Source organism: Rosa chinensis, chromosome 2, assembly GCF_002994745.2.
Source record: "Rosa chinensis cultivar Old Blush chromosome 2, RchiOBHm-V2, whole genome shotgun sequence".
In the NCBI taxonomy this organism is placed as follows: domain Eukaryota; kingdom Viridiplantae; phylum Streptophyta; class Magnoliopsida; order Rosales; family Rosaceae; genus Rosa; species Rosa chinensis.
In genome coordinates this window covers 8154700-8226788 of record NC_037089.1, presented here as the reverse complement: position 1 = coordinate 8226788, position 72089 = coordinate 8154700, and the positions used below count along the sequence as shown (strand labels likewise).

The 72089-nt window shown below is 38.1% G+C and overlaps 4 protein-coding genes and 2 long non-coding RNA genes across 10 annotated transcripts in view; 5 read left to right on the top strand and 1 right to left on the bottom strand.

The window, feature by feature from the left end:
• The window catches only part of LOC112188978 (trimethyltridecatetraene synthase), a 1905-nt gene extending 371 nt beyond the window's left edge, over positions 1-1534 (top strand). The window contains exons 1-2 of the mRNA XM_024328228.2: positions 1-580; positions 771-1534. The exon at positions 1-580 is cut by the window's left edge and continues 371 nt beyond it. Coding sequence (XP_024183996.1) covers positions 1-580; positions 771-1394 — 1204 coding nt within the window. The 3' untranslated portion in view covers positions 1395-1534. The remainder of the gene's footprint in view (positions 581-770) is intronic.
• An 18084-nt stretch (positions 1535-19618) lies between these two features.
• Positions 19619-21639, top strand: LOC112190995 (trimethyltridecatetraene synthase). Its single transcript, XM_024330515.2, has 2 exons — positions 19619-20652; positions 20900-21639. The coding sequence occupies exons 1-2, from the start codon at positions 19735-19737 to the stop codon at positions 21524-21526; spliced, it is 1545 nt and encodes a 514-aa protein (XP_024186283.1). The 5' UTR covers positions 19619-19734; the 3' UTR covers positions 21527-21639.
• A 6969-nt stretch (positions 21640-28608) lies between these two features.
• On the bottom strand, positions 28609-29196 carry LOC121051618. The gene is made up of 3 exons (XR_005806263.1): positions 29041-29196; positions 28841-28940; positions 28609-28695 (listed from the first exon to the last, which is right to left on the bottom strand). It is a non-coding gene; the product is annotated as an uncharacterized LOC121051618 (long non-coding RNA).
• Positions 29197-36190: 6994 nt separating this feature from the next.
• On the top strand, positions 36191-38339 carry LOC112189001 (trimethyltridecatetraene synthase). 2 transcript variants are annotated; one of them, XM_040515209.1, is made up of 2 exons: positions 36191-37273; positions 37450-38339. In XM_040515209.1, exons 1-2 carry the CDS (start codon positions 36365-36367, stop codon positions 38086-38088), a joined length of 1548 nt encoding a protein of 515 aa, XP_040371143.1. In that variant the 5' UTR covers positions 36191-36364; the 3' UTR covers positions 38089-38339. The 2 variants fall into 2 exon arrangements, with proteins under 2 accessions (XP_040371143.1, XP_024184021.1); XM_024328253.2 differs by having other exon boundaries at positions 36196-37273; positions 37459-38333.
• A 13384-nt stretch (positions 38340-51723) lies between these two features.
• LOC121051555 lies at positions 51724-52798 on the top strand. The gene is made up of 3 exons (XR_005806089.1): positions 51724-51782; positions 52356-52453; positions 52584-52798. It is a non-coding gene; the product is annotated as an uncharacterized LOC121051555 (long non-coding RNA).
• A 6718-nt stretch (positions 52799-59516) lies between these two features.
• Positions 59517-62811, top strand: LOC112190588. Of its 4 annotated transcripts, none has more exons than XM_040514113.1 (8): positions 59517-59819; positions 59923-60537; positions 60678-60983; positions 61125-61395; positions 61527-61675; positions 61790-61897; positions 62010-62079; positions 62453-62811. In XM_040514113.1, the coding sequence occupies exons 1-4, from the start codon at positions 59745-59747 to the stop codon at positions 61392-61394; spliced, it is 1266 nt and encodes a 421-aa protein (XP_040370047.1). In that variant the 5' UTR covers positions 59517-59744; the 3' UTR covers position 61395; positions 61527-61675; positions 61790-61897; positions 62010-62079; positions 62453-62811. The 4 variants fall into 4 exon arrangements, with proteins under 4 accessions (XP_040370047.1, XP_024185802.1, XP_040370046.1 ...); XM_024330034.2 differs by having other exon boundaries at positions 61524-61675; XM_040514112.1 differs by having other exon boundaries at positions 61484-61675.
• The last annotated feature ends 9278 nt before the right edge of the window (positions 62812-72089 follow it).

Sequence of the window (72089 nt, the reverse complement as noted above, 5' to 3'; positions counted from 1 at the left end):
CACTTACAACTACCTCAACATCACTTGGGCACCTCACGGCCCATATTGGCGCCAAGGCCGCAAATTCTACCTCTCCGAGCTATTCAACTCGAAGAGACTAGACTCTTTCGAGTACATTCGTGTGGAGGAAAATCGCGCTTTCCTCTGGCGGCTATGTGCCTTGTCAGGCAAGCCAGTCACCCTCAAGGAGCACCTCTCGCGCCTCACTCTCAGCATTATAAGTAGGACTGTGTTGGGGAAGAAGTACTTCAGCGTGTCTGAATCTGAGACTTCGATTGTGACACTCGACGAGTTCCAGCACATGCTGGACGAGTTGTTCTTGCTTAATGGGGTGTTGAACATAGGAGATTGGATACCCTGGCTCGAGCTTTTGGACATGCAAGGTTATGTTAAGCGTATGAAGGCTTTAAAGAAAAAGTTCGACAGATTTCATGACCATGTTTTCGGTGAACACAGGTCAAACAAGGAAGGTGTAAAGGAGTTTGTGCCAAAGGACATGGTAGATGTACTATTGAAGCTCGCTGATGATCCTAACATTGAAGTTAAGCTAAACTATGACAGTGTCAAAGGATTCACCCAGGTACGTATGTGTTTGTGTATATACAAATACATTCAATTAGTTACATCTTCAATGATCAATTAATTTTGTATAATTGTATGATGTGACATTTATTTATTCAAATATAATTAAGTTTATTATGAACCTTATTTATTTCTAAAACAAATTAGAAACCGACATATATCTTGACACATTGTTTATTTGAAATCAGGATTTAATAGCGGGAGGCACAGATACCTCAGCAACCACTGTGGAGTGGGCAATGTCCGAACTGATGAAACAACCACACCTCATTGAAAAAGCGACTGAAGAGCTTGATAGAGTGATTGGGAGAGAGAGATGGGTGGAAGAGAAAGACATAGCACAACTTCCTTACATAGATGCAATCATGAAAGAGACAATGAGGAAACACCCTGTTGCTGTAATGCTCGCACCACATCTGGCTCTTGAAGATTGCAATGTGGAAGGTTATGATATTCGTAAGGGGACGAGAGTGTTCATAAACACATGGAGCATTGGGAGAAACTCATCAGTGTGGGAAGCACCAGAGGAGTTTAAACCAGAGAGGTTTCTGGGGAATTCAATTGATGTGAAGGGACATAATTTTGAGCTGCTGCCATTTGGTTCAGGAAGGAGGATGTGCCCTGGTTATAGCCTTGGACTGAAATTGATTCGGTCTAGCATAGCTAACATGCTACATGGATTCAACTGGAAATTGCCTGAGAATATGAAACCAGAAGATTTGAGCATGGATGAAGTTTATGGATTGGCAACACCAAGGAAGTTTCCACTTGTTGCAGTCGTGGAGCCTAGACTCCCAATCTATCTTTATTAATTATAACAATGTAGCTTGCTTACAATTTTTTTTTTCTTGCTTTCCTGTATGGAGTGGGTAAATGTAATATTGTAATAAACCCCTAATGTAATAAATCATTCCACAGTGTCTGATATTCTACACCCCAATCTAATCTAAGATCAGAAACATTAATAATATAACTCTGTTTGTTCTAGCTAATCAAGCATTCAAGCCCTTATTCTTAATATTATCTTTTGTCAAACTAAAGTACCCCATTTATTTCAAAAACAAAAAAAACTAAAGTACCCAATTTGAGGGTTGATTTGCCAGGAAATCCACCGCCAAATCCATCATGATAAAGTTCTTTCCATTTTGCGTAATAATCGGAAAAAGTTCTCGACCTACTTATAAAATTCTCTCTTTCTTCCAGCGCAATTATTCAAAACTTTCTTCTACAGTTAGAAATCTCACTGTATAGCTCAATCTATATTTCTATTGATTGAGTGGGAACCAGATTCCCCAACAAAGTGCTCGATCAACCTAACTTAATTACTGGTATAAAATATACTAAAACTAGTGAAATTATCCCATTACTAACTGTATTTGTTGAGAGTCAAGTTATCAAAAAAAGTCAGCAATCACCAAGTTTATACCAAAAACAGGATGGCGACACGTGTTCTAATTCTAATGGTCTGTTGATCAGTAATTACATATTAAAACTATACTGAACCATAGAGAATTAATGTCATTCATGGGACTATTCAAAAAAATGTCATTCATTGGGGTCTCTATTATGGACTCGGCTTCTCTGCTATAACAAGCAGTGCTAGGATCTGCTTGGACTTCACTACCAAGCTGACACGTTATCTAAAATCAATCCAAGGGCCAGAAGTGAAAGTCTCCAAAACACAAACCATATACTACACACAGCATATCACTCTCTCTCCCTCCTTCCCTCCACGCCTTATGCAACTTCGTCTCCGATCAATTCCGTCTCCGACCAGAATATAATAGCATTGAAAAGTTAAGAACAACAGAAAATTGAAGTCTCAGCTTAAAGATCCAATACATGAAACATCTAGAATCTAGACTTTCACCAGGTTTCAGTATGTTTGTTGCACCATTACAAGCAGCACTCCACAAGCTCCACATAAACATCAAGCAAATCAAATCGAAACCGCGAGCCATAAATGACAAATCACCACAAGCACAAAGTACTCCTCCAAAATCCAAATGATAAAATCTATGCAGGAATTCTTTTTTATGGGTGAACAACAATTATGATTGAAGGGAATCTAACACTCGAAATCAATCTCTCCCTAAGAAGTAAATGGTCAACTGCAGCCAGCGGTACAGAGCATCTCAAAAATTAAAGCTATTTTGAGCATTAAAGATACGACCTTTCATTCTCAGTGAGGACTTTCAATGGTGGTTGGAGAGCAGGCAAGCAAGATCGGAGTCATCCTATGCTCGGACGGATCGCAGACGGCCCCGAGATTAGTTCAAGTTGGGCTCGCAGGATAGGGTGGCGGCTTCGCTGGGATCTACTGGTTTTCGTTCGGATCAAGTCGGTATCGGAGACGAAGTTGCAGAAGGCGTGGAGGGAGAGAGAGTGATATGCTGTGTGTGGTATGTGGTTTGTGTTTTGGAGACTTTCACTTCTGGCCCTTGGATTGATTTTAGATGACGTGTCAGCTTGGTAGTGAAGTCCAAGCAGATCCTAGCACTGCTTGTTATAGTAGAGAAGCCGAGTCCCTCTATTATTTCCTTGTATTACAATATGTGAATAGATGGAAAATTTCTCAAGCTTTCTTATGATTTGCGAATATTAGTTAAACATGTTTATTATATCGATGAAAGTCGATATTTATGTGTGTCTGTATTGATTTCTTACATGTGCTTAAATGATTCATCTCATAGCCGTGGTTATTCAGAGACTAAAATTCAATTACCAATGTAATTTTCATTGTTTACTTCATATTTGATGTTATGTATCATATATTGTATTCCATATTAGCGGTGCAATAGGGTTGAATAAACTTAGAGGATTTGGAGGTCAAGTGAGCAAATTTGGAATACAATACAGACAAATGAAAATACCTAGACGGCTTGCTCTGCTAGGGTTGGGAGAGCGCTGTCCTCGGCCTCTCTGTATCTTTCTCCACTCTCAATGGAGAACTATTTCGGTATCGTCTTCGGTGTCTTCTATTTCAAGTACGACGTTTGTCGTGCCCTTTATTAGGTCAGGGTTTGCATCTTGGTCTGTGGTAACTTCAACTTCTCCAATCCACTCTGACCCTACCTCTGTTCAGTGGGGACACGCAAAGGCTACGCTGCTTTACCGGATCGGGTTGACCTAGAGTCCGGCATCTTCAGCCAATCCGAGCGAGTCTGAAATCGGCGTCGTGCAGTTTTGGTTTGGTGGCGGGGTGGATGAGTGAGCTATATTTCAACCCAATTCCCCGGTGCGCTGGAGCGGCTGTTGTCGCCTGTCTTCACTGCATCCTAGATCGGGGTGGTGATCAAGCAACAGAAGATGAGCGAAGCAGGGTTAGGGGTCTGAGCGGGCTCTGCGTTTCGGTCGGTGACATTGGGGGCGGCAGGTGGCGTCGTCTTGGTGGGACCAAGATGATCTTTCTCCGGCCAAGGGAGGCGGAGCAATAGACGGGATCGACGTTAGGGATGGTCAGGGTGCCTAGAGAGATCTTGGGTGCCCAAAGGAGAATTATGTGGGCATGGGCCTCTTCTTTGTTGGATTGCTCAAGTAGGGTTTTTGGTTGGGTCTTCCTTCTTGGGGATTTGCAATTGGTGTATGAGCCCAATGTTGTTAGGGTTCGCATCTAGGATCCAGGATATTATTTATGGGTTCAATATTTTTTGGCATTTTGGAATGGGTTTTTCGGCTACTTAGGTAAAAGATTGCTCTCTATTCGACGTATTATTATGAGTGGAGTAGGCAAGGTCGGTCACACTACCGCCGGTTACCTTGATAGAAGGTTACCTTATATTCGACGTATATTTTTGCGTGGAAGTATGGTCGACCATACTATTGGTACTGTTTTACATAGCCCGGATTTTGTCCAGTGCTTCATCAAATGCTTAAGTGCATCACTTAATCTTCTTATTAGGTTTTATTTCCGATGCTTTGTTGCATCTAATTTTGTTGTTGTTATTTCATATTTCGATGTAGTTTCTATATCTATAAGTTGTAATATTTCTTATTATTATCAATAAAGTGGTTGACTATTACTCTAAGAAAAAAAAACTTAGAGGACTTGAAATCTTATTCTTTTTAATTCCTTCTTTGTTATAATCAAACGACCCATTAATAGTAAGGGAAAATTTCACAAATGGTCACTCAACTATGACTCATTCGACACTTTGGTCACTGAAGTTTCAAATATATCACTTTGGTCACTCAACTATTACATTGTCAATCACTTAAGTCACTTTGTTAATTTTTTCATTAAAAAAAATTATAAAAAATACTCTTTGGGTGACTTAAGTGATTGACAATGTAATAGTTAAGTGACCAAAGTGATATATTTGAAACTTCAGTGACCAAAGTGTCGAATGAGTCATAGTTCAGTGACCATTTGTGAAATTCATTGAGGGAAATTTAGTGTCAATCCTAGTGCACTAGGCTGCATGTCAATTCATTAATAATAATTGAGGGAAACATTAAAAAATGACACATTCGGAGTTTCGGATTTCTACAAAAATGAGCCATGAAATAAAACGTTAAAAGAAAAATTCTAAATCAATCTAACATAATGCAACCTACTAGGGGAGACTCTGAGCACAGTTAAGACCCTCTCCCAATTATTCATGTTGCTAAAGAAACACCTTACATAGAAGAGGCTTCCCCGGACTCAACTGAGAGAAAATTTTAAAAAATGAGAGGCGTAGCAAGTCAAAGAATAGATATAGCCTGCATTAACATAGCGGCCCAAAAACAGAGCCTTGGGCCCAATAACAGCAGCTCCATAGTCCATACCCATTCACTTTTGCGCCGGTAGCCCAGCAACGCTGCGCTCCAGACCTAAACCCAGGTTGAGAGCATCCGCTACGCCTTTTTTTTTTCATTTGTTAAAGTCTTAAAGCAAAGTACAATTAGAGGGGCCAACCTCAAAAATTTGCATCGTATATGAATCAAAATGTTGAGGCAAATTGTACTCAAAACCACTGGGCCAGGGGTTGAGAAAATTAGAGGGCCTGGAATCTTGTACTGCTATCATATGAATAATTAGTTGTGCTAACCCAACCTAGATGAGTAGATTCCCTCAATAAAGTTGATCAAAAATGATTTATCTGAGATAATAGTGTGTTACTGTTAAAATTCATTCATATACAGTATAGTTAGGTACATACACCAGGATTTACTCCATCAGAATTAGGAAGTAAAGAGAATGCTAAAGCCGTCATAATAAATTATCCGACACACACACACACACACATACACATATATATATTCCCAGATCCAAAGCAAGAACATGCACAAAGGAACAAAAGCAAAGCAATAAAGCATGCAATCGACATTTCACTCTCGTGAAATTTCAGGGTGTCGATCACTTGCATATAGAAGTATCGGATCGAAATGTATGGCTACCAAGATTTTGGAATCAAGGATACATCTCAATAAATTCTCCAAAAAAAAAAAAAAAGGATACATCTCAATATGTCATACCCAATTAGGGTAAAATCTTTATATGGTACCTGAACTATCACAAAATGCACTTTTTGGTACCTACAAACTTTTAGAGAGTCTAGTGGTACCTGTATTATCCCTCCGTTAGCCATTTTAGTACTTCCGTCAATTATTCCGTTAAAGTGTTGGTAAAATCGTAAAACACCTATTTTTCATATTTCATTTACAAATTTTTTATTAAACTAAATTAAAATAAATTAGACTAGGTTAAAAGAAAGACCTAGTGATATAGTCTCCCCTTCGTAAGTGGGAGGTTGTGAGTTCGACTTACAAAAGACTAGTTGTAGCATTTGAATTGTTTATCTGATAAAAAAAAAAAGACCTAGAATTGAATTTATTGAATATCTAGATTTACCTACCATCTCTATTGATTAATCCTATTAATTGTTCAGACAAAAGTTATCTCCAAATTAGTATATATTAAATTTTCATAAAATAAAAAAAATTAAATAAAAATAAAAGTACTTAAATTAATTGACCCAAGTGTCTCGATAGTAGTGAAGAATAAATTGGGTATTATTTATCTTTTTTTATATGTCAAAATATTTTTTATTACAGATATTCAATATATTAAATTTTATAATTTTAATTATGAATGAATAGACTATTTTACCCTTATTATTTTACTCACATGACAGCCACATATGCATTTTTAACGGAATACTGGACGGAGGTACTATAAGGGCTAATGGAGGGATAGTACATGTACCACTGGACTCCCTGAAAATTTGTAGGTACCAAAAAGTGTATTTCGTGATAGTTCGGGTACTATATGAGGACTTTACCCGACCCAATTGCTCTGCTAAAAATAGCACGCAATAAAGTAAGGGATCGTTCGGAAGTGACTTAGACAAATCTTTTTTGTCGATAACCTCAGACCAATCAATCGAATATTGATTAATACGTAATCGATCGACTACTTGAAAATGAAAATGGCTCTTCTGCTCAGAAATGAAATGTTCCAAATGTTCCTGTAACTTCTTGCTCCCATTGGACCATTTGTATCTATATGCATTAGGATCCCGATTCATGGATCTCTCGGTTCGAGAAATAAAAATAAGAGGATCGAACCATTTCTTCTGACTCTTTTTCAAATTTGATAAATGTTGGTTGATCGTATATTTCATTATAGTTCTATGATTCAGAGTATCATTTTCTATTTGATCCCTTTGAATTCCATATTTGAAGTTGCAATCGGATCTATTCATTAAAAAGAATCGATTCAATACATTTCTTATGTACCCTTAGGTGCTACATTGGATTTGAATCAGATTTCGGATCAATCTATATTGATTGACTGCCTCCATTATGTTGTTGCTAGCAAATACCACTATTTTTGGACAGCTATCTCTCGAGCACAGGTTTAGGTTCGGCCTCAATGGGAAAATAAAATGGAGCACCTAACAATGTATCTTCACAGACCAAGAACTACGAGATCGCCCCTTTCATTCTGGGGTGACGGAGGGATCGTACCATTCGAGCCTTTTTTTTTTCATGCTTTTCCCGGAGGTCTGGAGAAAGCTGCAATCAATAGGATTTTCCTAATCCTTCCTTCCCGAAAGGAAGAACGTGAATTCTTTTTCCTACAAAACAAAGAAAACTAGAATATTAAACTACAGTATGAAACAAATAGAAAAACACAATTGGGGGAATTGTTGATTTATTCTATCGAAAATAAAGTAAGAACAAAAGATGAATCTAAAGTAAAGTTTGTGAATAAGATGATGAGCAGTTAGGAGTTCATTATCCACCTCTAAACACAATCCAAGTTCCAATTTTTCTTCCTATGTTTATTACTAAGTCATGAGAATGAGATTGACCAAGTTACAAAGCTAGAAGCAAGCTAGGTACCTTATATTACTTCCCTATAATGTTCTAACAAGAACAAGCGCCATTATTAGAACCTTTTGAAAACATGCAACATAGAGATCACAAGCGGCTCCTACATTTAGCAAGTTCTAAAGCATTAAGCACATATGGAAGGATGTCAATCTAAGTGTACAAACTAGTACAACAAGCGTGTCTAGTTGCATTCCTCATCTTTGGTACACACCTTGGCGAGAGGCTTTACTACTTCGGTTATAATCACAAAACTATTAGGTGAATTGCTATTTAACCTAGCACCAATTACATGCATATCCTATATGTTTGCAACCACATAAAACATACATATAAAAGATTCATCTAGTCTAGAACCAAAAAAACAATCTCATCGACAAAGTAACTAAAACATAGAAATTTATTATGAAACTTGAACCATAGTTTAGGGCTTCAAACTAGCCCCTAATACAAAAGTATTTAGCTACTCATTGTTCTAAGGTAAACACACAGTAACATATTGAAAATAAGAAGACAAAGTCACAGAAAAGGGAGTGAAGAGGCACGGTGGATGTTGCTTGAAGATGGATGTTCACGGTGGTGGCAGATGGCAACTTTGGCAGCTTCTTTTCCTTATGCTTGTATGGAGCTTCAAAAAATAGAGAGCTAGGGGTGTTTTTAGGCGTGAAATCTGTATGATATAGTCTGCCCATGAAGCAAAGAAGCCTCCTATTTTTATGGTTTACAAACCCCTAGCTTTTCTCCTCAAAACCGGGTTGAGTTCTCCTAATTCTTCTCTAATTCCACTTGCTTAGCTACCACACAATCTTCTGAACCTTCCTTAAGTCTTTCTAACCATCTCTTGATAAGTATAACGCAGAAAAAATCCAATAAAATTCGTCTTAAAATCTGCCAAGAATATCTTCAGAAAATATAGCCTTTAATTCACTTTCCTTTCTCAACTAGGATTGATTTTCCTCTCCATGTTTGACAAGGGTTCCTAGCAGATTCGAAGGTGATATTCTGCCACATAATACTCCTGATGTCACTCTTCAAAACCATGCAAAAACCTTCTAGAAAGCTTCTTGAAACATGGCCCAACAACTGTCTTGAAAATGCTTCGCAGAAAGACTTGTCATAAATTCCAGATTTTCCTTATCCTCTATTCATTTTTGCAGCATTGTAACTTATGCATTCCACCACCTTTCTGGATGATTCTTAATTTTGAACTTCTCTAAAACATATATTATTCAAATATGGGCAGAGAACTTCATGATTTTCATCCCTTAAGTCCAGTAGAAAAGTCCTTGAAAAAGCTGATGGAAACAGTCTTCTAGGCGTACCAACTTGGAGCACAGCCTCCGGCTTCCTCTTTATCATTATGAACCAAATATTGGCCCATAGTCAAGGGGGGAACACCATACCTACATAGAAGAACCACTGTTCGCTGACTTTCTAAGGTCTAAACCTTTCGCTCCCCGGCGCAAAGCCGCTTCGCACCACTGAGAGACTACTTAAGATTAAATTCAAAAAGTGGGCAGGAGTGAAACCCTTTGATCCTCTTTAAAACAATGTAAAGTAAAAAAAATTCAAAAAGTAGAACATGTGGTCTTCAAATGTTGTTAGGCCTTTCTTCATAATTCCACTCCAAAGTTATTCAAAACAGCTTCCCAAGACAGAAGAAAATAATGCAGACTCTAGTACTCTATTTTCTGCTTCTCTGCAACTGTTTTTCACGGCAACTCTCTCCATCTTCTCTTGAGTTTTAGGACCAATGAATGATCAAAATACATCCTTTGCATCACTACTTCATGTGAGGTGTCTTGATTTCCCCATTGAAGCTCTCTTTTCTCCTTAATTGTTTCTCAAAGTACCTAAGAAAATAACAAAGTTAAATTGATCTTTTTAAGGAATAAACTAAGCAAAAGTATAAAGGTTTGAACTATAAATTCATCGCATTTTATGCTCCTATCACCAATTATTGATATTTATGTCGAATTGTCGATCAGTGCAGGTACGTAGTAGTGCTTAATATCATCATATCTATTTCTTTCGTATACATTACATAATAAACCTAATTAATTTTCATAAAGAGATCAATAAATTAGGAGATTGGTGTAGTCATTCTCATTTTACTCATTTTTTATTTATTTATTTATTTTTTGGGAGGGAACGTCAAAACTTCATATCTATTAGGGATGGCATATATTACTGGACCGAATGGACTAAATGGTTGCTCTAGATTGTGGCGCGAAAGGCAAATTAAGGTATTAGACAATTCAGATAATTAAACAAAAATTACTTGGATTTCAATTTAGCTTAGAGGTAGGTGAGTTTTTTTTTTTTTTTTGGGTTTTTGTCCATTTACCCTAATTATATGGTCATTTATCCCACTTACCCTATTAAGTTTGTTTTATTTTCCCTTCCCTAATACCCAATTAAGTTTTTTTGTTTTTTATTTATTTTTTAGACTATTTTACCCTCACCCCTTTGTTAGAGAGAGAGAGAGAGAGAGAGAGAGAGAGAGAGAGAGAGAGAGAGAGAGAGAGAGAGAGAGTGGAAGAGAGAGAAGCCATAGGAGACTTCGCTAGAGTCCGATCAACAGACTCGGGTCAATGATCACCGGATTCCAGTCACCGGCAGCCACCCACCAGACTTCTCTGAAAACCTCACCGGCGGTTCCCAAAGAAGTCGTCGAAGATCTCATAGGTCGCTGGAAAAGCTCATTGCTCCCAAATAGACCTTTATTACCCTCCAATAGATCTCTATTGCCGCCCAAATGTCTATTGGGAGGCACTAAAAGTTTATAAAACCTCGTCGGAAGTCCCTAAAGAGGTTGTCGAAGATCTCATATGAGGTCGGAGAGGTTTATTGCTCCCTCTAATAAACATTTATTGCCTCCCCCCCAATAGACATTTCGATCACCGGAATGAGAACTAATCTCCCTAAAATTAGACAAATAAAATTTTGATTAAAAAAAAAGGAGACTACATCAATGCAAAACATTTATTGCCCCCCAATAGATGTTTAATAATACTAATAATTTATTTAAAATAACTTACACTTGCTTGGTCAGTGTCACACTCTCTCTAGCTCTTTGAAATGAATAAATGAATATATGGGATTGTGAAAACTAAATATTTTTGCAAAAGGAAATTTGACATGCATATTTGTGAAAGTGCATATTTAATTATGCAAAACAGACCTGCCAAAGTGCATATTTGTGAAAGAAAGATGAAGCTGGGTATAGGATAAAGTTAGCCTAGCTAGTCTGAGTCGACGCACATCACAAACCCCCACCCCATTTTCCCGCTGCTCACTCTTTTCACTAGGCTTGGGCACGGACCCAACCCATTATGGATTTTATAGGGACCGGGACCAAGCCCGAAATGTTCAGGCCCAACTCAAATTGCAGTTTTCACATTCAAGGACCACGAAAGCCCAGACCAATAAAAAATGGGCTGGTCCTTCGGGCTTTTTGGGCCAATTCGTTTAGCTGGAAATAAGATTTGCTTTCTTTAGTTCTTGACTTCTTTAAAGATTGAATACCAACAATTCGTTGTTTTCTCCAATCAACAAATCGAATAAGTTTTTCTCTTTGAATTGGAGAGAGAGACGAGGTATGAATCAGTTTCTCTCCAATCATAAATTGAATAAGTTTCTCCCATTGAATACCAACATCTTCTTCTACAAATCAAGACCTCATGTTTTCTGGATTTAGATGTGTTAGAGAGAGAGAGAGAGAGAGAGAGAGAGAGAGAGAGAGAGAGAGAGAGAGAGAGAGAGAGAGAGAGAGAGAGAGAGAGAGAGAGAGAGAGAGAGAGAGAGAGAGAGAGAGTCAGAGAGCTATGAAGATTTAAAAGCTTTGATTTAAAAAGATTGTAACTATGGAAAGCCATAGTACTTGTAGTGCGGTTCCCCTGGTCAGCTACTGACCAGGGATGATATGGTCAACTACCGTCCGATTGAAATCGGACGGTTAACAGATCTCATCTTTTAAAAAGCTAGAGAGTTGTCAACCGTCCGATTGAAATCGGACGGTAGTTGACCATATCATCCCTGGTCAGTAGCTGACCAGGGGAACATCCCTGATAGTACTTGTATCCTCGTTGAGAATTTAGGATTGGGATTTGGAGGCTGAGATTAGGATTGGGGTTTAGACTAACTAATGCAGGCTGGGTTGTTCTTTCTCTTCAAATTGGGGAATCTAGAAATTTGGGTTCTTGTTCTTCTTTCTCTTCGAAGAACATAGAGACATGGTTAGAAATCGGGGAAAAGATGATTCTAAACGAGGGCACTGCAAATTCTCTTATTATTGAGGGTCTCCCAGCTTCTCTTGAATCGTTGTGGGGAAGAGCTTCAAATGGAAGATTGGAAACTGAAAATTGGAAAGGGTCGGTCGTTTAGGTGAGAAAGGGTCAGACTAAGAGAACTGAGAAACTGAGGTTGTGAGAAACAGGTGAGAAAGGCTCGGGCTAGGGTTGAATCACTTGAATGTTGACTAATGACTAGGGTATTAATCACGAAAAAAAAGAAAGAGGGATATATTGAATCGGGCCTTACAGGCTTTTGATTCTATAGATACCACGGCTCGGGACTGGCCCATTAAAACTCAAACGGTCCGGGCCTTATTTTTTGTGTATTTTTTTTCTCTCAAAGCCAGGCTCAGAACTGATGGTCTGGATCGGTTTGGTCTGAATTTTCGGGTTTTGGGGCTAAAATACCTATGCCTACTTTTCACTCACCTAAATGGGATAAAGCTAATTAAAGGTTTTTTTTTCTTCTTCTTCTTCTTCTTCTTCACTGGAAAAACCATACCCATGGCCTCGATTGTTGTTCAGACCCTTCGCTTCTCTGCAGCTTCATGGTGGCTCGGACTAATCAGCTATTGTGCTTGCTGCTTCTATCTCGTCCGGTCGGAGGCTGTTCTCGGTGTCCGTCACCACTAAGGTCCTTCGCCGTCTCCGGCGCTGCTAGCGACACCTTCATGGCTAATTCAGTAATATCATCATTATCTTCATGTTCGATGACAGCTTCCAATTTGTTGCTTCATCATCAAAACTGGTATGTACACCGGCACCGACTAATACTTGAACTTCGAGGAAAATGATTGGTGGTGGTAATCTTGTGGCGGGGTGACTTCGGAATCGTCAGAATCATCTCCGACTTCGAAATTATGGTGGCGGTTGATTCTAGAGAGAGAGAGAGAGAGAGAGAGAGAGAGAGAGAGAGAGAGAGAGAGAGAGAGAGAGAGAGAGAGAGAGAGAGAGAGAGAGAGAGAGAGGGATGCAGACATTTGTAATTCATTAATTAGATCGAGGGTAAAATTGTCATTTTATCTTCAATAATGTTAGTGGGAATAAAGTTTTGTTGTTGAGGTAAGTGGGATAGTTTTAGCATATTTTGGAGCTTTGAGTCAATGATCTTTTTTCTTTTTGGTCAAAGATACGTGAGAGTTGGCTTCTTCCCAAAAAAAAACGACAACACCTACAATAGTAATATGAACGTGCCAACAAATTATTGATGTTGAGACTTCAATGATCGATCCTTGAGATATTTTAGTCGATGCAGCAGTATGATTTGAATATTGAAAAGGACATGAGAAAACGTTTCTTTCTCTCTAAGACCACCTGAAAGTAGTACTTGAAGTTTGGAAGTAAGTAGTACTATAATAGTAAAAGTCAGCAATCACCAAGTTTATACCAAAAACAGGATGGCGACACGTGTTCTAATTCTAATGGTCTGTTGATCAGTAATTACATATTAAAACTATACTGAACCATAGAGAATTAATGTCATTCATGGGACTATTCAAAAAAATGTCATTCATTGGGGTCTCTATTATGGACTCGGCTTCTCTGCTATAACAAGCAGTGCTAGGATCTGCTTGGACTTCACTACCAAGCTGACACGTTATCTAAAATCAATCCAAGGGCTAGAAGTGAAAGTCTCCAAAACACAAACCATATACTACACACAGCATATCACTCTCTCTCCCTCCTTCCCTCCACGCCTTCTGCAACTTCGTCTCCGATCAATTCCGTCTCCGACCAGAATATAATAGCATTGAAAAGTTAAGAACAATAGAAAATTGAAGTCTCAGCTTAAAGATCCAATACATGAAACATCTAGAATCTAGACTTTCACCAGGTTTCAGTATGTTTGTTGCACCATTACACACTACAAGAGAAAATAGCAAAAGCGAGGAATTTCATTGTGACAACCTAAAAATCGTCGTAAAAACTTGGCAAATACGAGGAAATTTCAGTTGTCGCACATGAACCCATCAGCGACAACCGATTTGTCGCATAAAGTAGGTATTTGCGAGAAATTGAAAATTGTCGCCCATATGACATTTTGCAACACCCAATTCCTCACAAAATGTCAATTAGGCGACAATTTTTACCAATTGTCAGTTAATATATTTGTGACAACTTTAACTTTCTCACAAAAGATTAATTAGGCGACGACTTCTGTGGATTGTCACTTAATGTTTATGTGACAACTAAATTTTTGTCGCTGAAGACTGATTTAGCGACAACTTCTATAAGTTGTCGGTTCATGTTTATGTGACAACCATAATTTCCTCGCTAAAAATCATTTGGACGACAACTTTAACGGGTTGTCGCTTAATGTTTATGTGACAACTTGAACTTCCTCACTGAAAATCAATTAGGCGACAACTTCTACTAGTTGTTGGTTAATGTTTATGTGACAATTTTAATTTTATTACAAAAGCCCAATTAGGCGACGACTTTTACAGGTTGTCGCTTGATGATTATGTGATAACTTGAACTTCCTCACTGAAAATCAATTAGGCGACAACTTCTACTAGTTGTTGGTTAATGTTTATGTGACAACTTTAATTTTCTCGCAAAAGCCTAATTAGGCGATGACTTCTACAGGTTGTCGCTTGATAATTATGTGACAACTTGAACTTCCTCACTGAAAACCAATTAGGCGATGACTTCTACGCATTGTCGGTTAATGATTATGTGACAACTTGAACTTTCTCACAACTTATTGATATATCATAAAGGAAAAATATCTTATCTTCCCCATATTTGTCGCATAAAGTAGGTATTTGTGAGAAATTGACAGTTGTCGCCCATATGACATTATGCGACACTCAATTCCTCGCAAAATGTTAATTATGAGATAATTTCTACTAATTGTCGGTTAATATTTTTGTGACAACTTTAAGTGACAAGTTTAATTTTCTCACAAAAGACCAATTAGGCGACAATTTCTACGGGTTGTCACTTAATGACTATATGACAACTTGAACTTTCTCACAACCTATCGATATATCATAAAGGAAAAATATCTTATCTTCCACCGTTTCTGTGAAATTTCTCCGATATCTTTAAATATCTCCGATAAAATGAAGAAATACTTGTAAAATGTGAGAAGAGATAAAAAAATCAAAAAGTTACTCGATTATTTATAGAGAAACATACATTACTGAATATTGAGGTTATGTGGGGGTGTAAAATTTAAAAACAGTTTCTAGTCATGAAATGACATAATAGAGAAGCAGCAATCTGTTTGGGAAAAATGCTTCGAGGTGAAATCTCTCAAGGAGGATTTGGGTGAGGCAAAATCCCCTCAAGACGAATCTAGGTGAGGCGAAAGCGTGAAACCTCTCAAGGCAGATGGGTGAGGTGAAATCGCCTCAAGGTGAATCTAGTGATGAGAAACCTCTCTAGACGGATTTAGGTAAAGAGAAATCCCCTCGAAGGTAATCCAAATAATGAGAAATCTTCTCAAGGCGATTATAACCACAAGGATACTTACTCGCAAGTGGAGACCAAATACTTTAATAAAATTAAAAGTTAAGCATGTATCACAGCTCATGGAAAGGATGATAATTTCTAAATTTAACACAATTTGAAGTTATTAAAAAAGCTATCATTTCTCTCAAACCATAAGCTTTTAAGTATATATATTGCTTCAGGATCAGTCTATCATTTCTCTCATACTTTTTCTTTGAGCACAGTTTGATTTTTATTCTTCACTATTGATTTAGATATATTGGAGATTAACTATAAATCTATAATTGAGCAGGGAATCAAATGAGTAGTGTAAGTAACAAGGACATTTCGTAATATTAACTCACCAGAGACCAAAAAAGTAGGTCGATCACATCACATCTTCTGAGGGTTACATTTCCCCATAAGCACACTTTTATTTTAATCTCTCAGATTTCTATATGCTATTATATTTCTGAATGAACTTAGAGATAACAACCTTATAGAGCGGTACCAATCGATGCATTAATAGTTGTTGATTTTTTTTTCTTTATGAGATAAGAGTTATACTATGAAGACAAGATCTTAGCTTAGTTGTCAGACTACAATTCATATATCTCTTCAATGAAATTTGCTAAATAATGGCCTGCAGCGGCGGTGTGCTTTTAGAGTCTAAAATTTTAAATTATTCATTTTGTATATTAGAGGGAAATTGAACCTCTTCATCTAAGCTAATCTTAATTTAAATCCTAATTTTTAAAGCTTTAATATATGAACACCGGATTTTGGAGGAAAAATATACCAAAGAAAAAAAAAAAGCGCAATGCATAAAAATGAGCGGGCTTCTTCTATATCAAAATAGAAGTGAAAATTTTTTACCAAAAAAAAAAAAATAGTAGTGAAAAATGAAAATATAAACCTAATCCCTTCTGCCTCTTCCCCTTGCATCCTCATCAAAGCCGCCCAGGACCACTTCTCTCTCGTCACCACCAAGCTCACCTCCGTTCTCAACCTCACACCGTCCATGACCGCCGTCATGCTCCTTGCTGTCGGAAATGGGATCCCGGGCGTCTTCGCCGCCGTCCGCCGTGACAACTACCGGACCTGATTTCGGCGGGATCCTCTCTGCTGGGACGTTCTTCGCTGTCTACGAGGCCGGTTTCACTCAACCTGGCGACGTTCGTGAGTAACTTCATGTTCTACTTGATTTCAGTTCTTGATCTATAGGACCGGGTAATTTTTGTAGCCACCGCCTTCTGCGCATCACATCGCGAAGAAAAACAAAGGTGAGTTTCCTGCTTCCGGTTTAATCATAGCTTTCTATTGTTTAATTGTACTCTTCATTGATTGTTTGTATCTTGTAGGGTGTTTTATCGAACCAATCTGAGGCCGCCTCAGATAGATTTTTGAAATTGCATGATAAGCTTACTTATGCTATTTCAAAACGCTATGTGAGAAAGTAGTTGGTAGTAGCTATGAGTATTTTTGGTCAACCCAATGGTATTACTAGTCAGTATATCTAATTGTGTAACATAGACCAGATGTCCTCATGAATGCTTAGTTTGAAGGAGAAGCTCAAGCATAGTGCGAGGAAGAGTCTGAGTATGTTTATGTGCAGTCATTATCCTCTTTTTTGTTAACAAGGAACAAAATATGGTGCAAGCTGCTCATGATTAATGAGGGTCTTATTTGAGAGAGGTGGAGTTTTTTAATCCATCAGTCTTTGCCATGGTACATTTACTTGATTTCCACAGCCTTGTTTGCAGGGCACGTGGTTGTGATCATGGATGGCAATGTGAGGTTGGGTCATGAGGCATGTGGTGGGCATAAAGAAATCTTGTTGAGCAATGATCTGTGTTGGAAATGTAGGTTAGGGTTCTGAACGTTTTTGTGCTTTCTTATGATAATTGGTCTTGTTCCAAGGTTGGTTGTTAATGATTATGACAATGCATGAGTTTCTATGTTTCAAGATGCATCTGAGGGGAGCTCTATTATACCCTCCTCCCTTATAATTTATTAGAACTGTGATTATGAAGGTCTCTTTGGGATAGGTAACAATATTTCTACTTTTCAGTTAGAGTGAATGTGAAATTGTTTATTCAGGAACTTGTGACTTTAGTGATACAATTGGTCAGAGACTATGGAATAAAATGAAGCTTTTTGATGCAGAATAGTCCACTTTCAGTGCTTTGGCTGGCACCGCAACTGAGGTGATTGTTTCTTGGCCAATTCACCATGTAATTTGGTCTGTTTTCTATTTACTGAATCAATAATTTTTTCAATTTTAGGTAGAAAACTGAGTTAATTGGGATTTGGGATTAGATTGAGCAACTCGCATACTTGCTGTTCTGATACTATGCAGGCATGATGCAGAAGCTATTTGGGCTGCAATAAGTCTGGTGAATCCTAGGTTGGTAGATGCAATGAAGCTATCATTCAAATTACTTCTTCATTAAGAGAACTTGGTATCATAGTGGAGGTAAGTTTGCACTATTGTTCTTTTTAAGCCAAGTTATCCATTCATTGTCAAGCCCTTCTCATTTCTTAGAACTGAGTCATTGTTTTGCCCTGTAGATGCCACAGCCTCTACAAAATCTCTAAAAATAAACTTTCAACTTAGCAGATGTGTCTCCAGTAATGAGTTCAAAGTGCAAGAGCGAGTAGACAATATTCCAAAATATGGGGAAGTGATCAGGAGCATGCCAAAAAGATGAAGAGTTCATTGCAACACTTTCCAGCAAACCACCGACCAATAATTTGGTTACCAGTATGTTGGATTTAGTACACACGGATCTCTAGACTGTTTTGAATTATTATTGATCTAACTATTTTGAATTGATATTGATTGTAAAGAATACTTTGGGTTAATATATTCTTATTTTGTTGGCTCATCTTTACTATCTATTAAATGCTATGAAAATGAATTTTCTTGCTATAGATTAGAGAATCAAGAATGACAAAAGTAAAAAGTTTTTATAAAGTTGTCGTAAAAAGACTAAATTTCTCGTTTAATTAAATATGCGGCAATTTTGGATTGTCGCAACTAGTTGTCGCTTTATGTGTTTTACTGATTGTCAAAAGCGACGAAATTACACAGTTGTCTTTTTTTCAATATGCGACGCAATTAGTTCCTCGACGAAATTATAGGAGACAAACAAAAAGCCTCGCATATAGTTTTCTACAACAAATACATTTGTGTCACATATTAATATATGTAACAAAAATGAAACCTCGCAATTATTTTTTGCAACAAAAAAAAGTCTCACATATAAATTTTTTATCAAACATATAAACCTCGCAGACGGAATATGCAACGTAAACGAGGTCTCGTATATTAGAAATTGTAACAAATATAAAGTCTTGCTTATAGCATTCTGTAACACACTCACTTGTCTCGCAATATGTTATATGCGAGGAATGAATTGCGTCGCTTATTGAAAATGCAACAAACATCCAATCCCCGCATATGGAATATGCGACGTAAACAAAGCCTTGTATATTAAAAATAGTAATAAATATAAAGTCTTGCATATAGTTTTTGGTAACATACTTGTGAGTCTCACAATTTGTGATATGCGAGGAACTAATTGCGTCGCATATTGAAAAAACAACAACCGTGTAATTTCGTTGTTTTTGACAATCAGTAAAACACATAAGGCGACAACTAGTTACGACAACCCAAAGTCGTCGCATTTTCAATTCAGCGAGAAATTTTGACTTTTTACGACAACTTTGGGTTGTCGCCAATGACATTTTCTCTTGTAGTGTCATATGTGTTAAGATTTTCATGAAGATGGTGAAAGGTTGAAGTCGACGAAGAAAAAACAGAGGAAAGCAAAGATAAAACTGAGAGTACGCTACTTTGATATCTTTCTGATTGTTTACAAAAGGACCTAATTGCTTAACACACTTCTAATTGCACTTGACCACTAATAGTAATCAGCTACTAACAAATTTTCTTTCTCTCCATCAGATCCTCAACACGTGTAGGCGATCTGCAACCCTTATCATCTTGATTCTGTACTCTAGTCTTTTCAATGTGAACGTCAAGCTGCAAGACCACCACAAAGTCCCAAACTCTCACCATAACTGATTCACATACATGGAGGCTTCAGTTTCTTGGGCTGTTTTGACCCTGTCATGGCTATTCCTTCTGGCCCTTGTATCAAAAATCTTCTTTTCCCAACTACGCAAACTGAATCTGAAATTTCCACCCGGTCCAAAACCCTGGCCTATTGTTGGTAACCTCAACCTCATCAATGGTCCTCTCCCTCATCAATCCCTTCACAAACTATCCCAAACTTATGGCCCTATAATGCAGCTCAAGTTTGGCTCCTACCCAGTCGTAGTTGCTTCCACTGCAGAAATGGCAAAACAGTTTCTGAAAACACATGATCATGTCTTTGCCTCTAGACCACGAACTGCAGCAGGCAAGTATATCACTTATAACTACCTCAACATCACTTGGTCGCCTCACGGTCCATATTGGCGCCAAGGCCGCAAGATCTTCCTCTCTGAGCTATTCAGCTCGAAAAGGCTAGAGTCCTTTGCGTACATCCGTGTTGAGGAAATTCGCTCTTTTATCTCACGACTGTGTGCCTTGCCGGAAAAGCCAGTTATGCTGAAAGAGCATCTGTCACGCCTGACTCTAAGCGTTATGACTAGATGTGTGATGGGGAAGGAGTACTTTAGGGAGCCTGAGTTTCAGCGTTCGGTGATGAGGATCGAAGAATTTCAGGAGATGTTAGATGAAGTGTTCTTGCTCAATGGGGTTTTCAATATCGGGGACTGGATACCGTGGCTCGATTTTTTGGACTTGCAAGGGTACGTAAAGCGAATGAAGGCCTTGACGAAAAAATCGGAGCCATTTTATGATTATGTGCTTGATGAACACAAGGCAAAGAGTGAAGGAGTGAAGGATTATGTAGCCAAAGACATGGTGGATTTACTGTTGCAGCTTGTTGATGATCCTGATCTCGAAGTTAAGCTCACCAATGACAGTGTCAAGGCATTCATCCAGGTACATGAAATGTGTGGCTGCATGCCGTTCTCCAATCAAATGAGTATTAATCGTGCATATTAGACTTTGAATTTGGACCGAACATTTAGCTAGAACAAGAATAAGTTTATCTAATAGATAATGTTTACTTAATCACAACATGCTGAACATAGTCAGATCGTCTAGAAAGAGAACAATATTATTGCTTGTTTTTCAATTATTATAAACTCCAGTGTTGCTTTATTAATTTTGTTCATTCAAAAATCAGGACTTAATTGCAGGAGGGACTGATACCTCTGCAACAACTTTGGAGTGGGCAATGTCTGAACTCATAAAACAACCACACCTCATTAGAAAGGCAACCGAAGAGCTTGACAGAGTAATTGGGAGAGAGAGATGGGTGGAAGAGAAAGACATTCCACAACTTCCTTATGTTGACGCAATCATGAAAGAGACAATGAGGAAACACCCTGTGGTTGTTTTGCTTCCGCCACATTTGGCTCTTCAAGATTGCAATGTGGCTGGTTTCGATATTCTTAAGGGGACAAGAGTGTTCATAAACACATGGAGCATAGGAAGAGACCCCTCAGTGTGGGATGCACCAGAAGAGTTCAATCCGGAGAGGTTTCTGGGAAACAAGGCAATCGATGTGAAGGGACAAAGTTTTGAATTGTTACCATTTGGTTCGGGAAGGAGAATGTGCCCTGGTTATAGCCTTGGCCTGAAAATGATTGGGTCTTGCTTGGCCAACATGTTACATGGATTCAACTGGAAATTACCTGAGAATATGAAGCCAGAGGATTTGAGCATGGATGAAGTTTATGGATTGGCAACACTAAGGAAGTTTCCACTTGTTGCAGTTGTGGAGCCTAGGCTCCCAATCCATCTTTATTAACTGCCTTTGAAGTTTGAATGTGATCATCTTCTTGCTGAAACGAAATTAAGAACTATATGGGTGTCTATCAAAGTTTATAATGAATAAATAATGAGAGTTTCTATTCATACCTCCGAAATTGGTATTTGGACCTCCTCACTTAATACACCTCCAACTTACTTTTACAAATAACCAATATGCTATTTGCACCTCCCTAATTTTCCCACAATGCCCATTGTCTAATAAAATCTATAAAAGCCTTTTTTTTTTTTTTTTTTGAAAGAGAATAACCTCGGAGTCCATACCCATGAATCAAAGTCGCCCACAACAAGCATGTGATCCATGAATTCAAGGACATGCGGTATATATAATTTTTTGTAGACAGAGCGTCTTGATACATTTACATACTTTTCTATAGAGAGGGCTTCTCTTCTTCTCTGTCAAATCATTTCTTTCCTCTGCTAGATCTCTTATCTCTTTCTCTAGAACCTTTCCTTTCTTTCCAAAAGTATGATCCTACTCTGCTAGCTTTTCTTCAAGTTTCTTGTCAATAGCATTTGGCTTTTCCAACAATTTGTCATCTTTCTCCTTCATGTCATTGAATTCTTCTTGATCATCATCATCAACAGCCGGGATGATTTTTTCTTTCTTTTTCAAATCCAGCATCTTCTAGAAGATCAAATGAGGGCTTCAGTTATTCCTGAATGACTCCATAGTTAGCAGGATCATTTGGATCATAGGCTTCCGAGAAACAAAAACAATCCCATGAGATTTGATATAGCTCAAAGCTATTTGCAACAAAAAAAGGTTTATGGGGTTTTGCCGTTTAAATTAGTTGGTAGGAGGGTTATGGAACTCTTTGAAACCCAAACAACATCACCATAATTCATCAAAATTATATTCTCAGTCAGCTTTCCTATGTGGGATCATTTGTAGATTTTCATTCTTTTATTGACGTTACAAAAAAAAAAATCAAAGCAAGAAGAAGACGAGGGGAAAGTTTATCTTCTCCCCGAAAAATCATGGCATCCAATCAAGAAATGTTAATAAACGAAACAAAAACCACATAATTTCTTTAAGTTGAAGACTACTGTTGTTCGTAGAGGTAAGAAGAATTTTTTTTTTCTTTCTCCTCTTTTGTGTCTTTATTGGTAATTTGACATGAGTTGACAAAGTCAACTATCACTTGAAAAAATGAAGAGGTCCAAATGCTAATTTTGGAGGTATGAATAGAACCTCCCATAAATAATAAGGTTTCCAGATTGAGGGAAAAAAAAAATTCCACTGAACCAATTGACTTGTAATGGCTTATCTAGTCACTCTTCGCCATTTCCCTTGATATCTCTCTAAACTAACGATTTTAAGGTTTTCATCCTATATTCGTAAATCTAGCACGGTTGATTACGTACATATATCAAGCTCATGTTCCATAAACGTACGTGTTACAAACTATACAGTCTTCTTGATTTGTCATTTTCAATTCTTTTGATTTGTCTAAATGGCATGTATGTAAATAAGATGAGGCTATATATTATGGTATGTTTCTTTAAATTTTTTTTTATGAAACTTGACGAAACGAGGAGTATTTATTTAAACGAAAAAAATAAATTATATAGAGGGAGAACTATACCAAACATCTCGATGATATCAACAAAAACGGAAATTAGGAAGATCCATTCATCAGTCTCGCTTACAAAATCTATGAACGATAGGTGAAGCCAAATTAATCTCACCAAACCAAATATGAGGAAGTAGTTCAAAAATATGCCAATGCATCCGCAAAGTGATTCCCTTCACGAAAGACATGAGTAGAACGAGATTACATTTGAGAAATATGCGCGATATAAGAAATTGCCTCATTCCACACGAACCTGCCAAGGTACAAGATGAGAAAATTGAAGAAAACTGAGAACGACTGTAGAGTCCACAACCATACAAACTTTTAGTCTCGAACTCACGTTAATTATATTGCTTTAATAACCACCATGATCTTGCTGCCAGAACTAAACATCTCTTAATTGAAGCAAAAAACACCCAAACCAACAGCATATAGGTAATTCTACTATGGTTTGTTTCTTATTGAGATCAATTCTACAAAAAACCGAACTCAAGCTTCAACAACGCCCGAGACTACAACTTGATTATAGAACTCATCAACCACTTGGAAACGTGAAGTCTTTATTTCTCAGGCAGACATCTTTCTTAGGGGAGTATATTCAATTTAGATTTTAAAAGATTCTTTTTGAGTTTTTATAATCTATGGATTTACTTAATCCACGGATTGTTTAAATTCCATATGGACTTTGATTGATTGTAATGGATTGATTTACTAGTATTTATCCAGATTTTACAAGTCCTTATGATGTTTTTGTAGCTTCAGTTTAGTCAAGGTTTAGGTCGTATAGCTAGTCGTCATTTTCTTATATGTGTAGGTAGCTCTAGGCTGGATTTTCTTTGTTAGGGATTTGTCTCCCGGTTAGGCCGAAAAGGCAAAAAAAACGTTTATGTGCTTTGGGAGCTTAAGCTCTGTTGCATGGATGATCCTGAGGGTGAGTATATAAAGTTGTGTGAATATTCATGCCCCTCAAAAAAAAAAATCACTACTTCAAACAAGAAAGTTTTATACTTAAATAAGGTATAAAATCCTCTACAATGTCATAGGCAACTAACTATGACAACCAAAACGATTTAGTGACTTCTAATTATTAAAGAAACACATCAACAAATATGTGATTTTCTAGTTTCATACTTGCATATCCCTTGCACATTAAAGTAAATTTAAATTAAATTCAACTATCGAGTCTATCTAATTAGAAACCAGAAAAGGAGAATTAACATTAGAGGTAGTAAAAAATAGGTTTTCGATCTAATTAGAAACCAGAAAAGGGGAAATAACATTAGATGTAGTAGAAAATAGGTTTTCCTTAGTTTGGTCTTTGCAATCTTAACTATTGACTCATATCTCCTTCAAAGTCTTTCACATTTGTAAAGCATGCTTGATTTTCAAGTATTCATTACCTCGACCTTAGGCATCGATTTTTTCATCTTTTTACAATATTACATTAGCCAAAATTAAGTAGTAAACTAATGACATAATTTACTTCATATCTAATTTAGAAAAGAAAAGAAACATATGTGTGGATGTATCATCTTAACAATATCACTAAAAGTTACCATCATTACCTATTACCTAGAAGGAAAGGCTTCTAGAGTTGTAGTGATAAAACTAAAAAAATTACTATATGGGAGCAGAGGTAGAGGAGGATAGTGGGAAAATGAGTCTAGGACAAAATTGATGAGTGTCATCTATTGAGGGCTGCTTCTTCCTTTTTTTTTCTTCTTTTTTTTTTGAGAAAGAGTTTCTTTATTTTTTGAGTGAGAAAGAATCCATCAAAATCTCTTAGAAAGTGGCTGGATTGTTTTTCAGTTTATATATATATATATATATATATATATATATATATAAAGTACTATAAAATCCTTCAAAATCCAGCATTTAATGAAATTCTAAAAAATCTGTATATTTTTGAATATCTCCAGATTTGAATGGATAATTTTAAATCTTAATTGAATACACCAAAACTTTAAAGGACTATTTAAAATCTCAATTGAATACATGAACTTTCAAAATACAAAAAAATCTTGTAGACTCTGAAATGAATACACCCCCTAAGTGGATTCCGATTCATGCATTCGTTGTTTACCACATCGGCTCAAAAATGCTCATGTTGCACATGCTGGTAATGCTTGTCGATCATCATAGTGTGCTCTAATATGTTTGCCGGCCAAGTTATAAGAAATAGCACCTTTTCAATAATTGTGGCCGAGTCATATAGCACCTAAAACTAACAACCCAAGCCCTACAAATAGAATACTTTTTTTTTTGAATAAGAGAATGATCTTTATTGCAACTGAAATTAGCCAACATGGTCTTTGGCCAGTACATCAAGAATACAAGTTGGAGGATCGATAGTCCAAACAGCATTACAATGATCATCAAAAGCTAAACTGGCTAGCCTATGTGCAACCTTGTTGCACGATCTAGGAGCAAAACAGATTTTGATATCTGGCCTAGTATTCAAAAGAGCCCGAATGTCTTCAATTATAGCTGCATAAGGCAACATATCATATCTGGGGTTCTGAATGTCCGTTATGTCCGTTATGTCCGTTCTGCATAAGCCCTACAAATAGAATACTTATTACAAACAAAAACATGAGTGATTTTGTTAGCTATATATATTTGGCTAAAAGAGATCTATAGGTAGTTATTAGTTTTTGAAATCTGCTCCAGCAAGATAAGTTAAATCTCTAGCAAAATTAATTTTTTTGGACTAAATACTTGTTACTCCCTGTACTTTGCTCCTAAAAACAGTTCAGTCTCTCACCTTTTAAATTAAACAATTTAGTCATTGTTCTATCTAATTCTCACACAATAGGTCCCAGAGTCACCATTATACCCCTCACTTCCTTATATATATATATATATATATATATATTTTTTTTTTTTTTTCCTCTCTTTTTTATTTCAATTTTTCCTGCTTTTCTCTCTCTCTCTCTCTCTCTCTCTCTCTCTCTCTCTAAAAACAAAACCCCTAATTCATATTTTGGGTAGTCAATTCATCATCTCAATTCAATTAGTACAATTCAAAGAAAGAAAAACAAATCTATGGGCTGGACCGTGGAAGAAGACGAAGGTGTGGCACATTCAACATGCCGGAGGAGGCAGCTCTCACCTATGACAGTGCCACCACGTCTCTTCATGGCAACAAGGCTAAGACCAACTTCTTGACGCTGTTGACCAGAGGATATCTCTTCCTCGACCTTAACATCTCCTTTGCCCAGTGGGCCTCCCACTTCGGCCGTCTAGTTGAGTTTCTCCACACCGACGTCTTAAACGACATCGTGAAGAGCAAGGAGGAGGCGGGGACATCGTTTGTTGTGTCCGGTGTTGTCTGAACCCGCTTGGATCTTGAATTGTTCAAATCTAACACTTTGTGGTGGTTAAAATTAAATGGGTCGACGACGGCGGACCGGTGATCAGACCGGAGGTTGGAGGGGGTTGATGGTAGGGATTGGTTAGGCGTCAGGTCGGGTTGTGGGCTGGAATTGGTGTGATGTTACGGGTGGGTGGATAAAGATTCGGGGGATGGAGGAGAGACCTGAGTCAACGAGGCCCTTGACTCCAAGTTGGAGTCGTCGAATTGCTTTTATGTCACTATTTTTGAGCTTTGATATCAGAGATTTCAGGTCAGAGAGGTGGGGGTTCGATCAACCCTAAACCTTGACCAGAAAATGGGTCGCCATTAATGTGGATGAACTCAAGGTCAGAGACGAATTTGGAGAGAGAGAGAGAGAGAGAGATAGGAAAAATTGAAATAAAAAAAGAGAAAAATAAGAAAAAGGAAGTGAGGGCTATAATGGTCACTCTGGGACCTGTTGTGTGAGAATTAGAGAGAATAAAGACTAAATTGTTTAATTTAAAAGGTGAGGGACTGAATTGTTTTTCGGAGCAAAGTATAGGGACAACAAGTATTTAATCTTTTATCAAACTAGCTAAATTAAATTAAACGTAAAAAAATTTAAATTTTGGTTAAATTCTCTCTCCTCTCTATTTAAATATAGCTAGAGAATTTAAGAAAAGTTAAATTTAACTTTTATTTAGCCTTTTTGTTGGAGTGAAATATTATCTTAAAATTAGCTAAATTTTAAAATTATTTTGAAGTAAATAGTATATTGGAGATACCCAAACATGTTAATTGCCGATCTTCATCCACAAATTATGGATGTTTTCTCCAACTTAATAAATCATATATTTAACAAAGAGTCAATTCATAAAGAAAAAGTCATTTGTCCTCATCCTCAAACTAAATCCTACTTAGATTTGCATTTTATGGGGGCACCAGCCTCGATCTACTCATTTGCTTTGGCATTTTGTGTTCTGTTCAGTTGTAATGCACTAATGTGTGGCCTCGGTTAGCTAGATGCCAAAGGAAAAATGAAGGATTGGTGAAACCAACAATAGTGCATGAATAAGGTCTCATGAATAAGATGGGTTGATATACCAAACATTCAAACAGGAGAAGCTCGATCAATATAGATCACATAAAGGGCCTTGTATGTGTGTAAATAGTTTGTTCAGGAAGCCAACAAGTCAACAACAGGCAAAGTCTGATCATAGAATAATATTTATTACCCATCTGCATGCAAATAATATTATTGGCTGGAATTGGAGTCCATAAATCTCTCTTTAATCCACATAACTCCATCTCAATGTGAGATTCACATTTTCAATACGTACTCACATGTATGGCGATTTCTCAAGTTAAACACACGGACATATTACATTAATAAGTAACATGTAATGTGTGTGTTAATATCTCAAACCATATATGTAGACTACGTGTTTTGATATCATATTAAAATATTGAATAGAGGAATAAGAAAAGAGAAAAAAAAGACAAATATGTAAGTTACCACAGTTTTCTAAATGAAATATGAAGGATAAAAAACCGTTGATTTCTTTAGGGCTGGATTCGGCCCAAAACCGACCACAAATGGGCCAAACCAATACTGAACCGAAGTGGGTCGGTTAGCCCAAACTGTAACCGAAACCGAGCCGAGCAAGGCCCAAACCGAATTTTCGGTATGCCAATTATTCGGTTGGTTTGATTCGGTAATGGGCCTCCACCTAAACTATTGGGCCATCTAATTTTTAAGCTTTCACAAGGCCCATTTCCATTTTCTAGCTTTTTACTTTTTTCAGCCCTATTTTTCATACTCATTGACTGATCAGTTTTCCAGTTTTTAGGCTTTTGCAGCAGAGTTTTAGCCTCTTTATGGTTCCATATTTACTGCTGCTGCAGCCCACTACATCATATCATCCACACATTACTACAAGTAATACAAAGAAATAAGAATAAAAAATCAAAGCTGCAACTACAAGTTATAGAACCTAAAAGAGTAAAAGTACATCATATGACACATTGCACAAGTCCACAACAAAGTACAAAAAACTCATCCAAAAGTCCGAAAAAAATAATAACACAGCAATCATAAAGAAATTACATTACCAACAATTAACTAAAAAATACGCATTGTTCCATTACAAATAAAACTGAACAAAATACAAGTTAGGTTGCTTTAATGTTCTGATCATCCATCACTTCATCTTCTCCATTATGGGGATGTCGCTGCACAGTTTCAGTTTGTCAATATTAGAGACTAAAACAGAATGCAGCAACTTCAATACTTGATAGAGCAGCCCAGAATTGATGAACTTAAAGAAAACTTGATGAAAATAAATTGAAGAGGTAAGTCATAAGACTGATTGCATACCAAAACCTTTGCACCGACAGAAAACTGAACTATGCATCTTCGTATGTTGCAGCAGTGGTCGTAGAAGAGCTTGGTTCATCCAATCTAAGTCCAGCAGTTTCTACAAATTAAAACAGAAAATTGATAATGAGTACAAGTTTAAGAAAATGGCAGAAATCGCAGAAACGAGTAAATTCAATCAAATATTTGCAGAATTATACCTCTCTCCATTGCTTCTAGCTCGCGATACTGCTCCAGCTCAGCCACAGTTGGTTCCTTGTAGAAGTTAGGTGTTGTAGCCCTCAGCCAATCACTTGAGCAGACCAAACACTCCACCATTTTAGGTGATAGGGAACTCGTATAAGAATCTACCACCCTTTTTCCCAAATTGAAGGCATTTTCACTTGCGACGGTGCTGCAAGGGATGGCAAATAAATCCTTTGCAAGCTTTGAAAGTACCAAATATGTATTGGCATTAACTTTCCACCAAACTATCACATCGAAACCCGGTGTCAATGGATGAACATATCGATCAGCCAAGTATTTGTCAACCTCATTCGAGATCATCTTATTTTGTTCATCCATTCTTTCTTGCATTAAATCAGTCAATATTTCAGCTTGTCCACCATCAACACCATGAAACTCAACTCCCTCTATTGGCTGACTTCCATCAACAGGTGTGGTTTGGGAAAAGGCTGCATCACTGCGCCTATATTCGTCGTACATCATCATTAAAATCCCCTTTAACTCACTGGTTATTGCTGCAACTCTTATCGGTGAGGAACCAACTTTGGCAAATGCCTTTTTTTGGTATAGCAGTTTCCACCTAGGATCTAACACATTGGCTATGATGATGATTTTGGTCATTTGTTCAAATGAACCCCAATACTTATCGAACTTGTCTTTCATCCCACAAGCCACCCTTTGCAAAATAGGGTCTCTATCATCATTCATCTTGTTATCAATCTCTGTATGCAGCCCTATCAACTTAGAGAACAGCAGATGTGCTGTCACTTTCTTCCAAGCGCTCAATTTCATGGTTGCTTCGTAAACCTTCCTAAGAAAATGCACAAAAGCTTGTGCATTCCTCCAATCTTGTGATGAAGGAGGACCTGCCCTTTTCTTCTTGGTTTTGGCATCCGTCTCGTTGAAGTACTTCTTAATCACCCATCCTTTCAAACACTTTTTCATACTTTAATGCTGCAGCCAACATTAAGTATGTGCTGTTCCACCTAGTTATAACATCAAGAGGAACATTTGTAGTGTTGCTCAACTGTTCAAGCACTGAAAAATCCCTAAATTTATCAAGTCTACTTGCTATCCCATCCACAATCTCATCGATTCCATCTCTCACAACCAGATTTATGATGTGACAAGCACACCGAAGATGTAAAAAGTCACCGTCAAAGTTTAAAGTCCCTTTACTCATAAGTCTTCTCTTCATGTACGAAACAGCGGTATCATTTGCAGATGCATTGTCCACTGTTATTGTAAAGACATTGTTAATACCCCATTCTCGAAGACACTGCTCTAAAACCCTCCCTATATCCTCCCCCTTATGGCTAATGATTGAACAAAAGTTTATTATTCTTTTGTGAAGGTTCCAGTCACTGTCCAGAAAGTGGGCAATGACGACCATGTAGTTTATGTTCTGAATACTCGTCCAAGTATCAGTAGTTATGCTCACTCTTGTTGAGTGAGCAGCAAACTCACTCATCAGCTTGGCTTTCTCTATTTGAAACAACTCCCACACTCCTCTCGCAACCTCTTTTCTCTTCATTCTTTTCCACTGAGGCTGTAACTCATGAACGAACTCCTTAAACCCATCCCCTTCAACATGCATGAAAGGAAGTTCATCCATGATGATCATCCTAACACATCTTAAATCACATCTAGATTGGCTGAATTTATGGTAAGTAACCCCCCCACTCACATTATCTTATTTAAGAATGGTTTGACCCTTCGTTTCTGGTAGTGGCTCGTAAAGCGGGCAGGTTTTGCACTTTTTTGCGTGAAACCACATTGAAGAAGTCCCATTTGTAGTGCTGCTAGTAGGTACAATTTCTTGGCAGAAATTGCACTGTGAAACATCTCGATTGTCACTCCCATCACTCAGTTTCGGCCTAGTGAAACACTCCCAGGTTTTGCTTCTTCCTATCGCTGGCTTTGCATTTTTACCCTTTGTCCCCACCCTAGTTGCTTTCTTTCGTTTTCCACCTGCCCTAACAGCCAATGTATTATCCTGCCCTTCGTTAGTAGGAATGGTTGGGACTGACTGTGACTCTACTTCAGGGATGATATTTAGGTTAGGGTCAGGGTTTGGGTTGGGGTTGGGGTTTGGAGGCTGAACTGGAGATGAAGTAGAGGTGTGATTAAGGTTGCTACATATTGAGGGGGTACTCAAGTTGCAAGAAGAAGATGCCATCTACACAAACATGAAAAAGCAAACAAAAAAAAAAAAAACAACAACCAAGCTTCAACGTAAGCTCCAACTAGCTTTGTCCTTGCCTAGCAAAGAAATTAAGTAATGTTAGAAACTACAATTTCCACATCAAAAGTCTGTTAATGAACAAAAGTACCTTCTCAGATAAAGAAAACCAAATTAAAAATCAAGAAGAAGGCCAAAATCTTCTTATGGGATTAAGGAATGAGGACCCAACATAACATACCTAAACATTCATGGTTTAATCCAGAAAAATGCTCTCCCTCTGCCTTCTCTTTCACTCCTTCCTCAGCTTCTGCACCTTGCTGGAGTCGTCGACCTTGTAGAACTGGAGGACAGTGAGCTTGATCTTTGAGTTTCTTTTGATCAAAATCGAGTAATCGACAATAAAAATTGAACAACAACATAGAATAGGGGTAGAGATTACCTTTCGGTGAAGGAAACAACACTTTTCTAGAATTAAGGTTTCGATGGTTTGGGGATTTTCAAACTACAAAGGTGAATCTGTCGACATTGTGGAGAAATAAGGCTGGGGATTTGGGATATGACCTATTGCAAGAGATTTATCCATGGTTTTGATGATTTTAGGGGCCGGAATCTGGGATCGATGATTTTGGGGAGGGAGGCGGGTTTAGGTCGAGCAAAACAAAGAACTGAAGAAGTGAGAAATGAGGCTGGGGTCGAGTAAGTGATAGGTATTAGGGTTTGTTGGTCTTTGTTTTAATTTTGAGAATAAGAACTAAGTGAGAAATAAATATAAAATGTAGTATATATATCAAGAGCAGCTTGTGCTCTGGTGGTTGGGAGTCGAGTCTCTGTGGAAGAGGATGTGGGTTCGAACCCTGCCTCTTACACAATTTTATACATATTTTTCGGTATGTATACATTATATTCGGTCGGTACGGTATACCGACGGTATGGTGTATGGCATACCGTAGCCGAGCCGAATGGAACAAAACAGTATGGCTCAACCGAACCGAAAGTCGGTAGGCCGAGTTTTCGGCCCAAATCGGTTCAGGATGGTTAGAAAATCAGCCGATTCGGTTGCTTCGGCCCAAATTGCCAGCCCTAGATTTCTTTAGGATTATCAATCGACATGTACTTCTGTTCGATACTGGTCACAATATAGCATGAATGATTCCCAACAACTCTCTGTAACCATAATCCTATTTAGAAAACGAGAGAGAGAGAGAGAGAGAGAGAGAGAGAGAGAGAGAGAGAGAGAGAGAGAGAGATGAAAAGGAATAGTACTCCTCTACAAAGTCCCCATGTATGGACTTTGGGGAACAAAGAGGAAGGTGTGGAGCTAGAAGGGGCCAAGATATAAATGAGTGATAGAAAACGAGAGAGAGAGAGAGAGAGAGATGAAAAGGAATAGTACTCCTCTACAAAGTCCCATGTATGGACTTTGGGGAACAAATAGGAAGGTGTGGAGCTGGAAGGGGCCAAGATACAAACGAGTGAATGAAATCGTATGGAATTTTAAACTCAAAAACTTAAGATTAACAAAAAATGATATCCGAGAATCAAAAGACACACTCAATTATTTATATATATATATATATAATTTTTTTTTTTTTCCAATTTTAACCTAGCTGTCCCCTGTCTATAATGTCTTTTGAGAAAAACAATGAACATAAGTGTCTATAATATTTGAAAGTTTTTAAAACTAAATCAAAGTGAAACTCATTACTCATTCGTCTTGTATATCTAAAATTTCATGGTCCAACATATACTAAACTTTTCAGCGATTTATTTCTAATAGTTAATATACATAATTAAAAAATCAGTGTGAAAATCATCCTTACTTTTTTATAAAAGCATAAAACTAGCGTTATACCCGTGCAATGCCCGGAGTAATATAGCAAGAACTTCTTGTTTGTTTCATCTCAAATTTCAACAACTAAAGAGAATTAAAGTTAGGAAACTGCTCCGAGCAATTTTAAAATTGAAATTGTGTTTTTGACCCACTTTGTTTTTTTTTTTTTTTTTGTAAGGAAATTCTACAATGTATTAATGTATAACATACATACAATTATCTTAAAGTGATAAAATGAGTCATCAAAGTAGTAACATTAGTTCTCAAAGTGGTAACATGAGTCCTTAAAGTGATAAATAAGAAATTTTTTTATTTGATTTTAGTATTTTACCATAATAACATTTTGGATGATTTTTATATAAAATATATTTATTTTATTTAAAGGGCATACATGACAATCTAAAATTTGGTGAAACCTTTAACACTAAAATTTGGCTTCCATTTATAATAACTAGCAACATTTTGTTAAGGGAAAATGGTAGACTAAAAGGAATGATTTTTTTTTAATATAGAATAGTGGTGGTTTGGCTATTTCTAATTTTAATTTACACTTTTATCTATTTATATTTTATTAACTTAATTTAATAATTATGTTATGAAAGGGTATTGTAGACACTTTAAAATTTGATGAAGCCTTTTGACACCAAAAGAGAGCCTCCATTTATAGTAGTAGAGATAGACTTAATAGTTGTAGATATATAATTATGATATGGGGCGGCAAGCCATAAAGCTTCAAAACACGCCAACAGTAGGGTGGGATAAGATGAAGATTCCGTCAAATTCGTTATTTCTTTTAGGGAGGTTCTATTCATACCTCCAATATTAGCATTTAGACCTCTTCATTTTTTTAAGTGATAGTTAACTTTGTCAACTCATGTCAAATTACCAATAAAGACACAAAAGAGGAGAAAGAAAAAAAAAAAAATCTTCTTACCTCTACGAACAACAGTAGTCTTCAACTTAAAGAAATTATGTGGTTTTTGTTTCGTTTATTAACATTTCTTGATTGGATGCCAAGATTTTTTGGGGAGAAAATAAACTTTACCCTCGTCTTCTTCTTGCTTTGATTTTTTTTTTTGTAACGTCAATAAAAGAATGAAAATCTACAAATGATCCCACATAGGAAAGCTGACTGAGAATATAATTTTGATGAATTATGGTGATGTTGTTTGGGTTTCAAAGAGTTCCATAACCCTCCTACCAACTAATTTAAACGGCAAAACCCCATAAACCTTTTTTTGTTGCAAATAGCTTTGAGCTATCAAATCTCATGGGATTGTTTTTGTTTCTCGGAAGCCTATGATCCAAATGATCCTGCTAACTATGGAGTCATTCAGGAACAACTGAAGCCCTCATTTGATCTTCTAGAAGATGCTGGATTTGAAAAAGAAAAAAAAAATCATCCCGGCTGTTGATGATGATAATCAAGAAGAATTCAATGACATGAAGGAGAAAGATGACAAATTGTTAGAAAAGCCAAATGTTATTGACAAGAAACTTGAAGAAAAGCTAGCAGAGTAGGATCATACTTATGGAAAGAAGGAAAAGGTTCTAGAGAAAGAGATAAGAGATCTAGCAGAGGAAAGAAATGATTTGATGGAGAAGAAGAGAAGCCCTCTCTATAGAAAAGTATGTAAACGTATCAAGACGCTCTGTCTACAGAAAATTATATATACCGCATGTCCTTGAATTCATGGATCACATGCTTGTTGTGGGCGACTTTGATTCATGGGTATGGACTCCGAGGTTATTCTCTTTCAAAAAAAAAAAAAAAGAAGGCTTTTATAGATTTTATTAGACAATTGGCATTGTGGGAAAATTAGGGAGGTGCAAATAGCATATTGGTTATTTGTAAAAGTAAGTTGGAGGTGTATTAAGTGAGGATGTCCAAATGCCAATTTCGGAGGTATGAATAGAAGCTCCTTTTCTTTTATTGTGTTTCTATCAATTTCTTTACTTCAACAGAAACTTGGGCCAATTATAGTGAACTTGTTCAGTCACTCTAGCGGGACAAAATCACAGGAGTGCCATGGCCACTAGGGCTGTCAATGGGTCGTGTTGGGTTGGGTTCGTGTCGGGTCAAGGTATTTGTCGTGTCGCAAGATATAAACCCAAACCTAACCCATTTAATAATCGTGTCAAAAATTTAAACTCAAACCCAACCTATTTATTAAACGGGTTACCCGTTTCAAACCCACTTAACCTATTTAATAAATAGGTCGTGTCTTGTTAGACAAAATGACTCATTTAAGCGTTAACAATGAGACCTATTTAACTAAAAAAATGCATAAATTGATTAAATTCACTAAAAACTCTACAATACGAAAAATATAAATAATTATATATAATTCATAAATAATTAAATCTAATAATTAAAAAGCGAAATATTTCAAATTGTCTAATCCTATGATCAAATACTCCGAACGTCCAAAATTTTAAGAAGAAACATAGCACAATCGGGTTATACGGATTCACTTCGTGTTGGTGGGTTGACCCGTGGCCGACCCATTTATTAAATGGGTCATGGCGGGTTGACCCACTACCGACCCGCTTTTTAATCGTGTGGGTTCAACCCGCTTTATTTCGTGCAGGTTTCGAGTCGTGTTATCAGGTCGTGTCGGAATTGACAGCCCTAATGGCCACTTTAGGCACCAGTGTACCTCCTCCCCTAAGAGGTCAGTGTATGAGTCCCTGTGGCATGCAGAGCGTCACTAAACCCTATCTAGCTAGGTAGACTCAGTTTTTTTACACTTTTACGTTTTTAATTACGTAATCGGTAAATAATTATCACGAGTACCATGAGCATAAAAACAACAAATGGAGGTCACTTCACTCACCCTGACCCTGGTGTATAATTTATATACATTATTGAAATATATCACACATGCAAGACTTTTAGAGGGTTACAAATTATAATCAATGATCGATGAATGCATGGGTCAATAAACAAATGAAGAACTAGAAGAGTGAGAATAGATTAATTAAGAGAATTGAAAAGTTGAAATCTGTATAAGATATCATAAAATTGCCATACAATTTTTAAAGTATATTTACAGTTTTCCATTAGCTATAAGAAATGTTCAATATTCTCAACATATGGTACTAGCAAGTAGAAGTACTCTAAAGTCGTTCTAATGTAAAACACGTATCGTCATAAATTAATTATGCTAAAATAAGTAATTCTACTTTACGTAGTAGCAGTAGGCTCACATATATATTGAGCTATAAATATACCTTCAAAAACTTCCAAGTCCCCTCACCATCTACATTCCACATTACCAAAATGGAGCTGGTTTTCACTTGGCCTGTTCTAACCTTAGTCTGTCTAGCAACTTTAGCCCTTCTCTCTAAACTTTTCTTTCCCCAAAGCAGAAAACTGAAATCTCCACCGGGTCCTAAACCATGGCCTATTATCGGCAACCTAAACCTCATAGGTCCAATCCCTCACCAAAGCCTTCACAAACTATCCCAAACTTATGGACCAATAATGCAGCTCAAGTTCGGATCCCGGCCAGTTGTCATTGCTTCCTCTGCAGAAATGGCAAAGCAATTTCTGAAAACACATGATCATGTCTTTGCTTCCAGACCCCAAACTGCAGCTGGCAAGTACCTCACTTACAACTACCTTGATGTCACTTGGGCGCCTTACGGTGACTATTGGCGCCAAGGCCGCAAGATTTTCATCACTGAGCTCTTCAGCTCGAAAAGACTAGAGTCTTTCGAGTACATTCGAGTTGAGGAGATTCGTGCTTTCCTCTCGCGCCTCTGTGCCTTGTCAGGGAAGCCGGTTATGCTTAAAGAGCATATATCGCGCCTAACGCTGAGCACGGTGAGTAGGATTGTGTTGGGAAAGGAGTACTTCAGCCAAACTGATATTCAGACCTCGGTTGTGACACTCAAAGGGTTTCAGGACATGTTAGACGAGTTGGTGTCGCTGAGTGGGGTTTTGAATATAGGGGACTGGATACCCTGGCTGAAGTTTTTGGACTTGCAGAGGTACGAGAAGCAAATGAAGGACTTGAAGAAAAAACTTGACAGGTTTCATGATTATATTCTGGATGAACACAAGGCAAAGATGGGAGGAGTAGAGGATTTTGTGCCGAAGGACATGGTGGACTTATTGTTGAACCTGGTTGATAATCCGGATCTTGAAGTTAAGCTCACACTAGACGGTGTCAAGGGATTCACCCAGGTATGTACCTTGCATGTGTATGTGTGCGTGTGCGTGTGCCCTATAGTATGGAAGTAGACTTTTAGTAGAAGCACGTACATCATATAACACATTTATATATACTTGATTTTGTTTGATTTACTTGTTTTCATCCAAGATTCTTGTGGTAAAAGACGCATCACATTGATTTTGTTAATGGAAAACAGGATTTAATAGCCGGAGGAACGGATACGTCTGCAACGAATTTGGAGTGGGCAATGTCTGAACTCATAAAACAACCACACCACATTAGAAAGGCAACCGAAGAGCTTGACAGAGTAATTGGGAGAGAGAGATGGGTGGAAGAAAAAGACCTGGAACACCTCCCCTACATAGATGCAATCATGAAAGAGACAATGAGGAAGCACCCTGTTGTTTCAATGCTTGCCCCACATCTAGCCCTTGAAGACTGCAACGTGGAAGGTTACTATATTCGTAAAGGGACTAGAGTGTTCGTAAATACATGGAGCATAGGGAGAGACCCTTTATTATGGGATGCACCAGAGGAGTTTAATCCAGACAGGTTTTTGTTGGGAAATAAGGGGATTGATGTGAAGGGACAAAGTTTTGAGCTGCTTCCATTTGGTTCAGGAAGAAGGATGTGCCCTGGTTATGGCCTAGGACTCAAAATGATTCGGTGTAGCTTGGCTAACATGTTACATGGGTTCAACTGGAAATTGCCTGACAATCTGAAACTAGAAGATTTAAGCATGGAGGAAGTTTCTGGGTTGTCTACACCTCGGAAGGTCCCACTTGTTGCAGTTGTGGAGCCTAGGCTCCCTATCCATCTTTATTAGTTGCTTTTATGTTTATGTGAATGTGATGAAGATGTTCTTTTGAAAATTTTATGATTAGAGTAAATGAATAATTGCCATGACCATTATAATGATTACTAGAGTAACAGAATTTGAATAGTCATAGTGTTTATGTCCATAATAATTGTTATATTTGTGGTATTGTCTAGAGTCCACCTATATTAATGCTATGTTAATCGAGTGAGAATGTAAGAGAAAAATTATCAGAGTTGTGTAATGTGGGACTCCCTTCTCGGATCACTATAAATTAGTAAGAACTTATTTTAAGAACTCCATATCTCTCTCTAGAAGCTCAATACATGTTTTTAGACTGTATATCTCTCAATCTCTCATATTATGCATAAAGCATACATCTCTCTATCCAAAATTACTTTTCTTATTTTAGGCTCCACTTCCAACCGTATAAATGTTAACAAATTAAGCAAAATTTAAGAGAAAGATCAATGTCGTTATGTCAAATTGTCGACAAGTAAAGAAACAAATTTAAAGTAATGAAACCTATCAAAGAAGCTAATTAAGAACTTACTAACTTAGCCTTGAATTAAGGCTTCCAATGTCGATTAATCACAGCTCTTCAACTCCAACAGCCGTTGGACTTGCCAAGAATGGTGGTCTGATGGTGATCCCCACGTCAGAAGCCTCATAATAGAAACAAGTGGGTTTTGTTTGCCAGTGGTAGGTTCCACAAGTTTTGAGTCCAAATGGATCTGAGTCCTTCCTTGGACCAAATCTGGTCCAAAATTTGGGTCTCCGGGAGAAATAGATCCAATTCTTTCCGACCTACTGCAACACAAATCCACTACTTTTAGACCCAAACTTGGATTTTGGACTCAAAAATAGGCCCCAGTGCAGATGCGCTCTAACAGAAGTTGTTCAAACTTGGTCTTTCTTTCTTTCTTTCTTTCTTCCGCTGTCATCATGTACGGATAGCTTCCTTCAGGCATGAACAGACGGACCATGATTTTTTCAGTGGTAGGTTCATATAACTCTTTACCCGCACCGTTGTTTGTATAAGGATTGAACTGGTAGTTCTTTTTCAGTTTTCACAAACAGTTAAGGATTCTTTGGGGCAACGAAGAGTCTCGAAGGATCTCGCAACATCTAGTTCTATGTTAACCCCTTCACATTCAGTTTCTTTAAAATCATCGCCCTGATCGAGTGTATTTTGAAATTGTGAATATGCAGAGGTTGAATCATGTACTTTATTCCAAAACTTGTCGAGGCTTCCTGTCTCGAAGATCAATGCCAATGCTGCATTCGCGGCCCTGTGAACTAGTTTATCATCATGGTGCTCTAACAAGTCCATGAAGTAGGAAATAGCCCCTTTCCAGTAATTTGGTTCACTCTCCATCCTTCCATTTTCATAAGAAGAAATGACCAAGAATATATTGCAGTAACTAAATCCCATGCCTAATGCTTTTTTCCGTTCACCACATGCTCATAGCCTGATTCAGATTTTGTAATTCTAAAGTCACAAATAACCTTCATGGCAGCTTGCATGAGTCTCGACCCTCTGCGTAATTGCACCAGAGAAACTAACAACATCTTTCTTGTGTTTACTCCAGCCTTATTCAGACAATATTTGGTGGAAACTACACGTAAGAATTCTCTGTAAACTGCGAACATCTTACCCTGACAATCAACGACAATTGAGAGCAAGCCGATAGATGACTTTCAATGCATTGCATCTCTGTGGCAGAACCCTTCTTCACACTATGTAGGCATCTGTAAAGAAGATCCGCGCGCCTTTTCTAAATATTTTTTATTTTATTAGAGTGACTGCGGTGGCTAGTGCTGAAAGAAAGCTAAAGAATAGAGAGAAAGCTCTAGAACTAAAATAGTATTTGTGAAAAATGAGAACCGACTAGGTCATTACAGGTGAGGATGAGGTATTTATCAAGGTATTAAAAAGCGCGCCTGAGGCTCATAAAGCGTGAAGCGTACAAGAGAAAGCCTCCGTTTTGCTGATAAGGCGTAGAGGCGCTGAAGGCGCTGCTGAAGGCGTGAAAGGCGTCGAAAGCGAGCCTCAAGGCTTCTTGAGCGAACGCCTGGGGATTCTTTCATTTAGGTCCAGTTCTGAAGTCGAGCCAAGCCCCAAATCAGCCAAAGCAGCCTCCTCTCCGACTCCTTCACTCCCAAGTCCCAATTCCCAAGCAGTAAATTTGATAAAATGATCAAGACCCATTGGTTTTCTCAAGAATTTCTCTCCAAAGGAGCCTGTTTGCAGAATTGGAGCAAGAAATTTTATTACTTTCGGAGTTGTAGTTCGATTTGAAGAGTTTAAGTGCGTCTTTCTCTCTCTCAGTCCCTCTGTATTTACTGTAATTCATGATAAGGTCGTAAGCTTCTACTTGTTCCCCTTCCAATAATATATATCATCCACTGTATTCTAGAGAAAACACTCATGTTCATGTTAGTTTGTACTCTTCTACTTGAATATATTGGAAATTCGACTGCACATGGAGACAATAAGTAGGATTGTAAGCATATTAAGGGGATTCTATTAACCAGGGATTGTAATCAAAATTTTCTTTTAATGGTTACCCGGCCAACTTTAATTTAAGATCTCACATGGGCTTTCATCTGGTTTATTCGGTTGTTTTTTTTTTTTTTGTTCCTCTGGTTCTTTCTTGGCAGAATTGGTTCGATGTGGTGGGGATGATGTTTGTATTGCTCACTGGAAATCTGATTGTCAGAACATCAATATCGCATAGGGTCCTTTTCCTGTAAGTAGCAAAGTATAGTGCAATGTACCTATGCAATTGTTCTGATGTGTGTAGGGAAATATTAATTGTTCTAACTGCTGTAGATAAAAATATATTGTATTTTTGGTTGTTAGGTGCCAAATATGCAATTTTGTTAAGCAATTGTTCTGTTAATTGCTAAGCACGTTTTATTGATATAAGTTCTGCGGATGATATAAGTTGATATATATACGTACTTAGTTAGTTTGTTGTTCTGTTTATGATATAAGCACTTAGATGTTCTGCTTAAAACTTTAAGTTGATGTAAGTTTTGAAGTTGTGTAGTTCAGGCACCATAAGTTCTAGTATTAGTGAGACAACAAAGAAATATCATATATATAACTCGTTTATACGTAAGGCTTACGCCTTACGCCTCAAGGCGAACGCCTTACTGAGGCTCTCCCGAAAACGCCTCGGCTACGCCTCAGCCTTTTAAAACATTGGTATTTATAGTACTGGTTACAATCAACAGAAACTCGACATGTGGATTACAGCTGTAGGGCACTGAGTAACTAACCATGCTAATTAACCAGCCAATGAACAAATTAACCCTAATTAGCTAACTAATTATAACAGAACGAGACTAATTATAACAGTCTGTGACTTGAGAGAATGTAACATGGAGCTGCATGACGTGTCAACTTAACACCCCTCCATAGCTTCATGCTTGGATACAAGCATTAAGCTAGCACAGAAGCCTTGATGTTGTGGAGAGCAAAGTCCTTTAGTAAAGAGATCTGCAAGCTGCTCTTTTGAAGTAACAAACTATAACTTGATAGTTCCAGCAACTTTGACCTGAACTCTGGTGAAATGAACATCAACCTCAATGTGCTTAAGTTTTGAATGATATACAGTGTTTGTAGCCAAGGTAAGTGCAGAAATGTTGTCACAATGTAAGGTGGGAACTTCTTCAAGTTCAATGTGTAGGTCCTTGATCAAATGTAGCAGCCACTAAATTTCTGAAGTAGTATCAGCCATGCTTCGATATTCAGCTTCAGTAGAAGTTCTAGACATAGCAGCTTGTTTCTTGCTACACCAGGAGATAGGAGTAGAATTAAGTAGGATTACAAATCCGGTTGTAGACTTTCGATCGTTTGGATCACCAGCCCAGTCTGCATCACAGTAAGCTTGCATTTTAACCAACTTATATGCATTGTTACCTTGCCTGAAATAGAGTCCATGATCAATGCTGCCTTTTACATATCTGAGTATTCGTTTTGCAACAATCAAATGATGTTTAGTTGGATAATGCATGAATTGGCAAACAGAATTAACATTATAAGCAATATCAGGCCTTGTGAAGGCTAAGTATTGTAAACAGCCAACGATACTTCTAAAATAAGTGGCATCATGATGATCAAGTGGTTTTCCACTGTCCTTGAGGAGCTTTATACCAGAATGGCAAGGTGTGAGATGAGTGTGACAATTATCAAGGCCAGCCTTGTGCATAAGATCAGTTGCATACTTGTGCTGTGACATAAAGAGACCACCATTCTTCAAATACTTAACTTCCAGACCAAGGAAGAAATGTAGTTTGCCAAGGTCTGTCTTGTCAAACTCAAGTTGGAGAGCCTCCTTGACTTCTGCAATGAGAAGTTCACTGTTACCAGTGATTATAATATCGTCAACATAGAGGATAAGATATACCTTTGAAGTACCAGTGATTTTCACAAAGAGGCTAGGATCAGCACATGAAGATGAGAAACCAATGGATGGAAGATAGTTGGTGAATCTCTTATTCCAAGCCCTTGGTGCCTGTTTTAACCCATAGAGTGATTTATTCAATTTGCAGATAAGTGAGGATTCAACAGAGGTCTCAAAGCCACCAGGTTGAGACATGTACACTTCTTCACTCAGTGTGCCATGTAGGAAAGCATTCTTCACATCCATCTGATGAAGTTGCCAACCAAAATGAGCAGCATAGGCAAGGTTAAGCCTAACCGTAGTGTGCCTAACTACTGGAGAGAAAGTCTCTTCATAATCTACGCCATACTCTTGACGGAATCCCCGAGCCACAAGTCTTGCCTTATGTCTAGTAATAGATCTGTTTGCATTTCTTTTGATTTTAAACAGCCATTTGCATGAAACAAGATTTTTACCTGGAGGAAGAGGAACAAGAGTCCAAGTCTGTTGCTTCATCAATGCATCATATTCCTCTTGCATGGCTTGTTTCCATACCGGAATGTTCAAGGCTTCTTTATAGGAACATGGTTCAAATTCTATTGGATCAGTGCTGTGTGATGACATAATGGATATGAAACATTTCTTCTTGAAAACACCTCTCTTACTCCTTGTTAACATTGGATGTACATTGTCAGTAGCAGTAAGACCAGTCACAGGATGAAGAATGTTTGCATCAGAAACTTGACAATGAGTTCTAGAAGGAGAGCATTCTAGCACAATAGATATGGATCCATTTCCAGCTTGTGAATTAACACTTAGTTGACCATCAGTTTCTTCAAAGTGTATTTCTATGTTAGCATGAGGACTAAAAGCAGGATGAATCTCAGTGGCAGACTCAGTAGTGTGAATAGCTGGTTCATTATCAATAAAATGACCCTCCTGATTGTCTTCAGAAGAAGAAGGCAAGCTAGAGTAGCTATTATTTGTAGCATCAGCAATTTAGAGTTAATTATCAGAAGTATCATCAGTAACATGAGAAGAAGGGAGAAATACCTGACCTGAGTTGTGTGTGTGAAGTGGGAGCAAGAAGCACTGAACATTGGACTGAGTAAGACATGAACTGGTAGCTGGTTGCTGTTGAGATAATGAAGTAGAGGATACCTGATGAGTAATCTTGCTATGCACAGGGCTATATGGAAAGCATGTCTCATCAAAGAACACATGTCTTGAGATAATATATCTCTTAGTAACAGGACTGTAACAAACATACCCCTTGTATCTAGCAGCAAAACCAAGAAAAATACATCTCATTGTCTTTGGCTGGAGTTCGTTGTCTTATAGGAGGTCAGTAAAGGGTAACAGGCACAACCAAATACTCTTAGTAGCTCAAGTGTAGGCTGTGATTTATATAACTTTTCAAACGAGGACTCAAAATTGAGAACAGCAGTAGGCATCCTATTTATCAAATATGTAGAGATAGCACATGCATGATACCAAAAATGTGCTGGGAGAGAGGCAGCTTGAAGTAAAGTCACAACAGTTTCCCTTACATGTCTATTTTTCCTTTCTGAAACACCATTTTGTTATAGAGTGTAAGGACAAGAAACTTGATGAATGATCCCATTGTGTGACAAGTAATCCCTGAATTGAGTGCTCATATACTCTCCTCCTCCATCACTTCTAAGGCATTTAATTTTGGAAAAATTTCAGTTTACTACCCTATGGTTTGCACTCAACATCATGTCAGTCCCTCCCCTTTCAATTTGATTAGCAACACCCCTGTGCTTTCAATTTCGATCAGCCGTGTCCAAATTTTACTGTGCCGTCTAATTTGAACGTTTACTTTGACGGAGGGGCCCACTTAAAGGGGTAAATTTGTCATTTCACACAATTTTCCTTTAAAAAAAAAAAAAAACTCCATTCCTCCATCTCCACCCACCTCCTCTCTCTTGACCCTCAGATCAGTACCTTGGCCTTGCCAGAGCTCTGCAAGGTCATTCTCCTCTTACCTTGCCTCAAGTCTTGCTTCCCCGTATCAACAAACTCAGGAACAGCCAAGACACTCACAACACTAGTCAAAATAAACTCATTCTCTCCCTCGCTCTCCTCACCTCTACGCATCAACCCGAGAAGCTCCAATGCATCTCCAGCCAGGCGTTGCATTGCATACCCAAAAATCATAGTAGCCCACGAAACTGAATTCCTCTCAGGAATTCTATCAAACACCTTACGTGCATCCCCCACAAGACCCATTTTGCAGTACATATCAAGAAAGAACTCCCAACAAACACATCAAAAAAGCTCGTTGCTTTGATCGCAAGAGCATGAATCTTCTATCCCCCAAAAAGTCAGATGCTTCATGGGAAGCAGCAGTGAAGACTCAAACAAAAGCAATGCCAATTCAATTGGCAATTACCCAATTTTCCAGAAACCCAATTTGCCAAATCATAGAGCTTCTACTTGCCGCCGTCGAGTAGAACACAGGTCTCAGTGACCAAATTCCTGTTCTTGGTTTTAGATCTCCGAACGAGTATAGAGTACTGCAGCCAGACCTGACCTCAATTTGGATCGGTCATGGCTCCTCCGGCCATATCGCAACGATCTTCGTCGCCGTCGCAGCCCTCCGGAAAAGGCGAAGTGGCGAGATTGAACGACGAGGACAGGTCTGGGTCGGAGGTCCGACCTGCAGTTCAGGCTTGTGACAGTGCTCGATGTGCAGGTAGAGGAGCAAGCAGGTCGGGCTCGACAGCAGTGCGACCTGATAAAGAGACTCTAAGCTCGAGATGTTAGTCTTGAAGCAATCAGGTATGGTGGCCATTGTAGATGAAGAGATTGTGATGAAGGAAAAGAGGAAGAAGAGGACAAGAGTGGAGAATGAGGGCAGCTGATGCAATGGGGCAGAGAGGGTGAAATGGGCTGGGCTGGCGGCGGCGATAAGGCGGACCAGATTGGAGAGGGAGAGGGACTTGGCTGCGAGCTCGTCGAAGAAGCGGTCCATGGGGTCGGTAAGGCCAAGGTGTTGATCTGAGGGTCGAGAGAGAAGAGGTGGGTGGAGTGGAGTGGAGGAATGGGCGATTAGTTTTTTTTTTTTTTTAAGGAAAATTGTGTGAAATGACAAATTTACCTCTTTAAGTGGGCCCCTCCGTCAAAGTAAACATTCAAATTAGACGGTACAGTAAAATTTAGACACGGCTGATCGAAATTGAAAGCACAGGGGTGTTGATGATCAAATTGAAAGGGGAGGGACTGACATGATGTTGAGTGCAAACCACAGGGTAGTAAACTGAAAATTTTCCTTTAATTTTTGTAGTAAATTGAGTAGAAACAAGTGCACAAAGAGCTTTGAAGTAATTGAACACTTCATTTTTATTTCTCATGGGAAACAACCATGTAAATCTGGTACAATCATCTATGAACAAAACAAAGTATCTGAATCCATCAATTGACACATAGGGAGAGGGACTTTATACATCAGAATGTATAAGCTCAAAAGGAACTGAGCATCTAGACTGTGAACTAGAAAATGGTAATTTCTGAAACTTGCCTAGAAGACATGGCTCACAAACTGTGGATTCAGAACCTATTGTACTAGACAAATTACACTTATTGGGCATATGCCTAACAATCTCATTTGAAGGGTGACCAAACCTCTGATGCCACAAGGAGTGCTTCACAAGCTTCCCAACATATGCAGTTTGCTTAACAGGTAAATTCTCTGAAGTAGATGCAGATGACTTCACCTTACTTGTCACTGGTGTTGAAGAAGCAGAAATTTAAAGTGGCAGATCAAAAGGTATGGGGTACAACCCTTGCTTACTCAGTCCTTTGTAAAGTACTTTGCCCAACACCTTGTCCTGAATCACACACATAAACTCATCAAATCACATTAGGCAATTATTTTGTTTGCATAGTTGATAGATGGATAGTAAATGTGCAGCAAGTTCAGGAATTAATAGCACATTGTTTAGCTTAAGAGATCCCAACATTGTGTCACCAAAGTGAGATATTTTGAGCTGAGAACCATTACCAATCTGAACAGAATCAGACCCAGGATAGGGCACAAGATTGTTGAGCATGTGAGCATTGCTTGTCATATGATTTGTAGCTCCAGTGTCAGCAAGCCAATATTGAGGTGCATTGGTTGTTGCAGCAATATAGCAGTGGCTTCTTTATCTTCATTTTGTTGTTGCTGTTGATTTGGGAAACCAATTATGTAATAGCATTTTTCTGCAGTATGATTCATCCTGCCACATAATTGACAACCTCCATTGTTGTTGAAATTCTAACCATTGTTGATGCCAGGATAGTTGGATAGTGTTCTGCAAGTTCTTGCACCATGGCCATTTCTTCCACAAAGTTGACAAGAGATTGGATTATTCCTGCCACCACCATTGTTGAAGCCTGAATTGGTAGTATTATTGTTGAAGCCAAATCCACCATTGTTACCACTGTTAAAACCTGAGTTGACATTGTTATTAAAGCCAAAACCTCCATTTCTAGCTCCAAAATTGTTCACGCTTCCTCCTGGACCATTATTAAACCTTACATTACCTCTGCCAGCATAAAATCCAATGATTGGAAGCATTGGTTCAGTCATAGTGTAGGCATTTAATGGTGAGAAGCCATATAGGATTGCAGGTATGGATCAGTAGGTAGTGTGAGCAGACATTGGCAAAGTATTAAAACCAGGTGCACTACACCAAAAATGGTCTTTTACGGCCCACCATGTGTGCCGTAAAAGCCTATTTATGGTGCACAAAAACATGCTATAAAAGTTCTCGCCGTAAAAGACCGCATGTCTTTTAAGGCGTACAAAAAAAAAGACATAAAAGAACAATTTAGCATGCCGTAAATGTGGTTCCACAAATGCCATTTAAGTCATTTACGGCCCAGATTGCATGCCGTAAAAGACCTCCTATTAAAAGCCCACATGCACACCGTAAAAGAGTGACTAACTTCCCAATTAAGGTGCACCTTGCGCGCTGTAAATGAGGTATTTTAAAAAAAAAAAAAAAAAAAAAATCTTTTTGCTCAAATGTCATATTCTTATTACCCTCATTTCATCTATGTAACAAGCTAAGTGTAAAAGAAACACTTCATACAAATTTCATCTAGATGCCACTACATATATCTCTTACACTTGATAAGTACAAAATCAAATTTGTAACACTTCATATCACAACAACTGCAGCCATTCATCTATCCATGCTTTCAGCAAATGATTGAATTAAAGATGGTCAAATGAATTGTTGAACTAAAGCCATCTTCTCATGTGGTATGTTGTTAAATTTTACATCATCTGCAAGTGAAGCAAATACATGCACGAGTAAATGATTTTGTGATGAGATTCTTCTCCAGTCCCTGTATTTAACCGAAAGTGGAAAGAAGAAAGTGTATTTAACAAAAAGTCCAGGCAAAGAAGAAAACAGAAAACAACCAACAACATCAATTAGAGATATCAAGTACTAGCAAAATCATTCAGATGATCAAACAATAAGGTGTAGGCATTCTTATCCAAAAAAACAATGATATGGTGAATGTGAAAAGAAGCTCCTCAAATACTTGTCAAAAAAAAAGTAAAGAAAGTTTCAAAGAGAAAGATCATGTGTGTTTACAACCAGAGAAGGAAAAGGAGAAAAATTTAAGTGGTAAATCCCTGGAAATGCCAAACAAACACTTTCAGAGAGAAACAGACCATCTTCATAATAGGAGGGGAAATTGTTCACACAACAGGATGTATTATTTAGCAAACTTTTTCATCTACAATTATAGACATATAGAGAAAGAAACAGATAAACAATATATGAGAACCTAGGAAAAAAAAACAAAAAGGTTTTCTTTACGAACCCTGGGATATAGATTTAAGGATACCAAGTCAATCAGAAATGCAGTGAGCAAGATCACATACTTATCTCTAAAATGTATAGAAACATTTTTGAATGTGACCTTACCTGGAATACAAGGGCCTTAATCAAATCAACTTTGAATGTTTATTCCTATATCAGAGACAAGGAGCTATAAGATAATCTTATGCAGATTAGCCAGCACTACAACAACTAACCATTTAATAATATATTTTTTCATAGCTCATACATATCAATGTGTCAAAGTATAGATTACACACTCTCCATTGAAACTTCTTTTGTTCCTTTCTTTACTTGCATAACATCACTCCAAACAGAATCCAAGATCATTCTGAACTTGCTTAATGAAGTTTCCATCATTCCAATATGATGTTCAAATTCCTCACTGATCTGACCTGCACAGGCAGATAAAAAGAATTGGTTGCCACTAAAAATCAGGCTTACACATACAAGAGCAAGAATTTTATGGGTAAGTTATTATTACCCCCTCGAAAATTCAACTAAACAACTTTATTCTTTGTCAAATACATTACTAGAAGATTATTTTTCCTTTCTTTTTTCCTTAGCGGAGAATCCACTGGCAGCCATCCTGTAACTGTAAACCAGAGCCTCCTTGGCAGCCTTTTCACTGTATGTATATTTCAAAATCAATATTAAGCAAATTGATTTCACAGAGAGAGAGAGAGAGAGATTTACAGCAGACCTGCCAAGGACGAAGGTTAGAGTTCGGATGTGATAGCTCAGGCTCCTCATCATTTTGCTGCGGTTCTCAGTGTAGACGATGTGGATAGCCGATCCAGAAGAAGAAGCACAAGAGCCGGAAAAAGGGTCAATATTGGAAAACTAGAGAAACTCTAGAAATCGAGGAACTGAATGTCGAAGAATAAAGGGTTACCGTGTATGATGATCGCTGCAAGCCTATGTCCACTTCGGCCAAGTAGGTGAGATGAGAAACCCCAATTTAGTTTGGAGCCAAACGCAAAACCAGAATTTCTTATCGATTCACCTCATATCTGAAAGAAACCCAATTCAGTTTGGGAGATATGAGAGAGGTATTCACCCAGATAGCTGGATGATTGGATTAGTTTGAACAAGGATTAAGAGAAGAAAGGGGAGAGAGATGAGAGAGGAAGGGATTGGTGATAGTGTCAGGGTTTGGGTCTGGCGTTTGTTTTGTGAAGCGTGAATTTATTAGTAAGAGGTCGATTGGGTGGGAGATTAGAATTTAGCCAAAATAAAGTTGGTGGGATCTCAAAATTTGTGTGGCACTTATTTATGGCACACTCCAAAAGAATGCCGTAAATGTAAAGCAACATTTACTGCACGCATTAAAAGCATGCCGTGAAAGACCAATTACGGAAGTCTTTTACTGTGTGTTTTGGCACATATTAAAAGCATGCCATGAAAGACCAACAAGGGAAGTCTTTTACGGCGTGCATATATTAAACGCATGCCGTGAAAGACCAACTTAGAGAAGTCTTTTAAGGTGCCCATTCAAAGCACGCCGTAAATGACTAATGATTATCAATTACGGAGCGCATAATATGCACGCCGTAAATTTTAGGCAGTAAAATCCCAGATTTCTTATAGTGGTGGTGTGACAGGAGCTAGCAGAACAGCGTGCATTTGGGACAGAGGCTGAGAGATCATAGATGTGGATGGTGTAGGTGATATGGTCTGATGAAGTGGAGTTGACATTGCAAGAGGCTGAGTCAAGTTAGCTTGCATAGTGGAAAACGTTGCAATAGTATTAGTGGAGATGGATGAATTGTTCTTAGCAATCCTGGCAGTAAATGGCAAAATACTCTGAGACTCCAATTCAATGTCAACCTCAGCAGCCTTAAGCAAAGTTTTAAGTGTGGCTAGAGAAGCACTGCAATATTGAGCTCTGATTACAGTTTTGATGGCAGCAAATTCTACTGGTAACCCTCTAAGAACAGTGACTACAACATCCTCATCATCAACAGTCACACCTACAGTTTCAAGAGCATCTCTGGCAACTTTAATCTTGTCAAGAAAAACTTCAATATCATCATGTCCTTTTTTCAAATTTTGAAGGTTAGACTTGAGCTGCAGGATGTTTTGCTTGTTTGATGCAGCAAACTTCTCTCTCAGGTTTTCCCAAAGCTGTTTAGCAGATTTGCTTCCCACAGCACATGTCATTTCCACAGGGCTCAAAGTTTGCCTGATCATGTTAATGATACTTTGATCTTGAGTCTTCCAGTTGATGTAGACAAGTGATACAGAACTAGTTACTCTATCAGTGGCAAGAACAAACTGCGGAGGACACACAAATGTTCCATCCACATGTCCAAATAGATTCTTCCCTCTAAGAAAGGGTTCCATTCGAAATATCCAGGTAGGATAGTTTGTCTCATCAAGTAGTATATTAGGCAAGTACACAGTAGTATGTGAGTGAGTATGAGTAGAGCAAGAGGAGCTAGAAGCAGCTGAGTGGGAAGCAGCCATGGTTCAGGTACTGATGTGATTCATAAGAATGAAGAAAGAGGTTGAGCTAGATGTTTACACAGAGCAAGTACTTAATATCTTCATAGTGACTAAGGATCAGCAAAATAATCTTCACAGATTCAGCTAGTACCAAATTTTCTCAGAGTTAGGGTATCAACCTATCAAAAAATTCGGCACTCCACAAAAAGAATTCTTCAATCTCTTCACAGTATCTAAAGAATTAACATAATCATCTTCACAGAGTCAACAATCACTATGTCAAAAAATGCTTCATACCATACCCCTCAGACGACAGAAGACGTTTTTTCTGTTGTCTGATTTTTTTGAACATCTTCAGACAATAGATTTAACTATTTATGTCGTCTAAATGGTATCAAAATCAACACCAATTCAACTTTTTCAAGTTTGTTATAATTTAGAAAATTCAGACAACAGATTCTGTTGTCTGAGTAAATGGAGAAATTATTTCTCCTTATCTGGACAAAAAATATTTTTTGGCTGAACTAAAACTTAAATGACCTAGACCCCGAGTTTTCTAAACACTTGGTTAAAAAAACAGAAGCCTCTTTCCTTCTTCTCGAGCTAGACCCCAATTAAGCAACAGATCGGAGCGACCAACCCAGATCAGAGCGACCACAAATAGTGAACAGATCGGAGCGACCAACCCAGATCAGAGCTAGACCCCAAATAGTCAACAGATCAGAGCGACCAACCCAGATCAGAGTGATCTCCGCTCCCAGATGACCAACAGATCGGTACCATGCGAGAATGAAGGAGAGAACTGCCGCGAACAATAGAGCCCGGACGAGCGTGTCGCTGAGCTGATCCATCAGGAGCTTCAGGATTCACTGATCCTCGTGCTTCTCCAGTTCATTCCATTCGTACACTGCCCGGCGCTTCTTGACTTCCTCCTCCGACAGCCCCGAGTCGCGGCTGACCTTGAACTCGTCCTCGCATTCCTGAAGAAACTGAACCTGTAAGTCTCTCATCAATATTCCATGCTAATTGAGATAGTTAACTGAGAAGTACATGATGGGGCGGCATTGTTGTGTTGCCAATTAATATATGTTTTGTCTTGAGTTTAGTGTTATTGGAAGTAAAGGATGGGGTGGGGATCTTTTGTAAATCTTATTTTTGATGCCAGCTATCCATGATTTTAATGGCTATATCTACCTACTCGTTTGGTACCTATGCGAAAGTGATATCTATAAGAAGTTCTTCATGTATTTCAGACACATGACATGATAATACTGCACTTTATAATTTGGAAAAGAAAAGAAATTTTGTGGACAAGTTTGTCTTTAACGTGCTGGCCTCAGTGGGGGTTTACATAAAATGAAATTTCTATCTTAATATGATATTCATATTGTTAAAGGTGGTTAAACAAAAGTACACATCTTATTTTACTTCAACAGTCTCCATAAGAACTTATTGGACCTCTTCATGAGGTTTCCAGTTATTTCATTACAGTGCCATGTGTTATTGAAGACTTGTTGTAAGATTTAATTTTTTTATCACAAATTGTGACTTGTGTCCTTGTATAGCGCAGATATTGGATGAGGCTGCGGTGCAAAATATATTTTTGAAGTCCCTAGACAACTATATAAAGTGGTGTAACTACTTGTGCATTCAGCCAGTTTGGAGCAAGTATGGACTTCTAGATCTGATTTCATATCCTTTCTTACTTCACTCTTCCGATGATAAATTGATATTTTCTTGTTTATTAAATGATGGTGATTGATGATAGTGACTAATGGAATCAATCAATTTTGTGCAGTTTGCAGTCAGTTAGCAAGGAGAAAAAGCTACTGTTTGATTCCATGTACTATTTGATCTGGGGTGAAGCAGCCAATGTTAGATTTCTTCCAGAATGGTTGTGCTACATATTTCATCATGTAAGTGAACCTTTTATTGAATAACTGGAATTGATCGTTAGTTTTTGTTTACTTCTCTCTCGTAACATCCTTCTGCATGGTTCACCCAATTTAGTTTTAATTGGTGAAGTGCATGAATCAGTATGATGCTATAAATACAAAGCACATGAATTTCAATAAAGTGTCACTATGTTTTCTGGTGAATTTGCAGCAACTGCGATGAAATGAAACAATGAAAAAATAATCATTCCATTTGTTGTGTCATTGTGGAATTTACTTACCTTTGATTTTGAAGTGATATGGAATCTCTATAGATTTTCATAAGACTGGCGTTGAATCTAAAACACTTGTCTATCCTTTTGATATTAAATGCTTCTCCAAATACCTCCTTTTCTGTTTGGTTGTTTGTTTTTAGTCCAAATTAAGGTGTCTATTCTTATTCTTATTCTTATCAACTATTCTGATAAAAAAGCACTTTCAGCACTTTCTAGTTGGCTCTCCCTTTCATACGCATATCCAAATAGAAATATATCTTTCCCTTAAGCTATTCTGTTACATCCATCATTTTTTTTCCTGTTCTATTTGTGCAATCTGAACTTGTTCTATACTACATACTGCTGATCATGTTTTTTTTTTTTTTGGCTGTTGGTGCTATGTAGTGAAAGCTTGGAGTTAGGCTCATTAGGCAAGCATTGGAAGCAGATAATTGGCTTAGCTCTGACTTAAACAAATTGAGGTAAGCATTTATAATCATCACATAGTTCGTTCTTCATTTTATTTTTGTGAACTTTCTGTTCTAGAAGAACATGAATTATTGGAATTTTATAGTTCTGGTTACAATATTTCATTTTGTGTTATAGAATTGAATGATTTTCATGGAGTGAACTATTTTCTACTAGAGTTAGGCTTTATTGGAATTTTCTGTTATATTGATGCTCATGTTTGTCATGGAGTAGCTACATTCGAATGTTAAATTAAGCTCTGCTGTATGTTTATGAATTAATGTTGCTTCATGTTTTTGTGTGTGTATATATATGTGTGCTGAAGTTGTTTAATAGTGATATGTACGTTTTTAAGCTTTCTGATCCTAGGTGATAATATAGTTCCTTATTGTATAGTGTGTTTATATATAAGATGGATAAATCATGGATGCATGCTGATAGAAGATCATTGAAGTTTAAGATAGGACTTGAAGACTTTCTTAAGTTCGCTTTGGCAAATGCAAGCGACATATCAAAAATATGCTGTCCTTGTTTGAAGTGTTGTAACAATGATGAATTTTCTATTGGAGTGATCAAGGACCATATATACTTTAATGGTATTGATGTTAGATATCAGCAATGGAAATGGCATGGAGAACCTTCTGCCATGAATGCGGATATATTAGGTGAATCAGAAACAGTAGATATGGGTGCTGATTTTGGGATAGGGGATGAAGATGATGAGATTTCGAGTGACTCAAATGAGTTTCTTAGGTTTGTAGAGGATGGAGATAAGCCTTTGTATCCGGGTTGTACTAAGACTACAAAGTTAAACGGTTTGATACAAACCTTCAATTTGAAGGCAAAACACGGAATGACGGACTCTTGTTATTCTGACATGCTAATAATGATTGGCATGTTGGTGCCTGAAGGGAATGAGGTACCTGGGTCTATATATGAGGCTAAGAAAACACTTGCTACATTGGGCATGGCCTATGAAAGGATTAATATGCTTGTCCAAATGACTGCATCCTTTATAGAGGGCAGCATGCAGAAGCAACAAGTTGTCCAACCTATGGTGAATCACGTTGGAAACTGGGCAGAGACAATACTAATAAGGAAGGGGTGCCTGGGAAGGTCAAACGGATGTTCCTATCGACCAAGACAACTAAGCATTTGACTTGGCATGCCAATGATAGGAAAACAGATGGAATGATAAGGCATCCAGTAGATTCCCTGACTTGGAAGTTAGTTGACACAAAGTGGCCAGAATTTGGTAGTGAACCGAGGAACCTTAGGCTAGCCCTTTCCTCAGATGGGTTTAATCCCCACAGTTCATTAAGTAGCCGGTACTCTTGCTGGCCTGTTATTCTTGTTACATATAACCTTCCTCCTTGGCTATGCATGAAGAGGAAGCACATGATGTTAACATTGTTAATATCTGGACCCAAACAGTCGGGAAATGATATTGACGTTTATTTGCAGCCTTTGATAGATGATTTGAAACTACTGTGGGATGGGGTTGAAGTGTATGATGCCCTTAGAGGAGAGTCCTTCAAACTGAAGGCAGTCTTATTTTGGACTATTAACGACTTTCCCGCATATGGGAACCTCTCGGGCAGCATTACCAAAGGCTACAATGCTTGTCCAGTTTGTGTTGATGAAACCCGACCATACAGGTTGAAGCATAGTAACAAAATGACATTCATGAGACATCGCAGATTTTTGCCAAGACATCATCCATATCGAAGGCAAGCTGTAGCTTTTGACGATACCATAGAGGAAGATGTCGCTCCTTCACCATTAAGTGGAGAGGAGATGTTGTCAAGAGTTGAAGGTCTGAACATACCATTTGGGAAAAAAAAAACCTTCTACCCCTTATAAGGGTGTTGAAGCGAAAAACAGACCTTGTTGGAAAAAAAAAAATTAGTTTTCTTTGAACTTGATTACTGGAAACATCTTCTAGTGAGACACATTCTCTATGTGATGCACATTAAGAAGAATTGCTGCGATACTATTCTTGGTACCCTATTGAACATTCCCGGGAAGACCAAGGATGGAGCTACTTCTCGTTTGGACATGGTTGATATGGGCATCAAAACTGATTTGAAGCCTACACCTGGTCTGAAAAGGGCCAAGTTGCCTTTGGCGAGTTGGAACTTGCTGATAGATGAGAAGAAAATATTATGCTCTTCCTTTTTCAACATGATGGTTCCTGTGCGCTTCTGCTCAAACATAAGGAATCTGGTTTCAATGGAAGATTTGAGACTCGTTGGTCTTAAATCACATGATTGCCACACGATTATGCAGATTCTTCTCCCTGTGGCATTACAATCAGTTTTAGAAAAGCCGGTTAGGTATGCTATTATTCGGTTATGCCTATTATTCAAGGCAATTTGTAGTAAGGTGATAGATGTTTCAAAACTTCAACAGATGCAAGCTGACCTTATTGATACAGTTTGTTTGCTTGAAAAGTTCTTCCCACCTTCGTTTTTCTATGTAATGATTCATTTAACAGTCCATCTTGTTAGAGAAGTAGAGTTATGTGGTCCGGTGTTTCTTCGATGGATGTACCCGTTTGAGAGGTACATGAAAGTGTTCAGAGAGTATGTGAGAAGTCACCATTTTCCTGAGGGGTGTATTGCTGAGAATTACATTGTTGAAGAGGCTATAGAGTTTTGCTCAGAACGTATGCTTCGTGAAGATGATACCACTGTGGGAATTCCATCAAGAAGCTTATCTGGATTGTGTAATGGATCCAAGCCTTTATCAGGAGCAACCATGCTGACCGCTTCTGCAAAGGAGTTACGACTTGCACACCTGTGTGTATTGCGGAACACTGAAGATGCCATGCCATACTTCAAGTACGTATTACTTTATGCAATGCTACTGTTTTTCCTTTGTAATATCAATACCTGTAATATATATTCATTTGAGTTATATTGTTGATCAGTTTTCTTTTCCATGTACTTAGGGAGCATATGGAACTGTTGGAGTTAACTTTCCCTAAGTTCAAGAAAAACGAGAGGTGGTTGAGGGAAAAACAGAATGCGACATTTGGAGATTTGTTAAAGGAAAGGGTAAGTTCATATGGGTTATGCTTATTCATATGTTGATTTTGAATGTTCTGAGTTTAATTATTTGATGAGTGCACTTTATTAATGTATAATTCAATTAGCAGGTTGCAAATGCGATGCGTGTTCCCGACAATGATGTTTCAGAAACAATAAGATGGATGGTTGGCGTCCCAAGGCATGAAGTACCAACCTTTAGTGGATACCATGTCAGTGGAGTTGATTTCAACACCAAAGCCCGGGACAATGTCAAATCTGTTCAGAACAGTGGTGCTTTTTTACTTGCCGATGCAATGCAAGTTGCAAGTACAAAGGATCGAAAGCCCAGAACTGATGATATGGACTTCTACGGTGTAATTAAAACAATATGGGAGGTTGACTATTACAAATTTAGGGTACCATTGTTTAAATGCGATTGGGTAGAGAGTTCTAGGGGCATCAAAGTAGACAATCTTGGGTTTACTTTGGTGAAACTGAATAGGATAGGGCATTTAAATGATCCGTTTGTTTTAGCTACGCATGTGAAACAAGTTTTTTATATTGAAGACCCCCTCAATGCTGAATGGTCAGTAGTGGTGAGGTGCCCAGATAAAGACTACGAAGGGGCTAATGATGAGTGTGAAGACCCTGAAGTGGAATTCCATCCATTTATTCCGACAATGCCATCAGTTGAAACCTTTGATGATGTAGTTGGTCATCAACCTAGCATTCATATGCGAGATGGTGATGAAGGAATATGGGTTGACAATTAAAGTTTGCCCCGTGACTGATGGAGTAGCATAGTGTTTAGGATTTTGATGCTTATGTATGCATATTAGTATAGGCTGTATTTCCATTTGTAGCTTTTAGCTGTTGTACTTTAATCTGTTAGTTGATGGAATATATGCTGATTCAAGTTGTTACTTGATTACCTAAGTGTTTGATTTTCACTAATATGTCATTTTAATTGTAAGTGATGCATCCTATATATGTCATGTTGCCTATCATGTGGCTAACAGATTATGTGCTTGTGTGTTTTAGATCATGGGGCCATCTAATAGAGCAGCAGCCGCCGCTAAAGCGATAACTTTGAGGATGAAAACTGTGCAAATGAAAAGAACTAGCTCTAAGGATGCAGGGCCGTCAACCACACCTAAGGCTTTGTCTCCAAATAAGAGGGTTGTGTCTGCCAAGAAGAAGGAGGTGTCCCCGAAGAAGAAGGTTGTCGAAACTAAGAAGAAGACTAGATCCCCGAAGAAGAAGACAAAGGCTGTATCAAAGAAATCTGTATCAAAAACCAAGTCTGGAAATAGTTCTAAGTCTAATAAGACAAAGGATGGTGATGATGAGGAAGATCTCGATGCAACTGGTGGTTTGAAGCTGCTAAGGCAAGGGATGGTGACAATGAATCACATTACAAGGCGACTCATCAGAGGGAGAAAGCTAACCATACAGATTAATGATAAGGGGGAACCTTATGGTAAGGCAGCAAAAGAAATGCAGTCTTACATTGGGGTCTTAGCACGTACAAAGATCCTGATTGTCATTGGTGATTGGAGAGAGGTGGACCCTGATGAAAAACAGAAAATCTGGGAATCTATTCAGGTATTTAAACTAAATCTTATAACATATTGCAATCCTTATCGCTTTCAGTCACACTTGTTTCCGATGTAAACTAATCTTCTTTTTCTTATACGTAGGATGCATATGTGATCCCTAAAGAATATAAGAAGCTAGTGATTACCTCTGCTGTGAATAAATGGAGGGAATTCAAGAGCAAATTGACCAACAAGTACATTATCCCTTATATGGATACCCCTGAATTGCTTGAAAATCCACCGGATGATTATCGATGTGTTAAGAAGGCTGATTGGGATATCTTTGTCGCTGACAGGATTTCTGAAAAATTTCAGGTTTGTTAGCTGTTGGAAACTTAGTTCATATGTTGGTTTCATTTTTCATTTGTTGGTTTCATTTTAGCAGTGGTTTGTATAAGTTCAATGCAATGTAGAGCCTAAATATGCTTTGGTTTGTAAGAACTGCATGATGCACAAATAGAAAAAAGAAAGGAAAATCGGTACCCTCATTGTATGGCACGTAAAGGATATGCCAACTTAGAAGCCGAACTGGTTAGTTTTTGGATGATACTTATTGAACTTTGTGAATAGAGCTTGTGGTTACCAATTCTAATATATTTTTCATTTTTTATTAGGGCTGGGCAGGTTAAACCGAAGTACCGAACCCGTCCCGAACCCGTACCGAAAATAGGCGGGACGGGTCGGTATCAAAAATATGAAAATCACAATTCAGCCCGGCCCGTACCGAACCGAATTAAAACTAGACGGGATCGGTATTAGTGTTTTAAATACCGAACAGGCCCGGCCCGTACCGATTTATATATATATATATATATATTTTATTTATTTATATATTATATACATATATGTGTCCAATATCGTCTTCCTTTTCTTCTTTTATGGGAGTATGGGACCATCAGACCACACATGCCTCCCACTTTCGCAACTCTCTCTCTCTTGTCATAAACAAACTCTCTCTCTCTCTCTGTTTGTCACTTTGTCATCAGAGAAAAAAAACTCTCTCTCTCTCTCTCTCTGTTTATCCTCTCCCTCCCTATCTGTTCACTGTCCTCTCTCTCGTTCTCATCCTTTATTCAGCCTCTATTTCGATTTATATCGGCACTCTAGACATCACCACCTCACCATCTTCGGTCGACACAGGTAGCACAACCATCATCGCACCACCCACAAGAAACGTTGCCCAGATCTGTCCCCATCAATCTTGATAATCTTTTTAAGTTCTGGGTTTGTCAAATTGTGCATGTTCAATGAGGAAAATAGAATTTGCAGAATTTGCAGGGTGGATTAAAGTTTTGTGTTTGTTTATGGGTTTAGGTTTGAATCTTTTTTAAACTCCCTCTCTCTGTTGCACTGAATTTTATTAATTTGTGTTTTTGTTTTGAGGCAAAACAAAGAAAGAAAAGGAATGCTTTTCATTGCAGGATGACAAAACCCAGAACTCCCGAAGTGCAGTCTGCAACTTCTTTTTTTTTTTTTTTTTTTTTTTTTTTCCGGGTCAGTCCCGTAATGGGCCCGAGCCCGGCCCGAAACCGATCGCGTTCGGTACTATCGGTATCAAATCTCAAAAAGCCCCTTACGGTCCCGTCCCGTCCCGATTTATAATTCCGGGCCCGGGATCGGGTTTACCCCAAATCTGGCCCGTCCCGGCCCGTGCCCAGCCCTATTTTTTATAGTCCGAGTCAATCCCCTTAGAGAAACTGGATCGTGCGACAATGTGGGTGAAGGCACGGCAAGATAAGAATGGCTACTTCAAAGAACCTGAGGTGGAGAAGACGGCAGAAAAAATTGTAAGTCTTTATCTGAAACTTCACTAGCTATATACACACATATATTTGTCCTTCATATGTGAATTACTTAATAAGTGAGCTTATATACATATATTTGTACCAGGAAAGGTTAAAGAAAAAGGAGTCTGACGGAGAGCTTACAACAGATGGTTCAGATGATGTGCTCACCTTAGCATTGGGGAACCCAGAGCATCCTGGGAGGGTACGAGGCGTTGGTGGTTTCACCAAACCAGCTTCATACTTTAACCTCCCAAAAAGCAGAAAGAAAAGTGTGGAAGAGACTGTGAGGAAGAGTGTGAAGTTGATTTTGGAGGAGGAGAAGGAAAGTATACTCGCTAAGGAAAGAGTTGCATGGGAACAAGAGAGAGATAGACAAGTTGCTGAGGAAAGAGCATATTGGACAGCCAAGATTGCGAGGTTGGAAGCAAAAATTGATGGGAAGGAGGTGCCACTAGAGTTATCAAAACAATTGACGCCACTTAATGAACATGGTTCAGGCGAAGGGAGCTGTTCCCGACCAGCTGAGAAGATTATGATTGACATTGTGGAGGGTGAGGCCAAAACAGTGAAGAAGAAGTTGGTTTTAGCTGACGAGAAGATATTTGTTCAAGAGGACCAGCAAGTGGCTACAGATCAACCAAAGCAGAAACTGACTTCTATAATTGAAGAGGAGGTTAGAGTCCACATATCTTCGAAAAATTCTTTCAATAATGACAATGTAAGCACCTTTCTTGCTTTAATTTATCTCTGTTCTACTTAACTTCATTTTTCTTTGACTGTCTTTATCAGAAACTACAATAACATCGCTAAATGTGGAATTAATATAGTGAATGATTAACTGCTCATTGTTTGACATAGGAGCTGGTTGATGGGAACGACTGTGGACTGGCATTAGATAGGGTGGAGAATATTGTTGCATATGGTACCGTCATTCAAGTTAATATTGAGGAAGGCAATCAGAAGATCCATGGGGTTCCATTGGGAGAGGACAATGTGCACGTCTCAGTCGTTGGAACCATTGTGCATGATGCCTTGCTACCGTTTCCAATGAAGGATGCTGACATAGTCACTGTCGGAGACGCCATTGGGACTTGTGTTGCTTGGCCAAGAAAGCTGGTTGTTACCCCTGCACCAGAGGCACCCCCTAAACCCATTGAGCAGAAAGTAACTCATTCTTAATTCATTTATAGTCCATCTTCTTTTATTTATTGATGTTCAATTAATATGCAAATCTGTTTCATATATATCGTATATGTTAATATTGGAAAGGGTTGATAACATGTAGTCTTATCGTTACAAAATTAGAAAACAAAGCGTGCTAATCCGAAGAAGAGAAGCAAAGATTCATTTGATGATGACAATGAAGACCTGGAAAACTTGTTGACGAATCTGCCATTACCAGTAAAGGACTTGTGTATGTGGGCCAAGACTGGATTGATGGATGGCGCCACAATCCACACAACATTTGGTGGGGAAATTTTCGGTCATTCTAGGAAAGCCGTCATCTTTAGAAGGGATATCTATAACATGGCTAACATGCTGGAAGTATCTGGAGGAGCATTGTTTTTTACATGAGGTATAGATCAGTTTTCTATTACCTTATTCTTATCTTCAGTAATTGACTATACTGCTTAATCTTCATAATCAGAAGCCTTTTTTTTTAGCCCTTTAATATTGCAATATTATTTTTATGGAGTCCTGAAGAAGTCTAAGATGCTTGATATGGTTGGCTTTATCGACCCTGCACACACCGGTATAATTGGGTGTGGAAATCCCACTGAACGGGCACGGTCTATGTCAAATCGGTACCTGTTAGGGAAACCGGGGCAGATATTTTTGGTTCCATATAACTCAGGGTATGTAATCAGGATTACTACAATGTTAGGCATGTTATATTGCTTGTTGATAGCTTCTATGTATAGATTTAATGGACTTAATCCTTTCTGAAAATTTTACATCTTTTTCTATAGCGCTCATGGGATGTTGTCGGTGGTGAACCCGGATGAAGAAGTCATGCATTTCATGGATCTGCTAAAAATGCGACTTTGTGCTGGTGAATGGAAAGCTATTGTCGACAAGTGAGTCTGCTTCCCAATTATTATTTTTACCATATTGATCAGTTGATGTTGTTTCTTCATGTACTGAACTTGTTGCTTACTAATTTTAATTTTTGTGATCATCATTTTCAAGCTCCATTAAAATCTTCAATGCCCAAAAGGGTAGGAAAGGAAGGAAAATAATCCAACAGAAGAATCTTGTTGTAAGTTGGTTGGAATTTTTGTAGTCTCCATTAAGTCGTACTTCCTCATATGGTATGATATATTTCCCGATGGTTAATACTAGTTTATTATTTTGAGGGTATTCCAGAGCAAACTGATTCTAAGACTTGTGGTTATTTCGTCTTGCGTTGTATGAAAGAAATTGTAGAGGACAAGAACTTGGAGTTTGCTAAGAATGATCAACTGCATAACTTGCTGAGATGAATTAGTATTTCATCATAAGTACTTCCATATAATGGACTTGCTGCATTTGCTTCTCAAATTTAATGAACTTTATTATGTCAAAATCTGAAATACACCTATAATATGAAATCTGATTGCATCATAATAACTTGCTGCATTTGCTTGTTTCAGTGGGAAGGGAAATCAAATCTTGCTTACACACAGAAGGATATTGATGTGGTTCGAGCTGAATGGGCAAATCATGTTATGATGTTCTAACTTTGGTTCTGTTTAAGGTAGATGAGTAGCACTAGGAACTGCTTTTGTGCATTTATATATAACTGATGGAAAGTGTTGATGAACCTATATTATGCATGCAGTTTCTCTGCCTAGCTACTCTTTCTTTACCTTATAGGCTTTTGACTTAGTGCAATATTAGGTAAATGATCGAGATAAGATGGTTTTTTGGTTCTCAATCTCAATCATTATGTAACTGTTGGCTAGGTTTAGAGTTGGAACTATGAATTGTATTTTGGATAATGTTGATGCAATGAAACGTAGGCATCATTTTGATTGCTGATTTTAGTCCAATTTTATGGTTTAGATGATTGTAAATGAATGATGTTGAAATGGTTGAAAGGCAACAGATATATATGCAGGTTTCACAATTTATGTTGTATCAATAAAATAGAAACAACATAAACAAATGATCATCTGTTGTTTCTACCAAGTTCAAACAACATAAAAGTAGAGTTCAAAGAGCTCTCAGACAACAGAAGTAGGTGGTTGATATGTTGTTTCTATCTACTTCAAACAACAGAAAAGTGGAGTTCAAAGAGATCTCAGACAACAAAAGTAGGTGGCTGATATGTTGTTTCTACCTACTTCAAACAATAGAAAAGTGGAGTTCGAAGAGCTCTCAGACAACAGAAGTAGGTGGCTGATATGTTGTTTCTATCAACTTCAAACAACATAAAAGTATAGCTCAAACAACTCCCAGACAACATAATTAGGTGGTTAATCTATTGTTTCAAACTACTTCAAACAACATAAAAGTATACTTCTAATCACTCTCAAACAACAGAACATAACTAAAACAATGGTTGAAAGTCCAAACAAATAACAGAAAAATGAGATTGAATACTACTTCAGACAATAGAAATTTGAGTAAGACTATACTTCAAGTGACATTCAAACAACATCAAAAAACTAAAACTATAGTTGGAAATCAAATCTAACCACAAGAATCACAATTATCTGTAGTCCAAACAAATCTCAAACAACATAACTCATGATATAAATATTGTTTCATATGAAATCAGTCGACATATAACTGTCGTTGTACTTTAAATCAGACGACAGAAATATCAACTAAGCTTAATATTGGTTCAATCAAACGACAGAAACAACAAAAACTCTGTCATCTTACATTAACTACATCGACGGTTATTTTTTGAATCCGTTGATGAAATGAATTTCCAACAACATTAATATGTAGTGGTATAGTGTTTCAGACGACAGATAGACCCCGATTCTTCAATAGTAGGTACTTCAGACGACAATACCTTAAATTGAATCTATAGTCTGAGTGCATTATCAACGACGGAGAATATCTGTCGTCTGAGTGGCTTAGAGACGGCAGCCACCTAGACAACAGATTTTTACTTCATCAGACGACAGATGTGATCTGTCGTCTGAAGGCTTTTTTGGCATAGTGAATTCTCCAACACTTCACAGAATTAGGGTTTCACGCTACTTTTCTTCACAAAATCCAACAAACCTCACAGTATCTAAAGAATCAACATACTCATCTTCACAGAGTCAACAATTATCCAATACTTCTCAGATTTGAGGTTTCACGCTACTTTTCTTCACAAAATTCAACAAAGGTCTTCACAAAATCTTCACAACCAGTATGAAATTCTTGTATGACTAGTAAACGAGTGTAGTAAACACTGATTTGAAGCTTCGAAACTATGAATCACTCAATAATTTCCATGAGCACAAATAAATTTTCAAGATGAATCAAATTTATCTGAAATTAAACAATGATTTGTATGATAAACTTCTTCTTACAGAAAGGAGATCGAAGCAGCAAGAAGAGTAGCAGGAGCTCCGAGCATGAGATCTCAATCCCGATCGAACCTGGCTCTTGATGCCATGAAAGAAAGCTAAAGAAATAGAGAGAAAGCTCTAGAACTGAAATAATATTTGTGAAAAATGAGAACCGACTTGGTCATTACAGGTAAGGATGAGGTATTTATAGTACTGGTTACAATCAACAGAAACTCGACATGTGGATTACAACTGTAGGGCACTGAGTAACTAACCATACTAATTAACAAACTAACCCTAATTAGCTAACTAATTATAACAGAACGAGACTAATTATAACAGTCTGTGACTTGAGAGAAAGTAACATGGAGCTGCATGACGTGTCAACTTAACAAGTGCCTTCTCTCGCTTTGGTCGTCTTTTGTCATACAACTCGTCTAATAAGTAAGGAGAAGCTTTTAAGGGTTTAGATGGATCTTCGTATGCCCATACAACAAGCGCACCAGTGGTAGTAAAAGTAGCACTAGCCTTAAATAGTCTTTTGTTTACTTCAGGTCCAATGAAACAGCGCTTTATGGACTTGGGTACATTCTTACCTTCGAGCATTCCATAAAACTTGTCAGTGCCGACCTTTTCAATCTTGCGGATGATAGCAGCGATAGGATCAACTTTTTTCCCTGGGTGAGTCTTTTCATCTGGGTTTTCTCTTGAAACTTGAAGACCAAGAAACCATTCTCCCCGCGCAGCTTGAAGGGCGGGAAGCAGAACTGCTGGCTGTCATCATGCTCATGTTGAATGAATCGAAGGACTTGTTGTGGTAATCCGTGGTTGCTACTCCTGAGAATTCAAAGGAAGTTAAGCTTAGTTTGGGATTGTTGTACTGTAAGGGGAAACACTTCTGATTCTGCTGTAAGGGGAAATAACTGAGTGTTTGGTAAAACATTTTCAGAAGTGATGTGAGAATAAAAGTAAATTCTAAATATTTGTTAAATTGTAAATAAAAAATACTGTGACTTGGTATGATTACGAAAAGGGTCATAATTGTTTAAACATGTTATTAAATCAATGATTTTACTCTCTCTTTTATGTAACATTTCAATGCATTTTATCATCCGAGGAGAACCCAGTACCCAACATCATTTAACTTGGAATTTAACCACAACCAAGCATCATTTTTGTCTTGTTGTCCAGAAGAACACAGATTAGTCGACCTGTTCCTTGACCCATGAACCCGCGAGGGTAACCCCGAAGATTTATACGCCACCCGGCCACTTCCCGGCGTCGCACAGGTGTTGAAAATTCGCCTCATCGTCGCCGATTTTTCTCCGACGTCCAACTCTACGTCTTGGTATAATGGGATTTCAATTTCAATTCATATTTGGAGAAGTTGGTATATGAGGTTGTCGGCCAATTTCAATTTCAATTCCAATTCAATCTTAATGCATATGTATTAATTAATAGTCATCGATGTTTGGTTGTGGTTAAATTCAAAGTTTTGTGAAGTTGAAAGAGATTGGGTCGTCAAGAACAAAGAGCTTGCTACTTTTGTTGGTTTTGTTGAAGGCTTGAATTAGCAACAGCGCAGCCCTGCTGAAATGAGAAGAAGAACAGGTATCAATTTTAGACTGGACATTTGATGTAAATTTTTGATAACATGAAGGATAATTTCGATAGTTTGTAAAGTTTCATTTAATCTTCTGCTTCCTTCATTTCGATAGTTTCTACTCCGAGCTGCTTCTGATTTTCTACTCTGGCAAGAAGCTCTTCTACTCAAAAGCACAAATTTTGATGTTTACCAAACAGCCTCAGTTCTCTCTAGAAGCGCTTTTGGACCAAAAGTAGGTTTCAAAAACAATACCAAACTAAGCCTTAGTTTGATCGCGGGTGCCGCTGCGAATTGATTTGATTTTGGGATGGAAAAGTTGGTACTGTAGGGTGGATTTATATAGGGGTTTTGTACTTTCGTTTGTCTCTAATTCCTTTTGTGGAACGGTCTAATGAAAACTCCAATTCTTATTGGTTCCCGATTCAAATTTGCTTACTATTTGATTTCCTACTTCAAGTATAGGTTTTAATGAACTCTTTGGTCCCCTCTTTCTGTTTTTAAATTTTTCTTCTTATAATAGGAAAAGGGCTGAAGAAAACCAACTTAAACTAGCTTAACAGGTAAAAATTAAACGATGATCAGAAAATGAAAATTCTCTCTGTTTAAACAAAAAAGAGAACCCTGCAAGGGCCGCAAGGCTGCAACGGTAAAAAAAGAGTGTATGTCTGGTCGCAAACTGTATTCAACCAGTGAGTGTTTCCTTCAATAATTTTTATGTATGTGTTTCATGCTTACAAATTAGGACTTGATGTCCATAATGCATCACTTTGGCCCATTCGTCAATTATGATTCAGACCTAGCGCTAGAGCCACCCGTGATCAAAGGAAGAGTTCGATCCGGATGCAGAATAGAATGATTGCAAGAGAAAGACTTTCCACATGGAGATATCCCTGTTACCTCACTCAAGTTGTCCAGACATTATTGTACTAGCCATGATGCTAAGCTTGGTCCTCATGATAATTTAGTTTTGCAGATTGCAGTGTGGATCGAATCAAAGACTTAAAGTCTTAAACTGTACACTTTGATCATTGATAATGCGGCACCAATTCTAATGTGGACTACTATATTGATAGGTGTTACTTGAAAGTTTTACATTGCACTTGACGTATTGATATTTCATGTTACATGATATCACCTTAATCATTGATGTCATCCTAAAATACTAATTTTTAAGATGTTACTTAGGCCATAATTAATAATTTATAATATTAAAACAAATTTGTTAATGCGAGCAAGAATAATAAGAAGTTTAAAATTAAATTAACTACAATCCATTCCACAGAAAAAAAAAAAAAAAAAAAAAAAACTTTAAGAGGATCATTTCTACTAAAAATTGTGGACTATACACGATTTTTGACCAAAATCGCTTGTTCTTATTTTCTCACCAAATTTTTTCTACCCTCAAATTATTATTTTTAAATATTTTTTGAACTAATGAAACTCAAAAAGCATGATGAAAATAATTTTTATGATTTTTCAAATTCAAAAGTTAATAAATTCATAAAAAATAAATTATTCGAGGTTTCAGTGTTTGATGAAAAAAAAAAAATTAGTGTTCCGTAAATTGATAAATGTTCCAAAAGTAATGCTGTGAGAGTGCTGAGTTTATAGTATAGTACTCTTTTTTTTTCCACAACATTGGATAAAGTTTCAAAGTTAAATTTTTTGCTTCTCAGAGATAATACAGCTTGCACTAACTATATAGCGGATGATTTTCATATTGCAACTCAATATCCGAAAATGCTCAACTTCATCCATAAAATAATAAATGTAATTATTATAATAATGTGTGTACTGTTCAAGTAAATCCAGAATATGTGTCTGGCCCAAACTCGAGGTTACTTGCTCTAGTTGAAATAAGGTTTATATTAGAGATATTCTCGGAGAATCTTAAGAGATATCCAATCAATGTACGATTATGTTTCCATGTACAATTTTATCTCTATGCTTGTAATCCTCTATATAAAGAGACCCCTATTATTAATGAAAGTACGATTCAATTCTCTCCCAATTTAGTTTTCCTTAAACACGTTATCAGCACGAAGCCCTAACCCTGAAACAAATAGCCAAACCCTGATCCAAGAAGCTAAAAACCTTGAATCCGAATACAAAACCTTGAAGCCTTTTCTGCCTCCACCTCACACCTTGAAGAACTCGATCCCAGAAGTCCAGAACCGGCAGCCCCACCCCAAGAACCGGCCGGAAACCTACCGAACCGGCCACCGGAAGCAAATATTCCACGGGTTCACCATCTTCCGGACCTCCAATTTCCACCAAATTTTGGTAGCAGAAACCTCTTGATCTGAAGTTTCAGGAACCAGAATAAAAAGTCCAAAAACCGGCCTAAAACTTGCTAAACCGGCTGCCTGATCGTCCTGCAGAAAAACTGGCAGAAAAGAAAAGAAGAAGAAAGAAGCAGCCCAGCCCAAAAGGAAGAAGTCAAAGCCCAGCCCACTGACATCAGCTTGCCAAGTCAGCAGCTGCCACGTCAGCATCTGGACCCACTGCCAAGTCATCAGCCGGACCCCATCGCCACATTAGCAATCGGACCCCACTGCCACGTCAGCATCCGGTCAACACCGGTCAGCCCTCCGGTCAACCACTTTTCCAGCCACTTTCCGGTGACTTTTCCGGCGACATATTTTGAGGTATTTTTTTCTAAAGGTTTCCCTTTTTTTTAGAGTTTTTACATTCAATTTCTCTTCTTTTTCGGGGATTTGCAACATCCCTTCTTCTACCCCCCTTTCTTCATCATATGGGAGACCAAATTAAGCCGAACTGTGGGGGTTCGTGCTCACTCCAAGCTTGGAGCTTGTAGAGTCCTCCAAACTTAGACTTTGTTGAGATTAAACGATCGACCACAAACATCATTGTTTCGATCTAATCCAACCCCTCTTGGAATCGAACTTCTTGGAAGAGACTACACTCAGAAATTCCTAATTTCTTGGAAGCGACTACGATCAGAAATTTTATTTGTTTTCGTGGTAGACTTTTTCGCTCCGAAACTAACCCTAATTCTTGTTTTCTTTCAGGATGAGTAACCTAAACAAATTAGACTTTGCTCCATTGGGAATAACTGGCTCTGAATATCACAGGTGGGTTCGTGATGTCAGCCAACATCTTAAGGCCGATGGAATCCTGGATACGATTCTCGAGCCTAGTCAGGACGGGCTAACTGTTTAGCAAGCTCAAGCTTTGGAAGCAAATAGAGCAGTCTTAGAGGCAAATAAGGCGAAAGCCATCATCCTAATGCCTCGTCATATGGATGATTCACTCCAGACCTCCAGTATGAGTGTATGAATGAAGAAGACCCCAGAAGGCAGTGGGTCTCACTTGAAGAAAGATTTGACAACATCCGTGACTTCTTGCTTCCTGACCTAGAAGTGAGATGGCATAGCCTCCGCTTCTGTGATTTCAAGTCAGTTCTTGACTACAACTCGGAAGCACTTCGCATTAAATTCTTAATAGAATTCTGTGGTAAAGAGATCACAGATGCTATGTTGATTGAGAAGACTCTCTCTACCTTCCCCGTCTCTGCATTGATGGTTGCTAAGAACTATCAAATCGATGTTACTGCAGGACGGATCACAAGGTTTCATGAGCTTATGGAGCTATGAATGTCGCTGAAAAGCATGACAACATCCTTACGAAGAACTATAATTCGAGATCCATGAAAACAAAGCACATTCCGAAATCCAATTATAGTCGCACCTCTAAGAGAGACGCCAAAAGCGAAACCCTAATCTTAGGGATACTTCTGGACGTTCTGGTCCATATAATCGCTCTACTTGGGAATGTAACGGCCAAAATAGGCGAACACGGAACCGAAGAGGTAAACGTGGAAAGAAAGAGGGAGGCAACGCCTCTGGCCATGTTGGTGGCGCCACCAACACTAAGAGCCATCTAAATGAAGCTTTTAAAGCGCCTCAATCAATGGAGTCTATGCAAAGAGAAGTATATTCTCGATGTGGAGTATATGGTGATTGGGCACACATTTGTAGAGCTCGTGAAGAAATTGTCACCGCCTACAAAGCATATTGTGAAGCAAGAGAAGCTCACGATGTGGAACAAGAAGATCAAGAAGATGATCTAGAGTGAAGGGTTGAAGACTACAAATCTGGCTGGGATCAATAGATCGCCAATTTTGTTTAAGTCTTTATTTTTCCAAGAGATGTAATAGGCAATTGCCATATATTTTTGTAGTAAATGCCAATGGTTTAGTCTTTCTTCAAAGTAGGCTCACCCAAAGTAAGTGTGATGTCTAGAAAGGTTCTGAGATTAGTGGTACTTAAGCGAGCCTTGCTCCACCGACATCTCTCTACTCACCTGGTCACATTTATTTTGGAATTACCAAAAGAAGTTAGACGACTACCATGTTTTGCATTAGCTAGCATTTTGGATTAGATTTTCTTTGGTCAAAGAGACAATGATGTAACTCCGTTGGCTTATGAATAAAATTTCGAGTTCTTTTCATTATAACTCCATTTTGATTCTGAGCATATTACTTTGTGACTACGATAGCTGGGCCATCGATATTAATTCAAGGACATGGAATAGCCCAAGTTCCACTTGCCAAATGGCACCTTGATTACTGTCACAGAAACTCTCTACGCTCTTAGGGCAAATCGTACCCTATAAATAGCTAACGGATTCCATACGAAAACGCATGTAGAGAACTGAAATGTGTTCCTTTGCAATACCTCTAATGATTGCGAACAAAGACGCATCTTAGAGAAATTTATGTGTCTCTCTAGTGGACTCTATGTCACTACTCGAGCTATTAATCCAATAAAAGTTATGAGAGAAGATCTCTTGGATTTAGACACATATTGGCTTTGTCACGACATGATAGATCATCCTAGTCATGATATGATGATCCGTCTACAAAAGACTTCACATGGACATTCTATCTCTCGAGCGAAATGAAGCATGAATCAAAAGTCGATTCCTGGATTAAGTGTGACTGACGCTGCTGCCTAGGGCACCGCCTCCATCCACCACCAGCCTAGGGCACCGCCTCCATCCACCACCAGCCTAGGGCTGGCGTAGTCCTCATCCATGACGCCATGGATGACGTCCATCATGGTGATGGCGCCCCAGGTGATGCTGCAATCACCAACTTGTTTCAAATAACGTTTCAGACGCTCAGCCTAACCAAAATTCTCATTGGTTGCTTCTAAAGCCTCTCCCTCGTTTTACAGAGCCCATTCCTTAGGGAAATTAGGACTAAGACCATCCTATGCAAATGATATAAAAATACTCATTCTGTTCTTACATAGAATCTGTGGGGATTTTGTGGACTAGTTCAACCAACTTGCGGACGTTTAAATATCTCATGATGTTGGTTAACACGCAAACACGCTGGTCACATGTTGTACCATTGTCCACTTGTAAATGTTGCTTATGCTACACTCCTAACAAATATCATATGACAACGGGCTCACTCCCCAGATCATCTTATTCCGTCAATTGGACTTGACGATGCTAGAGAGTTTATATCGCGCGAAGACTTTCGATGGTTATTGCATTGGGACTGATATTGGACATCACATTCTCATTAACACACCTAAACGGTCTCACGGAAACGACTACGATGGTAGTCCGGACATTGGTAATGCGCACTAATCTCCTCATATCCGCTTGGGGTGATGCAATATCACATGCAACTATGTTAATTCATATACGACCCACCGCCACTCAATCTACCTCTGCATTACAACTAGAGACTGGGTACAAGTATCGTACTTACGCATATTTGAGTGTGCTATTTATGTGCCAATTGCGCCACCACAACGCTCTATGATGGGTCCTCACAGACGAATGGGCAACTACGTTGGATTTGAAACTCCAACAATTGTCCGTCACTTCATGCCCTTGTTAGGCGATCTCCTTACCGCTAGATTTGCCGGTTGTCACTTTGATGAGACAGTTTTCCAGTCATTAGGGGGAGATAAGAACACAGGTGTTTAACATGAACAACAGAAATTGTCGTGGTCTATCCCCACTATGTCTCATCTCGATCCCTACTAAAGCGATGAGATCACACAAATATGTTGCAAACATGCCTACAAGGAAGGACATCCCTACGAGAGGAAGTAGCGCTACCCTACACGGAGGTAGGTATGACGCCAACGCCAATGAGAGTGGCACTCTGGCATTACAGGTCAT

Coding starts and splice junctions, on each gene's coding strand:
- LOC112190995 (XM_024330515.2), top strand. CDS start 19,735: ATGGAGGCTTCAGTTTCTTGGGCTGTTTTGACCCTGTCATGGCTATTC. Junction 20,653..20,899: donor GTGTCAAGGCATTCATCCAG/GTACATGAAATG, acceptor TTCAAAAATCAG/GACTTAATTGCAGGAGGGAC.
- LOC112189001 (XM_040515209.1), top strand. CDS start 36,365: ATGGAGCTGGTTTTCACTTGGCCTGTTCTAACCTTAGTCTGTCTAGCA. Junction 37,274..37,449: donor GTGTCAAGGGATTCACCCAG/GTATGTACCTTG, acceptor GATTTTGTTAAT/GGAAAACAGGATTTAATAGC.
- LOC112190588 (XM_040514113.1), top strand. CDS start 59,745: ATGTGGGTGAAGGCACGGCAAGATAAGAATGGCTACTTCAAAGAACCT. Junction 60,538..60,677: donor ATTCTTTCAATAATGACAAT/GTAAGCACCTTT, acceptor TGTTTGACATAG/GAGCTGGTTGATGGGAACGA. Junction 60,984..61,124: donor CTAAACCCATTGAGCAGAAA/GTAACTCATTCT, acceptor TTACAAAATTAG/AAAACAAAGCGTGCTAATCC.